The sequence below is a fragment of the Lampetra fluviatilis genome, chromosome 13 (genome assembly GCF_964198595.1).
Source record: "Lampetra fluviatilis chromosome 13, kcLamFluv1.1, whole genome shotgun sequence".
NCBI classification, from domain to species: Eukaryota; Metazoa; Chordata; class Hyperoartia; order Petromyzontiformes; family Petromyzontidae; genus Lampetra; species Lampetra fluviatilis.
The window spans coordinates 4,770,085-4,842,173 of record NC_136287.1 but is presented as its reverse complement, the minus strand read 5'-3'; the positions used below and the strand labels follow the sequence as shown (position 1 = coordinate 4,842,173).

Sequence of the window (72,089 nt, the reverse complement as noted above, 5' to 3'; positions counted from 1 at the left end):
TGATCTGCTAAAGTGCACCAAGCAATTACCGTGGGTTCTTTATTACTCCGAGTGAAAAAACATTTGTTCTACCTAATCCCTATGACTACATCTGCCGCCCAGTGGAATAGGGATAGAAGATTGACGAGGGAACTCAGGCACCATCTGGCTACGAAATTACAGTTTGCAAAAAAACCCAGGAGAGCTCTGCCTTTGCCTACACTGCAACAAACCGGAGGATTGAGGCTCGGTAGCACAATGAAACTTGTTTTCATTAAATTATAACCCGTGCCACAATATGCACGATGAAATAGCATTCAAAGATTGCCAATCTCCTCTCATTCTATAAAATAGGCCATTATCCGTATACATCGTGAGGTGTTCAGTCGCACCTCACCAAATGCGACAAAATATTATTTATCCTTTACAAATGTATTGCCATCATTACTTTTAGCAGTAATTTTCTGGTACTTAAAATAAATCTACGTGGAAAACTCTGTCTGTTGATTGTCCATGAAATATAACATATGGAATATTTCACGTGCATAATTTTTTTTATATACTTATTAAAGCGATAATTTTTGTAAAGGTTACAGTGTTTACTCTGATCACAGTAAATGCAAAGATTAAAAGGGCCTTATCAAAAAAGGGATAAAGCAAAACATTAAGATCACGAGATAATTTATTCACTTTTAAATGGTCACCAAGGTGTTATTGACATGGTGAAAATCCAATAATGATCCATCTGCCACCTACTCACAAAAGGTAATGACAAAAACATTACATCAACCAAGCATCCACATTTACAAAATCAACGCCACAATTTCAAACAGTATTCCAAACAGATGGGTACAAATGTGTAAATATTTATTCTTATTTTTGAATACTGAAAAACATAAAAAAAAGAAACGCTGTTGTCAAGCTAAAACAATTTAATTATTGGTTAACCTTTATTGCTGAGCAGAAGGGTCAAAGGTCAAAGCCCGGGAGACAGTGGCTGGTGGAAGGAAGAGCATGGAGGGGGCTGGGAGTGGAAAGAATGCGCGGCTAAAACGCAGTGACCTCGTTTGTGTCCATGGGGCTTTTGTACAAAATAAAATACTTTTATACAATGTGACGTGTTTTTTCATCACATCTTCATTATTTAATTAAGTATGGTGTTTGTTGTCATTATGAGGCTGTGTTATCAGGGGTGGCCAAACATCCCGATTATACGAGCCGCATACCAACATCTTTACGTGGCCAAGAGCCACAAGACACGACTTTACACGTGCATTCCATTGGGCCCTCAGAGCCCATCCACGAAAACAAAAAAATTACAATTCAAATAATTTCACGAGAAATTAAGTGTTCTTGCAGAGTATGCTGATACAGTTTACATATCTGCATCCTGAGTAATGGAGAACTGATAGATTCTGATTCTGGGTGCCCCTGGCTGCTCCTGCTTCTGCACACATACAATGTTTCCTGTTTCAAACGGATTTTTGTTGAAAAGTTAGAAATTATCTGCGTCTCTATTGAACTATATTTGAACTGCCTGGGAGAAATGTTTGCTTAAGTGTGTTGGTTTAACCATGTGACAACTCAAGACACCAGGATAGTCTCATTTGCCAGAGTGACGCAGGTGTGTCCAAGGTAAAGCGGTGCAGCTTCGTTTACCTTGATGATAATTTAAAATATTAATAAACATGTAGCTTATTACATGATAACTGAATCATCTATTCCCAAATTCCATCCAATATTAATACCGATTTGCTAGCCAAACGCACGATATAAGATCTCAGCATTGTCTGTGGCAGTGCCAAGTGCTTAGCCAAGAGACATTTGGTGCCCAATTAATGTTTTAAAAATTGAACTGCTGATCAAATACAAGGCACATGCCAGAAGATGAATGCACTTGAGCGCAAGATTCCCCTCCTGTCCTGCATTGCTTTAACCACAGTGCAATATGGCAGAGCCGTGCAGACACACTACAAAGAAGATTACACGTATGTCATGGAGTTAGTGTATTAAATATCAAATTCCGTGTGATCTTTAATTGGTCCTTAAGCCCCGTCATCTGCTGTTTAAGGTGCTCGCTCGTCCTCTCATACGTTCTCCTTTACGTGCATTCGATTTCTTTTTTAAACGAAGCCTCTGCTGCTCTTGATCGTTGCCGCTACTGTGGTGGGGCAGTGAGTCCAAGTGCCGGGTTCGACACATGTTCGTCATTTGTATTTCCCTCTGTGATGTCGGTGTTGTGGGTTCTTGAATAATACTTTTTTTCAAATGGAGCTTTTTCTTTCGACTCCCACATAAAGAGGGGCACCAGAGCCCTCGTGCTGCTGGAAAACGCGCTGTGTGCAGCCTTCGACATCGGAGTTTCCATCGCAGCAGGCGACCACCAACGGCTGGCAAGCTGACAAGGCCTTCCCCAGGCAACTCTGTGTCAGCTGGAAGATTTCACCCCGCTTCTACAATGATTTTTGCTGCGGTTTGTACGCTCGAGAGAGTTTAATGGGCACCGCTGCAGAGTGCGCCTTAAAGCCGCCTTTGTTTAAAGGCTAGTGCACCGCTTATTTATTGGCAAATCCTGGAACTGAGAATATTTATCCTCAGCCACTGCCAAGTATTGGCTCACGGGTGTTAAAAGTAACGCAGGGCTTTGTAAATCTTGAAACACTAATAAATGGATTTCACAAGGCGCAAACCATGGGTTAATTGTGCAGCTGTTGTTTTAGATTGGCCATGACAAGAAATCTATGGCACAGGACAGCTTGTTATGTAGCATGGGCTTTCTGACCTTCACTGTACAGTATGGCATGAATCAATGTCACACACACTCTGCGCCGAAACTACCACCAACCATTTTACTACTATATAAAGCTATCAGAAAGAATAATATTGATTTTAGAATAAAGCGAGTACTATATATTCGTTATATTAATTCGATCATAAAAAATAATAACTGGAGTATATTTATTTCATTTAAAAACAGCTGTAAATGTCCATTTGGCATAAATCTGCGTATATTTGTAGAATCGTGCATATAACTGAATGTGCCTATGAAAAGTATCGTGTACGTCGAGTACAAATAAATCACAATCTCATTATCTATAATGACTTAGATCAGTGAATGAGATGTCCAGCTGTGGTTCTGGTTGTTGAAAACATATAAATAACGGCACGTGTACTTTATAGAGTACAGCACTGCAATTACAAAACGCGAGTGGATTTTATGTATGTACAGAGCACGTCTAGTAAACGTAGTGACGGCCCATGCAAAACTACGCTCAACATTTATTATGCTCAATAGGAAAAACTGTAGCGCAGGGCACAAGCACTTTCTTCCCCCGGGTTCATGAAACCCTTTGTTTCATTCTGAGCACTATCGCAACGTTTAATTAATTTTGTCACTTGGCTAGCTCCGTATTTTATTTTTATAAACCTGGAAAGGTTTTAATCAAGACATTTTCAAACTCGTTCACACATCGCAAGTTGCACTTTGGTTCCCACCGATGCACAATTGCACCACAGCAATGCTAATTAACTACCTGTACTGAACGTGCTACATCCAAGGGAAAACAAATATGACTTTAGGTCCATACAATTAAAAGGCTGTGGCATAAAAAAAACGTGTAGAATGTAATGGCATCTAAAAATAAAATAACGTCAAAGGTGCTTAGGTCTCCGATGTGTTCTATGGGTTACAGTACATTGTGTTTTTCAGAAGGATGTTTGCTGCATGTGCTTGGAGCTTATTCGGGAACTGAACTGAGTTCCTGAAAAAGCTGCCAGTGTGTGGAGCAGAACGTCGGACATTGTAGCAAAAAACACGTGGTACAACCAGAAAACGCATCACAGCTACACAGCACAATCACAAGAACCTACGAGTTAGTTAAAATTTTTATTCGTATATTTTATGTTTTTTTTACCAGATAAGGCCCATTGGGCTATATCGCTCTTTTTCAGAAACGACCTGGCCACAAACGATAGCTCAACTAAGTGGCTTACCATCGTGTGGAAATTGATAGCAGCCAAATACTCTGAACGCACGTTGATTCTATATGTGGAGGGAAAACCCGGAGGACCCGGAGAAAAAGCCACGCGACCACGGGAGAACCTGCAAACTCCAAATATATAGCAGGCGTCAGGGTCGGAATCGAACCCACGACTTCCTGTATACCAGGCAAGGCAATTAACATCTCGCCACATTAGCCGCTGCTATTGTAGATATATTTTTCAAAGCGAGTGCTGCTATTGCATCGATGGTTTTCATTAGTGGGTCTTTCCTCAACAGATTTTATTTTCATATACAATATATACAAATATATAAGAACTGTCCAGCAAAATATGACATTCACCTTAAAAAAAATTCTATAATCGCAAAGCGCGTGATATTAAATGTGAACCCGAGGTATTTGCGGGTGTCATACATTCGTTTTCACAACAATAAAAAAAACTCAACACATACTTCAAGGGACAATTGCATGAAACGTTGGCTATTATATATTTACTATTTATAAGGTAGTGTTATTTGTGAACGTGTTGGTTGTGTTTTGTTATTTGTGCTTTTGCACCAATACCAACACGGCAGCATCACCACGTAATTTGCTACGTTGCTTTAGGACGTGCCCAATGCATATACCCTTTTCAATCATTCATCGAATAAACAAAAGATGGGAAAACTAATTTGGAGCAATGTTTAGTCATGAAATTTAAAACATACATTTTACTCCACTTCTTTGTCAGAGATGGCTGAATGGTGGCCCCAATTATTTTGCCAACTGTTTTCCCCCTAGAATCCAGCACCATACAACGAAGTCAACACATGATCAAGCATCACACCATATGCACACTCGCAGTAAACCCAATAGGCCAGGTTACAGTGCATCTCCCCTAAAGTTTGATTAACGTGGAAATAATTGGTTGGAATATTTGCATTCGTATTAAAAATATATCTGAACATCGATTGACAATAATCCAGAATTGCAGTCCCCCTGACGTGTTATATCGGGGAAAATGCAAGATTTTAAAATGTGTGTTACGTGGTTTTGCAAAACACCGTCACATTGCCTATTATGTGGTGTAAATGTTGCCAAAACATTTGCTTTTATTACAAAAATCTTCAGTAATCTTTCATAGCACATAACAGAAGAATTTGGAAGCAAAATCACATGTGAGATGTTGGAAACACATCTGGGACTCACTCACATCTTGATGCAATGCGCGTCGCTAACGCCACGGAGAACACTTGACCTGACCATAAGATACAATCTTCACACTAACCAGTATGTGTAAAGTTTTATCGACTTAGCTGAAACTGCTTTCTAATTATCATTATTTAATCATGGACGATAGCTTTATGGACTGCCTGTATTGTACAAGAAGATTTTTAAATGTCTATGAACATGATATTTTAGGGAAAGAGGAGCTCATTGAGATTAATTACAGCCCAAGGTTTCTAGCTAATTTCCCCAAAGTCTAAATCGAGGGTCTTACACTGGGCAAATAAATTAAAACTAAATTTGCTTCTTCGATCTGGAAAGAGCTACCAACCACAGCATGTGTTTAATAGTTGTATTCACTTAATCAATGAACAAGCACACACAAACACAAAACTGCCCCCAATTGGCATCCACACATAAATGGCTAATGGTCTTCATGGTAAAATATAGTGTATTTCCAAGCAGGAACTTGTCAGCTTTGTAATGAACACTGCCTTAATTTGCAACTGGTTTCAGTACGAATGGGCCAATAGTGTGAGATCTGCCAGCACTTTGCGCTGCTTGTGGCCGACACCTAAGGCTGAAGTCAGAATTACAAAAGAACACAAAGGTCATTCTGCGATACAGGTCGTCCTCGAAGTAGGGTGGATTTGAAATAATTATTTTTTAAAATTATGAACTAATACTTGTACTGTAGTTTCGTATGAGTAATTGAAATTAGCCAAACCAGATATTTCCCCAATAGCGTTCGCATAACGTGAATGAAAAAAGTCTGTCACAATTTCCTTTGCACCTCGGGGCATACTTTGCCGTAGCTCTTCAAACACAAGACCTATCGCACAGCAGCGTACACACTACACATCTGACCTGCAGTCAAGTGTGGATGGCAGATCTGGAAAATGTGATGTTCTGGCCCTGTGTAGGACTGGATATTGAGAATATGGCAACACTTGAATCATGAACAGCATTTTGTTTAATATGTCACATGTTTTTATCATTTCTTTGTTGTTTTGCTTATTATCTTTGCAGTTGCATCACATACACAATGCATCATATATATTGAATTAAACACGGCTGCATTTCGTCACGGAATATCTTCTCGGGCCCTACAGCACCCCCCAAGCCCCCAATCCCTCAGACCCCCTGGGTAGAGGAGGTCAGTATTCTTCAGAAGCTCAGCTCCGGCTGATTGTAAGCCCTGTCCTGGCATCATTCAGACATGGTCGAATCTTCTTTGTGTGGCACATTAGGAATGGATCACTCTTTTAAGTATGTCCTTGTGCAGCAAGGGAGTAAAGTGTGGTTCTGTGAAGGTCCTGATGTGCTGTGCAGTGCATCAATGCATGTGTGTACAGCAGCATGTGATGACAGAGTCGGGCCTGTAGGTGGCTGGCAGGGTTAATGAATAACCGCACGTGGAAACCAGCCACGTGGTTAATGGCGTCTCGGAAGAAGTGCTGCGTGTAACACGTGTTGTTGCATTTTACAGGTAAAAGACCCAACGTTAAATGTGCTTGCCCTCGATTTGGAGCACCTGCCCACGTCTTTTATTTCGAGTGTGCAACATTTGGCACCGCATGCAGCCAGCCGTGCTAATCGGAGGTACGCGGAAGGGACTACAAACTAAAGACATAAGGCATTTTTAAATTAATTATTTTCAATCTTTATTTAAAAGTGTATCGCTCCAGTGGTTTCTTAATATTGGAAGGAAAAGGGTTCCAGACAGTCGCAGAAGCACACCTGAAAGCACGCAATGCAGTAACCGTCTTTGTTTAATGGTTAGCCAAAAGCCGGTGCGAGGATGACCAGGAGTGTCCGTGACGGTGAATGCCCCTTGACGAGAAGAAGATCAGTCCACTTGGTGAAGACCCCAATGCCCTCACACTCTTTCCATCCCCTCCAAATGGTGAAATGCAAAATTCTGCTCAATTAGTAAGTGTTGCAGAGTCAATCCCTCCAACGTGTGTGCACCTCACGCTCACTCCAGGGGGGATGGGGGTGGAAAGAGACGCCGGTGCATTTCACAACCTATGCTGCACATCAGTGCCCGCTGTGTATGCCCCCCTGCCGTGGTGGCATGTGTCATGAATCTGCTTAACCGCCCCTCTCACGAGGCCACAACAATTCCAGCGGTAAACTGCATTGTCACTGCTTCAGTGACTGTACGCAGGTAGAAAAAAAAGTAAATGTTTGAAAAAAAATAAAACGCATTTAAACCGAACAGTCGGAGGAGGGGAATTGATATAACATGCGAATGCTATTGCCGCACATTTTCCAGCTGTTAATTTACGTGGGCTTTATTTCCCATAAACATATGATGAAAAGAGTAAATGTCATGGGGAAAATATTAAATGAATAACATTGTATGCTCAATAGCATTGTAAATTAAGGACATTTATTTATTTTATAGACTGTTAAGCTATTCATCTTCTTGGTTCTTTCGGTAAAGTCACGTAGAAGGGAAGTAATAAAATAATAAAAATAAAACATAATAAGATGAAATAATTCTGAGAATTATTTCATTTCATAATTCTGAGAATTATTTCATTTTATTATGTTTTATTTTTATTATTTTATTACTTCCCTTCTACGTGACTTTACCGAAAGAACCAAGAAGATGAATCCCTGCAGTCACGAAAGCTTTAAATCGAAATGTTAAGCTATTGTTTAAAATATGCACGTTTTTATTCATGGCATACATATAGTAACATGACCATAAGAGATGGCGATGGTTTGGGGAAGCCTTCATCCAGCAGTGGATAAAGCATGGCTGATGACAGTACATACTTTAGAAACATAAATAAAAGATGCTCAAAAAAATAAACAAAAGTGCAGTTTATTGTCTGGAGAATTATCCAGACCAATATATTCCACATAAAAACTAAATCGCGAAACTATTTACATTTGTTTTATAGATAAATACATAAATAACTAAAGAAATACACAATGTATAGGATTAAATATAAATACAGACTAAAATCTATCTTAACATTCAATAATGTGAGACTTCCACATGCAAAATAGCATTTGAGTGTATATCTTGTATGGTAATTGATTTATCAATATTATTTGGATATACGTACTATATTTGTAAGTGTATCATCACCGCCATCATATTACATCTCTAAGCCCATAATTACAAAGCTATTCACTCTGACCTAAGTCTCCCTCCAGGGTTATTGCCCAAAGACTGATTCCTCAAATATCCGTGGACTAAACCTCACAGGAAGCAGTTCGTGGGGATGCCCCCACCAACAGAATAGCAAATAGTGACCTATGGTCAACCTGAATCAGTGAGTCATGTCATAAGTCAGCAGTGAGAGGTGGATGTTACGTGACAAATGAGGCCTTGTTATATTGCAAACAGCGATATTTTAGGCCATTGCCTCGGAAAGTATTTTACAGTTTAAAAGATCGGAGCATTTAAATGCCGGTTTAATTTCATTCCACATATCTGTGTATGTTTACAGAACAGCCACAATAAGAGGAGTGACATATGGCATGCCGACTCCTGACGGCAAGTGGGAAAGAACATAAATACCGTTTTAAATGTCATCGTAATTATACCATGCCACGAGCGGTCAGGGACAGGGATTATGAATTGAGTGGCATGTTTGTGTCTGCGGATACGTAATTGTGTGTGTGTGCATTTATATGTGTTTGAACATATGTAAATTATTTGTGGCACACACACGTATGTGTGATAGCCATACACGAGGCAATGTCCCAAACAGGGTTGGCCTCGGTTGAATTCAGTGTGGAGCTCGCAAGTTCTAGGCAGACTTGGCCAGTGCCCGTGAGTGTGTAAAGCATTCTTTAACTGCCAGGCAAGGCTGCTCTCGTTACGCATTGAAGCCCACACAGAGAAACCACGTGTCCAGGCAATATTTACTCGGCCATATAAAGGAAGCCAAGCACATGATCTCACCCTAAAGAGCTACTTGATCGACGAGGCACTGAATGACCAAAAGAAAGCCGGAATCGCTGCTGGCTATGGTTGGCAATAACGAAACAGGTGAAAATGAAGCTACATATTTGCCAAGCATCTATGGAAAATATATATGTCAGCAGTAAATCAAAGAGATAGGTTAGGAAACGAAGATGAAGGAAAATAACAGGGGTCGCTGATGCCGCAGTTAAAGCAAAATAAATCAAGTTAAAATGGGCAGGTCACATCATACGATCATACGAGAGATGAGAGACAAAATTTATTATTGAAATACCAAATAAAAAAAGGCAAGAGAAGCGAAGGAAGACGGCAGAAGAGATGGCAGTGAGTGTACTTCACAGAGTTTGAAGGCCATGGCTCGATAGGAATCACTAAGGAAAGGGGGGCCACGATGGCGAGATGTTAACTACCTTGCCTGGTATACAGGAAGTCGTGGGTTCGATCCCGACCCTGCCTCCTGCATATTTGGAGGTTGCATGTTCTCCCGGTAGATTTTGCTCCGGGTATTCCCGCTTCTGATAAAGGCGATATAACTCAGTGGGGCCTCGCCTGATCAAATGAAGTTAGGTAGGTAGTTTAGTCTTGGCAGACGTCGTCTTGGCGACCACCCTCCAAGAGCAATGAGTAGGAAGAGAAGTAAAATGTGTTGCGTGCAGAGCTTGAGCGTGACAAGCGATAGCAGCTGGGAGCAGTGGTTGTGATTAGGCAACATTGTTCCACTCAGGCAGCTCCAATTTTACTTCACATCCTCCATGTGGGAACGATAAGTTCATACATTGCCTATTAATCAGTTCAGCATTTTCCGGCTTATAAGAACAATAGCAGGACAATTGCAAGGCATATATCAATTATTTTTTTGGTGCTTATATGGACATCACCGCAAACCAAAACAATGATTTGCAGCGAACAATGAGCGTCTTGCGTGCCTCTGTTAAACTTGGGTTGAGATGAACGCTGGCCTGCACATGTGTTGTAAACGCAAACGTGTGTCAGTAAAGTTAGAACTTTCAAGAGAAATTCAAACAATTGGGGAAAATGTGACTGGCACAAATATAGATTGCTTGTTTCCGAACTGTGCTGGTGTGGAACATAAACCTCAACAAATGTCGATAACATTGCCATACAATATATTATGCATATACTAGGTGACGTTTCAGGCAACGGCTCATCTTCATCTCTCTGCTGTGAAGAGGGCGTTAAGTGTTTTGTTATTTGCACTTATTCGCCACCGTCAGTGCAGTATCACAACATTTTGTTAATGTGCAGCTGAAGCAAGTATTGCTGCAAGTTTGCTTTCTCCACACAAATGATCAGAATTAATTATAAGTTGGCAGACTATAATCGAAAAAGTTTAATTAAAAAAGCATATACTTTCAACATTTTTTGAGCTCCACTATTACTGACTATGTGCTCTAGTCTTTTCAGTGTAGTAATTACAGCACCTGGTATTCTCATAATGACATTCATTTAATGTTAGACGAGTAATGCAGTCTAGACAGAATGAGGACATTCAAACTTTATAACAAAAAAATCCCCCCACTACACAATGTGTTAAACTCCATACGAGGTCCTGCGAATTAGAGAATTCAATCACTGGGGGAAAAAAAAAATCACATTTCATGTTATAATTTAATGTTTTAAGTCCAGCATAAATTTACATATCATTTCCATATAAATGTCTCGAAGAAAATAAGCTAGAACTGCATAGTCCATACCATTTTATTATTTTTATTTGAACATTGCATTAAATATTGCTTCACAAATCCGACTAAAACTAGTTGTTTATGTTGAACCTCTTTCTCAGCGTACGGAGCCAGCCGTGCTAATTGGAAGTGTGGAGGCGGTTGATAGACACCATGTACACATTTATTTTATTACCATTGAGAAGCAATTGAGACATACACCTCCTTTGGAGAGACCTGGCATTTAGCCCTGCAGTTTCTTACTCACGCCACTGCTAATAGGGAAGGGCGGACACTGTTGGGTATTTGGCCTACTCTTCCGTCCTGACCAAAACGTCTTGGGAAAAGGTGGGAGCATTCACACGTTACCTCATCACATGTGACCGGCCAGTCGGCGAACTGTAGCGCACACCCATTTATATTGCTGGGATAAAAAAGCCACGTCGGGAAATCAAACCAGCGACTACTCGATTACCACTGTAAGTCGAGCGGTGCTAACACACATTACACACCAAGTGCTTGCCACAAATGAACCACAATACATTGCTGAGAGTCGTCAAGGAGCAGAAACCATCACGCTCGCAGCGGCATTTGGCTAGCCGTCGCGCGCCTTCAGGTGCGCTTCTGCAGCCGGCTGGAACGCTCTCGTTGTCCTTCCCCCGCACCTCCGATTACCATGGTTGTCTACGTACGGTGCGAAAGAAGTTGAATATACATACATATACACATCAAGGCAGCATGCCATTACAATATACAATGCACAGTAGAGATATATCATCTGGATAAATCATAATAAAATCATCAATGGGCCTCTAATATATTATGCAACAATGTATTACTTGAATAATAGGGATTAAATTATTCATTTTTAAAATCAATTTTATGCTTGAGGTGGATGCATTGATTTGTTTTATTAATAATTAATTCATAGTTCCCAATTGGTATGTGTTGTTTGTAACTGGTTCGTGTACGTGCTTGTCCATTGTACACACAACACAATGGCAACAATCGATTTGTGAATTGAATTGCGACCCCAAATCATTACAGGGCATTGAATCGCGTGTGCATGTCTCGCGTCTTTGGGTGTCAGCTCATTGCGCAACGAGCTCAGCGACCCAAGTTCGATTCCCGCTCACGACCAACATCGGTGTCGAATATCTAAACCAGTCCTGAGCCTCCACTAGGTCGACTCGGCCTTAAATAAGTACCTGGTGCATTGCTTAAACATCAGCCATGGGGAGGCAAAGGTGGCTGTGCGTGGTTGTTGGCCACCCACCCCCTCGTGCGCTTTACCAGCCTACAAATGTGTTCGCTAGTAGCAGTTGCCCAAATAGCCAATCAGATACCATTCAATCAATAAATCAATTGCTATGTGAACCTGGTCTTGGTTGGAGTTAGATATCCATCTTGCAAGAGAGGATTTGTCACGCAAAAAAGCCTCACACGACAAATATACTCTGTACAGAAATAAAACGAGCACATTCCAACCCTTGCATATTACTTTTGGAAGAGTTGCCATAGCTCTCTGTATCATGAATCCCCAAAACATTCACATTAATTGCCAATAAATAATTCAACGCATGCAGTAACTTGACAGCGGAGCAAAAGTAATTTGACAAGTTTTCCATTTTGTGTTGAAATGAGCCCCATTGCTTAAGTGGATGAATGATCAATAACATCTGGCAATATAGTAGCATTTGTTTAACAGGTCTGACTGCTGATGAAACCCAGAAGGTAAAAGCCAATCCAGATTTTTCCCGCTTAAGCAAATGTTATTGTAAAAAAAAATATACCTTGTCAGAAATTCCCATCGGCTCATGGTCTGAACATTTGTATTTGTATGCACTGATAGCTTCTTGGATATTTATTTATAAGGCAGGCCTGATTAATCAAGGGGAGACACAATGCCATTCAAACCAAATGCTTTTCTCAAAGACAGAGGAAGAAAATCATAACTGTGATAAACAGAATGTTGCTGATGGATTCAATGTAAGCCAGAATGGGAAACTGAATCTAACTTTGCAGGATGATTGAGAATGAGCATCTGAAGATGTGGAGCGATTCAATCAGTTTCATCCAGCAGTGGATTGACCAAAGCTGATGATGACAGCAAAATATATTAATTATATCCGTAGAGGAAACCCACTTTTATTTTAATGTCATTGAGGAGGTTTTTCAATATGGATAATAGGTTTTTCGATTAGGAAGATTGTCGTTGGCAGCGATCCCTCAATTCGAGGATAATCCCTACCAGGGTTTACAGATGGGTTCTGAGAAGACTCAAGAGTCCGACCCTGGAACCACAAACCCGCCCGCAGAAGTTGCAAATGTTGACTCGTGATGATCAGTTACTTGCGGGCAAGGGGAGTTCATTCCTTCTCCTTCCTTCTCTCTCTCATTTCAGCTTGAAGGGCAGATAACTTCTCCTCGAAGCGGCCCACTGCCTGATGGAAGATGTGGGGCCTTTGAGGTTGGTTGATGGCTCGCTCCTCCCATCCTGCGATCTCCACGTCAGTGTTCTTGAGATACACTCTCAGTATGTCTTTTCAGTATTCCCTCTGACCACCACGGGATCTCTGACCGTCTGAAGATGATGTTCGTGATGACCAGGCCATGTTGCTCAGAAGGAGGATGCTGTTGTGGTTGGCATTCCCTCTTTATTACCTGATAGCGACGTTTCAGAGATGTAACTAGCGCCCGACTCCAGAATTCAAATCTCCAAGGAGAATGATATTGACTTAAAGCTTTCGTGACTGCAGGAATTCATATTCTTGGGTCTTTTGGTAAAGTCACGTAGATAGGTTCAAAGAAAATAACAAAAAATAACAAAAAACTACGACGTTTCGATCGCAACACAAGCGGTCGTCATCAGGAAAAGGGGGGTTAGGTTCCAAGGCAAACTGTTTATATGGGGTTTGAAATGGGCATAGCCCAAATGTCAGTAGCCAATGATAATGTAAGTGGTGTTCAGCCTAACCCAACAGTGGTTGGTTTTCCACCAATCAAAGGGCTGCCAGGTAAAAATGAGCATGTTAATGAGAGATTAGCATGTTAATGGGAGATCGCAGAGCCGTAACGCATGGGTCAGCGCACAAAGTGGCTGTGCTTGTGTGAACCTTGTGAAAGCGCATCCATACTCTTAGTTCATTCGGTAAAGTCACGTAGGTAAAAAATTAAATTAAAATTAATAAAAATAAAACAATAAAATCACGACGTTTCGGAGGCAACACAAGTCTCCGTCATCAGGTGGGACCGTCACAGCCAGATTTGCTGCATCAAGTGAGGCAAGGATTCAAGATGCAAGCCCTTAAATACAAGTTGGAAGAGGTACGTAGATGACACATTTGTCATCTGGCCACTTGGCCGACCAGCTCTGAACCAATTCCTTAACTAGATCAATTCCATACACCCAGCCATCAAATTCACCATCGAGGTGGAAAAGGGTGGCAAGTTACCATTCTTGGATGTTTTAATCGAAAAGAGACGAGATGGCTCAATGGGACACTGTCTACAGGAAAGCCACCCATACGGATGCCTACCTAAAACCTGACTCCCACCACCATCCATCCCAGAAGAATTCCCTCATTAATACTCTACACCATAGAGCTCGATGTATTTCTGACCCTCATCACATAGCCAGTGAACTGGAACATGTACACCAAGCACTCAAGATGAATGGATATTCAGACTATACAATCCGTAAGGCTATCACCCCAACCGTTGGGAAAGAACCATCTGAGGACCCAATCAAAACCATCACCTTGTCATACATAGCAGGGGTCACGAAAAATATTTCCAAAATAATGAGCAAACAGAAGATCCAGGTTCGATTTAACACAGTACATAAAATTCGTGATCTGATCCCATCTGTGAAGGATGTGATCCCTGACATGCAATACCCCGGCGTCTACAAACTAAGCTGTGTCTGCGGCAGTAGTTACATTGGGGAAACTAAGCGACATATCTCGGACCGTGTTTGTGAAAATAAGGCAGATCTGAAACACGGTAGGACCAATACTTCGGCCGTGGCTGATCATTGTTTTAATGCGGTGGGCTAACACGAAGTAGATTTCTCCAAGACGAGGTATTTTGCAAGCCCACTGGCTAACAACAAAGATTCGTCATGAAGCCATCCATATATATAGACACAGACACAATTTCAACCGAGAAGATGGGTACAAACTGAGCAATCATTGGAAGGACGTTATCAATCAACCAGTTTAAGTCACAATTGGCTATGATTTTCCCATCGTACCACCTTCCGATGTTAGTTGTGCTTTACGCCCATTTCAAACTTGTGCTTTCGCAGGGTTCACACCAGCACAGCCACTTTGCGTGCCGACCCGTGCGTTGCGGCTCTGCAATCTGCCATTAACATGCTAATCTCTCATTAACATGCTAATCTCTCATTAACATGCTAATCTGCACCTGGCAGCCCTTTGATTGGTGGAAAACCAACCACCGTCGGGTTGGGCTGCACACCACTTACATTATCATTGGCTGCTGACATTTGGGCTCCGCCCATTTCAAACCCCTTATAAACAGTTTGCCTTGGAAGCTCACCTCCCTTTTCCTGAAGACGTCGTAGTTTTTTGTTATTTTTTGTTATTTTCTTTGAACCTATCTACGTGACTTTACCGAAAGACCCAAGAACATGAGAATGATATTGTCCCCCTTGGGAACGCTGGTCCTGACTCGGTCAAGATCTGAGGAGAATTCCTCCTTGATAATTCTTCCTCGGTGCATGCGGTGGCGACAGCAGCAGGCTGATTGTAGCTGAGCTTGAGACCAAGGGTCATGAATGTTCATTGATTCCTACAAGACGCTCTGTAAGCTGACTGATGAGAGCTTGTTCAACTTTGCAAAGCCGACACCATGGATTCGTCTAAGGCAGCTAGAGAGACATTACATTATTTAAATGGTTTTACTGCAAAAGAAAATCAGTTTCAGGTTAAGTAACTATCTTTCTCATTAGGTTAATTAAATGAGCAATATTCATGAAACATTTAAGCACACTTTTCATCTTTCTCAGTATGTAAATTATCTTTACAATATTTACGACAAATCTAAGCACACTTTTCAAGAATGCACATAATAATTGAATTCGCATAATAAACAACAAATACAATGCATATGTTATTCATTAGAACCAACATTAGTGTGCTGGTAGTAGTGGTGGTGATGCGGTCTTTCGCACACTGCTTAATGAACCCGGCAACCTGCGTTCAATTCCCGGCCACAGCTAGCATCAGTGGCAACTGATATCTGAACTGATCCGGGGTCCATCTTCACAAACGTGCATTCACCAGCAAGGAGGAGTATGATCAAACATCCCCCATGACTGGCCATAGCGTGGTGAGGCCTTCAACTAGCAGTAGAATGATATGCGTCTGTGGTCACACAAAGTAAAAACATGTTATAATAGAGGTTTTTGGGTTAGATCGCGTAAATATATAAATGTGTCGTTAAAACCCGCCACCACCCGACACAGCCAACTAGTAAGGGTTGTCACGTAAACAGAACGTGGCCAATTCGTCACTAGTACAGCACACCGGTGTGTTGGAGAGCCAAGCCACAACATTTACAAACTGAGTACGACGTTTAGCCAGTAATTACAACTAGCTTCATCAGGCGACAGCCAGATTTGTGGAGAAGTCTTACTGTTTCGTTCCTTAACGACACATTTATATATTTACGCGATCTAACCCAAAAACCTCTATTATGGGTGATATTGGTCGCGAAAGCCTACGTGTTAAACTAAAATAATGTTCTTCAATATACGTGCTTATTCAGACGATTTGTTGAATTATCAATCTTTATTCATGCACAGTATTATATCATTTTAACTTGCTGTATATCTCTTCTCCACGTTTGTTTAGGCGTTTATGATTGCGCAGATATATTATGCTCGCTCCATACGTATGAATATTGAACGTCTTTTGCACCGTGCATAGGCAACCGCGCTTAATCGGAGGTATAGTATATATACTATGCATTAAGTGCACTATATATACAATACTTTTTTCATTCCATTCTGTTCGTGCTGCACTGACAGTCTGGGAATGTGGAAGATGATGGAAATAGTGCATACCCCCGCTAATAGAACGACATGCTTAGACTCAGTCTCTCACTGGCGGTAATGCAATTTGTCAAGTGTAATTTTTTTTGTTGCAGATTTTCTTCTTGCTAATCTGCAGTCCGTGTTCTGCATTATATCATTCTGCCTTCCTCATTTCCTCGGCTGTGACAGGTTGTGTAATCCCCCAGGAATTGCACTGAAAATGCAGGGAGCAAGGCCAGAAAGCAATCAAAGGGCACAGCTCTCTCTCTCTGTATCCACGCAGCATTTGCCCCGAGCATAAAACCTGCCACTTGAAAATAATAAAAATGGGACATTCAGAGGTGGCCTAGATAGAAAAGCTCATTGGACACCCTGTCCACATGTGTGTTAACTGGTGCTCTACTCCTGCAGTAGCTTCAAACCCCCACAAAGGTGTTTTGTTTACAACAGCTTGCGTATTTAAATATATATACACAATATACGGTCTATGATTACGAGCCTAGCACGATGAACACATTATAAAATATCGAAATCATCATCGGCCGAGGTAAATCCACTGCTGGACATGGTGGCTTCCCCGAGCTCGCCGTTATCTGCAGCAACAACAACAATAATACAACAATAATAATGATGCTGCACCTACACACGAGACGATTGCATCGCTCCATCTCCCGCGTTGGGCGAGGCCCTTCGCGGACCCAATCATTGGCCGCAGCGTCACGCTGAGAAATCCCCTCTCGGTACGCGATCGCCGAAACTAAAAGCGAATGTTGTTGTTGTTTTTGTGTTGTCGCGTGTCAATGTTAATGTGCTGCGGGGCGGATGATATTTTGTTTCATTTCAAAGACCGTTTGTCGGCCAGGCTTCATCCAGCGCAAAGCCTCCCCGGCACTCCGCTCCACTCGCCTTGTTGTCACGAAGAACGCGAAGTTCACGCGGACACATCACACGCTCCACCCGCCCTTCGACGGTTCTATTTTATGTCAAGAGGCCGTTTTTTTCTCTCTCTCTCACTCGCTAGCTGTGTTGTACTACTGCAGCCCGTGCAACACTCAAATGGGACTGTTATTGGTATAGGAATGTATCGTCGGGGGCGGGGAAGGGGGTAAAGGTCAGGGTGCAGCCCTGCAATTGCTTGCTCATGCCACGGCTGGTGGAAGCACCTTAACTAGAGGGGGCTTTGGAGAGCCCTCCTAGAGGGTGTTCTGGCCGACTCTGTGGATAACAGATGTTTGTTGTCCTCCTGCCGCACCTCCGATTAGCACGGCTGGCTACGTACGGTGCGAAAGAAGTTCATGCAGGAAGCCGAACTACAAATCAGGTTGTGGGGAAACCGAAAATAATCACAATATAATAGGACGAATAGGCAGCATGGATAATAGGGTTTTTTTGCATCCCCAATGGCTTTCATGGATGACAGGAGTTGGGAGTAATCGGGCCACGGACACAAGGAGTTCAGTATTAAAAAGCAGGTACAGCAGAAATAAAATAGTACACTTAACAAATATCAAATATCACAAATGTGATATCAGTTAAATCACTTTACACAGAAGGCAGCACGAACACAAATCAATGCATGAGAAAATTAGAGACTAAAACGAAGGTAGAAAAAAACAATCAAAAGCATTTACATTCAGACTCTGCAAAGGAGCGGTGATTCCGGTTTAACGCGACGAACCGATTGTTGTCAAATGTACAAGAGACGCAACAATGTTTCTGGTGACCATCATCGGGTTTATCGACAACTGTCGGTCATTCACAGTCGACTGCATGATCGCTGTGATGTTTATGCCTGAACAGAGGGGACGAGGCGATGACAAACCATCAAACAAAGACGGCCACTGCATCGTGCGCTTTTAGATGCGCTTCTGCTGCCGTCTGGAGCGTTCTTCCTTCCAATATTAGGAAGCCACTGGAGCTGTGGACTTTGAAATCTAGATTGAAACTCATTTCTTTAGAACTGATTTTTGTGTTTACTTTGCTATCCTTTCCCCGCGGCTCCGATTAGCACAGTTGGTTACATACGGTGCGAAAGAAGTTCAACGTACAGACAGACACATACATACGTGGTGACATTGGCCGCGTCACGCACGGTGAACCTCGCCCTTGACCACAACCCGTTCCACACAACTGCCGCTTGCCATGCGCGACTGAGTTCAGTTGCCCCACGTCCCCATTAATTATATGTCTGTTCTCTATTCCCATTCCAGCACTAGTTCTGTGCATTGGTTATCATTCATTCAAATGGTGCATCTTGCCCAAGTACCCCCAGGCCCCCGCCCCCATCGCCTCCTCTCCGTAGCTGTAATTTGTGCTCGCTGTTTGATTCATGTCATCTCTCCGTATTGCTCGGAGCAATTCCAAAGCAGGCGTCGTCGAATGATCCTTCATGTGGCTTTGAGCTTTTGCTCCATTTTCTTTGTCAGTGACAATATTTCCAGTCCGGAACATTAAGGCGGTTGAGATATACGCGGACCTTTTTCCGCGCACGTATTTCACGCGAGCGAGACCGTAACTGTCAGGCAATGCGATGCCGCAGCAGAGATTGCCGCATTGGACTAAAAAAAGGGAATTGGCAACAACGCGTTGCCAATTAATGTCAATGCGGTGCATTCCACGTCCAATTTCTGAAATGGCTTTACATCTCCGTGGTTTCATTAATTATTTTGTCGCCTCGCAGCCCTGCGATGGGTTGCCACGAGCACACCGCACCGCTAATTTAAAGTCTTTATTCATTAAAAAAATGTGAATCCGCCGCTAAAATTGTCCAGGTGAACAGTCACGCTCGCAAAAAAAACCCATCGCTGTCAGTCAGCCTGATTAGTCGTGTCAACTCCTTCTTCGGGAATAACTGCACATTGGACAAACCGTAGTCAGTCAAGTTGCCTTTTACCACTAGACAGGTCCCCATGCACACTTGCCACTTCATACACGGCCGGGTGATGCTGGTCTGGCATACCCTATCATTACCAACTTTATACAACTGCCCTCTGGCATCTACAGACAACACATGAATACTTTTAAGGAAAATCTTCCTATTCCCCAAGCATTTAATGAGGTCTACAGCAATATTCACACAGCTTGTGGTGTGTTATCATTCCTATACACATTCAGATGCTGCTGGTTACAAACAAAAGTCTAAATGTGTCGCCTCAGACATGAAAGGCTTTTCCTAACAGTTTCCTGTAAACGTTCCTGTGGTTTTTTTTTACTTATAATTTTCAGACGATGTTAGTTTTTTTGTTTTGTCACGATGGGTTTTCTCCTCTCTTACAGATTTGATAACACTTCCACACTCGGGTTGCAGATCACACAGCCTGGTGTGCTACAATCTTCATCACGGCGTTTTCGGTTCCTGTCCAGTGCACCGACCGCCTTTGGAAAGAATTCAAAGAGTTAAATAACACTGCCTTAAAAGGAAATGTATGTATGTATGTTGAACTTATTTCTCACCGTACATAGCCAACTGAGCTAATCGGACATGTCTGGCAATGGAACTTCTTCATAGTATGTAATTTATAAGCGACGAAGAAGGGCCGTGGCCTAAAATGTTGCCTACTATATATATGTTTTTCTTTTATGGTGGTGTTATTGAATTCATTGAGTTTGTTGTTGTTAACGGTGATTGTTCTCCACCGCCAACGCAGCACCATCACCAAGTAAATTTGCCCTTTCAAAAAGTTAATGGTGACCCCAATGGAGTGATGTGTTTATCTCTCTTGCACTTTGCACTCCTATAGTGTTTGTTGTGGTAACGTTTTTACCTGCCCCTGCTGGACATCTGAACCTTATGGCGGTACCCCGGGGGATCACAGTACCCCGGCTCTTGCATAATGTCCGTGATGCAGTCATTTTTAGTCTGCTGATGGTCGGCGATGCGGCAATCGACTCATCTCGACGAGCTGTACACGATGCACCACTACGGTGCGTACGAGCGTTCAGGGTTTCAGCGCAATCGTCCTCGCTGAGTTTTGACATCGCGGAGTGGCACTGATTTCGGATTGATTGGGTACCCCAGTCGCAGAGTTAAGTCCACCCCTGGGAAAAATAGTGTCCCAGAAATAAAATATCTAATTGCCTCGGCCAGTTTTGATTATTTGGTACCCCAGAATCATCTGTAAAAAAGAGCATTATAGCTCATCGTATTCCTCCAGTATAAATATATATTCTGATTCTGACACGCATCAAATGACCAAACTCACCCCCCAGTCACCTGACTCAGGGAGGTCAATCAGAGAACCAATGACATCCCTTGGATTATTTAACACGAATTTAAAACGACGGCAGACACTTCTTCTGCATATGGGCACCAATCCTAGGCGGCAGGTAAAAAAAATATTCTGAAATCCATTACGCGACTACGACTATGTCGGTTGTCAGCCTTCCCATGTCTCTTTGAGTTCACTGCCCGTTGTTCCGCGTGATGTCCCACATTTCAACTCTATGTGCTGGGGAGCTTCAGAATCTGAATTCCGTTCAGTTCGAAACTACATTCGGAGATGCTCTATATAACATTCATGACATATGCATTCACATCGTGTCTATAATAATGCATAATGTTTAATTCATACACAATGAATGCAATAGTTTTATTTAGGCAAATTATTTGAATGCACGTACTATGTTGCACCGTGCATAGGCAACCGTGCTAATCAGAGGTGCGGGGAAAGGACGACAAACTCAACACAAAAGGCAATTCTAAAGAACGAGTTTCTATTTTAGATTTGAAAGTGCATCGCTCCATTGGCTTCCTAGTAAGTGAAGAAAATGAAAACAAGGAGGTCAGATAAAACAGGAGAAATGAGGTTGGTACAGAAAGTACTTCGCCTATTATTGAATGAAATGTCAGAGACCACTAATGTTTCAGCTACTTACGGGAGATGTTTGAATACTCAACCAGGTCACAATGTTCCAGATTGTCCTGTTCCTTATATATTCGTCTTCTATTGCCAATAGAGCATGATGAATGCTGAAAATCAGGAAACATCGTCGCTGCTTTTTTTTATTATCAGATTTTGAATGCTCAAAAAACATCAAATTGATGTGAACTCAAGAACGCATTTTGAAAGTTTACGGGGGACAATCCGCCATCATATGTAACAGCAAATGAGGTGGGCTGCAGAATTTAGTCCTGGCATGAAGACGTTTGACAATGACCCCCGGGTCAGGACGACCTGCAAACACGGAGAACGAGGAAAAGATCAAGGACGCGGAAGACCGCCGTCTTACTCGTGCACATGTTGGCTGCCACGTTGGAGCATTGGTGTTGGATCCGTGGAAACGATCTTTCACGAGCATTTGGGAATAAAAGTGGTGCTTGCACGCTGATAACCAGAAAACTGACACGTGTGTGTGTACGTATGTTGAACTTCTTTCGCACCATACGTAGCCAACCGTGCTAATTGGAGGTGCGGGGGGAAGGACACCAAACTGACCACAACAACTAAGCACATCTTGACATTCTTAATGAATAGACTTCAAAAGGCCTCCACCAATTGCTCTGTGGTTTCATGGCAGGATATTCTTCTCGTTCCCAATGGCGACCTCTTGAGAGGGTCTCCTCCAGCCTCGGGCCACCCGTGTTCCGAGTAGTTCGTTGGGCTCTGGGCGCAGGGCGAATGCAACATCAAGAGGGAGTGTCTGATAAATTATTGTGCCAATTTTGACCCGATGAAGGCAGACTGAGACAGCTTCAGGAGGTGTTTTTTGTTTGTTAGTTTGTTAAGCGGTGACAAGTCCCTTGATTGAGAATTCTGATGCCGAGTCGATAACGGCAGTCGCGGAAACATTCAACGACTCCAGCATCCCAGGAAATTCAAGCGAGAGCGACCACTGCACGCAAGGTGATGCTCACCATTTCCTGCGATGCCCAAGCTGTGTGTGTGGTGCATATCGACTCCGCGTCAAGGGAGGGGGTAATCGCGAGATCGATATCTCACGCAGGACTTTGCTCTGTCTGTCGCTCGAAGAGCCACTCGAAGAAATGCGCAGGAGGAATGATGAGAACTACGCCCTTTCTTCCTCCCGCACGTCCCAGCGAAACGCCCGCAAGCGTTGCAAAGGTTGATGCTGATAAGGGATGCCGCCTGGAGGAGGATGAACTTCTACACCCGGCCAGTTCTCCACACCTAGCAACCAGTGACCTGTTTCCAACACTGAAGGCAGTGGCGGATGCAAGGGTGGGGGCAATATTCCCCAACACCCCCCCCCCTCCGTCTTCCTCCCACCCTATGATGGTGATGAGCTGAAGAAATCCGTGCAAGGGAATTCGAATGATCTGGAAGAAAATGTCTTTCTCGAGATAATCTAAAAGCTTCAGGAACAATGTGAACGGTGCGTTGTTAAAGAGGGGGGGGGGGGTATGACTACGTTGACAAGTAATGTGGTTCTTATTGGTGTGGGTACTTTTATACATATGGAGTTCAGAACATTTTGAACCAACCTTGTCGCAGGGATGAGACACACGGTTGCAAACGCGACGGTGCAAGATGGTAATAAAAATAGACGGGGAAAAAACTAGATGTCAAATAGAAATGAGACTGCAAACTCGGCAAATGAGGGACAGACGGGACAGATGAGACAGCACCAATGAAAATGCACGTGGGACAGTAACAAAAACAACTTACATTTACAATGCGCCCATAAATATAACAAAGATATCTGAGCACAGAAAGATAGGACGAAACGGGGGGGGGGGGCGGGGAGGGGGTTTGCTATCAGTACAAATGATAGTAAAGTACAGGACATATAGTACGCATGAGATAGGCAATGCATATGACAGTGCAGACAAGGAAGTGCATAGCGCAGGACAGACGATGCATATACGACAAGCAGTACAGATCAAACGGAGAGTGCAGGCGAGATGTGCGCCGCGGAAGCAACAGACAGAATGAGGTAATGCGCATGAGCAAGACTAAAGGAATTGAATTACAGGTCATCAACATGTGGGGGTGGGAAGTGAGTCGGAAGGTATACACGTACACTGGGGTATACAGGGAGGGGGGGGATGGGGCCACACGTTTTGACAGCAGGACGTGACAATAATGTCACACCGACCTGTGTTATGCCTATTGTGAAAGAGCGTATTTATGCACTTATTTAGTAGAGCAAATGTATTGCCGTTATGGGTTCCTATATCGAAAAGCGAAATTATAATGTACAATCTGCGTGGACTTTCAATTGCCCATTCCTTTCACACATGCGAGTGATAATGGTTGGCGCACTGGACTTGCGATGCAGAGGTGGCCAGTTCAATCTCCCGGCAATGAATTTGATTCCATGTTGGCGGACACACCTTAAGTGAGACATTTATATGTTTTTCGCAGGGCATTTTATGGCGTTCGATACTGCCGTGGTTTAATGATTAGCGCGCTGGAATTGCAATCCAGAGGTCGCCGGTTCGTTCTCCTGGTGCAGCAATTGAAACAATGGGCACATTCAGTTTTTTTAATTTTCCTACCTCTTGTCTACTCATCTGTATACATGGGTACAACTACGGATGCTCGGCAGACTGCGTGTGCTGGGGTAAAGTGTGCGTGGGTATTCCCACCCTCTTCCCAGATATCTGTTCGGAGTGGAAGAGCTGAACAAGATTCATTCTGAGAAGCCCTCTCGAGCTTCGTCAACAGTGATGTGAGCAAGTCATTTCAGGGCTGAACCTGAACCTCTAATACATGAAGTGCCAAAAATGTGATTTGTGCATACGGAAATGCAGAATGTATACGTCTAAGCATCATAGGTTGTACTATATGAAGAAGCCATTAGCAATGGTTTAGCGTGAGCAGAAAGTCGTATAAAGTAATGGTGTGAACCCCATTTTTTTAAACTACCTTTCAAGGTACAAGGGTCTTCAGCCATAGCTAAAGCACTATAAATGCAGTGAAAATGTCAGTCAAAGAAAAAAAATGCCACTCTATAATGACGTGTGGAATTAATATTAGACTATATGGAAGGAAAAAAAGCCGAGAAAATTATAATTCTGCAAAACGTTTGACGGGCAATCACAAAACTGTAACTTTTTTTGCCAAACAAAACAGGTATTGTACAATTTTGGTGGAGTGTTGTAAAGCTCTTAGCATTCAGGTCAGTATTGTAGGCCTAAATGGCTTTCCTTTGTGCCTGTGACAAGTTGAGAAACAGTATGAAATGCTTAATCCCGCCGAAGATTGTATTTCGTGACAAAAGTAGCATTCACGCGTGGACAAAATTCGTAATTTCTGCAAACACAAAGTTTATTTTGTGTTCCGTGAAGGTCTGCCAGAAAAGAACGCTTTCGTTTCTGGCCCGGCTGATGCTAATAATGTACAGTTGAGTTTTAATGTTTGTCACATGGGACTAATTTACGCGAATAAATTCAGAACATTGAAAATCACACGTACCCCACAAAAAACGGGCACGCCATTGTTTACCGAGTAGACAAAGCCACTCCCCTACAGATGTCGCGATAGAGGTTTAAAGGCGGCTTAAACACAAAAAATTCGCTCCGCGATTTACATAATTTGCACGCAAGCGATATATTTTTCTTTGAATGCTAAGTTGACAGCCAATTCATTAATATATTTGTTTTAAGAGGCATATAATGGTTCAATCGATCCAAGGATTTATATTATTGCATGTGATCCTGATACGTTTGCGACCCGCGTTTCTCTCACAATGCATGGATCATCGATTGCGCATGTGAGAACAAATTGTTGGTTAAGTTTGAACACCATGTGCAAATTGTATGCAAATTATACAATTAGACCAATTGGGCGATGGAAAAAACTCCCCAAATGAGCCAGAACAAATTAAGAAACAGCAATACAAAAGGGACAGTAAAAATTAAACAAGAAAAAAACATTTTATTCTCGAATTCTCTTGAATCATGAGAATTCATCGAACAGCTGGCAAGGCTTGTGGCAGGGGCTTCATGATCGTTCCAGGCACAATTTGCCCGACTTTATTTTAAAACCCCAACTTGAATAAGACGGTGATGGCCTACTCACCGATAACATATCTTGGATTAGGGTGGAGTAGGGAATCTTTCAGCAACTGTGTAAATATTTTTTATTCTGTTGTACGGGGTCACCGGAAAATGTAGGTGTGGCCACCAAATATGTTAGCGGACACACCTTAAGTGAGACATTTATATGTTTTTGGCAGGGCGTTATATGAAGTTGGATGTTGTGGTGTAATGATTAGCGCATTGGACTTGCAATCCAGAGGCCACCGGTTCGTTCTCCTGGTGCAGCAATTGAAACAATGGGCACATTTTTTAAATGCTCCCTGCCTCTGTCTACCCAGAAATGTAAATGGTTACACCAGTTAGTCCATCGACAGGTCGGATGTCGTGGGTTAAAGTTTGTGTTGCTTCCACATTTTTCAAGACAAAATATCATCTAGAAGGGCTCTCTAGAGCTTCCTCGAGAGGAGCCCCTTCCGCCATCAGTGGCATGAGCAAGCAATTGCAGAGCTGCACCTTTACCTTTCCATTTTATCTTCCAAAAACTACATTGAATGGATTGGTAAGCATATAACAAGTAAACCCGTAAAAACAAAGTTTTTCACTATAAATCCTTTATATGCGTGGCGGCTAGAGTCTTCTCGTTCTCTGGCTTGAGATGGCTGCCACCTATGGGTCAGATGATTGTCTGCCAGTATTAACTAATTGGTAATTAAATATTTAATTTGTTTTCCCTAAACAGTGTAAAATTTTGCACGGTCCTAAGCAAGCAAGCGAACTTAATATAAAGGATTTAAAAATATATTCGCCTGTGGAGGACGCGGGGATCGATCCCGCGACCTTTGGCATGGGAAGCGAGGGCGCTACCCACTGCGCTACTCCGCCACGGCCTGTGGAGGGGTTACGCTCTGGGCTCTTACACTGTGACGTTCAGCCAAAGCCATGAATGAGTTCTATTTGAATATATGTAAAATAAAAAAAATTTGCCTAAAAAGTGTAAAATTTTGGGAATTTTTTGTTTCACGAACATTAATTGTCTCGCACAACGAGTCTGTGTGGAAAATGTCAGCTCGATTGGATCACGGGAAGTGGGTTAAAAAACGACCGAAAGATTTGCACGGTCGTAAGCAAGCAAGCAAGCACGCAAGCAAGCAAGCACGCAAGCAAGCGAACTTAATATAACGGATTTAAAAATGCAAGACACCAAGCACATTATTAGCCAACGTGCAACCCATGACATAATCAATCCTCCTTATCCAACTCTCACATGCAGCCAACAAACTTCACGAAAAACAAAAACACAACACGCCTAACACTGAAATCAAACATGGGATTTAGTGAAAGGGGAATTCTCAGAACTTAGACAACTAAAAATCCTTGCAAATAGTCTTGTTTAGATTACTAGCCCCTGATGCAATATGTAGAAAAGAAATGTGCAAGTAATAACAGTGCCTTGTCTGTTTGGTTTAGGAATGTATTATTTAAATATATATATGTTGCCGAACCTAATTATGCGTAGATCTTTAAATTAGCGGATGTTAAAAAATACAAAAAATAAAAGTTTGACTCTGTCAATTTTTTTACAACTTGTTTTCGCTTAAGACATTACATGCAAATTTGGGTGAGTTTTGTTGTCTTGGAAAACGTTACACAGCAAACTTCCAAGGAGCTTGAATCTTTCTGGATAAACACGAATGGAGCTGCTGGCAAACGACCAGTCTGGGACTGCGGGGGAAAATAAGCAATTTAACGAGGCTGTACTTTCCTTCCCAGAATGTGTATTTAATTAAAGACTGGAAAGTATAAAATGCAAATCAAGGTTGGACACGTTTGATTAAAAACATGTGCAACAAATTAAAGGCTCTGTTTTAAATCAATGTTTTTCTTCCACCAACATGTTTGTTTTTTTGCGGTAAAAAAAACATTTTGAAGGGGGCTGTGCAAATTTGGACATGAAAAAAAACCAGTGCGTTATGTTTAATTTTTTATATCTCTACATATATGCATCAGTGGCATTGAAATATTTTTTGTCTTTTTCTATTGTAACCAAAGATTGACCGAGGACAGTTACCAAGATGAGCAGATGATTTCTTTAATTTGATTTATGTCTGTAAATATCAGACATCGTCAAAGTAATACCTCATTATTATTTTCATGAATAGCATCTACTTGAACTGATACATAATTCTGAACATTAATTCGTTCAAAAATGTATTCACAATTGCCTATTTCTCAACATAGCATAATGTTCTATGCTCTAACGTGCACTAACGTGGAACCAGGACCGCGGTAACAGGACTCATCACCATCACATGACTGTTTACGAACGGCGTCCTGCACAAACAGCACCATGGTGGCGAGATGTTAGCCACCTCGCCTGGTATGGAGGAAGTCGTGGGTTCGATCCAGACCCTGGCGCCTGCTGTATATTCGGATTTTGCATGTTCTCTCTGAGGTTGCATGGATTTGTCTCCGGGTCCTCCGGTTTTCCTCTCACATTGGGAATCAGCATGCGTTTAGAGTATTTGGCTGCAAACAATTTCCACATAAGCCACTTCGTTGAGCTATTGTTTGTGGCCAAGTCGCTTCTGGAAAAGAGCTATTTAGCTCAGTGGGCTTCATCTGGTCAAATAAAAATCGTCTACAGTTTAGTATCATGGTCCAACGATGTCCGTATAGGATACCCTTCACAGGGCCAAACATATGAACATGTTATGGTGCCAGATCTGAGTTGTACAAGCATGGGGCAGCACAGTCAGCCCAAACTGTGCAATGCCCTCTAATGTTCTTAGGCTCGTGTGTGCTCCGGAATTGACATGTTGGAGCAGCCGTGTAGCATGGGGGGGAGGGGGAGGGTTTAGAGTAGAGCGACTGTGTGTGTATGTTGAACTTCTTTCGCACCGTACGTATCCAACCGTGCTATTCGGAGGTGCGGGGGAAGGACAACAAACTAAATACAAAAATCAGTTCTGAAGAAATTAGTTTCAATCGATATGATTTAAAAGTGCATAGGTCCAGTGGCTTCCTAATACCGAAAAGAGAGCGCGCTCCAGACGGCCGCAGAAGTGCATCTGAAAGCGCGCGATGCGGTGACCGTCGAGGATGACCGGAGTAGCGCGTGATGGTTTATGCACCTTGACGAGATAAGCAAGGTACTGTGATCCATCTGTGGCCAGCACTTTGTGTGCAATGAGTGCGCCCTTATAATGTATTCGTTCGGCAAACCCGAAGCCAATGCAGTGAAGCGAGCACTACAGCCTCCCTTGGCTGAAGGCACAAACCCTACACCCTCCCCACTTACAAATTCTTATATCAAGTCAAAACATGTTGGTTCAGCCTTTCCTCAGACAGACGGGGCGCGAGAGCCATAGAAGAATGCATAATAGTAAAAAAAACAGATTGTGTCGTTACTCATTCTGTTTAGCTTTTAACATTTGTTTAAAGTTTGTTTTAATATAGACTTCGTCATGCCGGCCACCTCCATGCCCCTCATTTGTGTGTGCGCCCCCCCCCCGGCCCCCTTGAAAGGTTGGTTGGAGGAGGTCTTCCTGCCATCTGATAAATGTCAATGACATTCTTACACGTCTATGATTGAACGTGTAACATGTTGTACCAGCTGAAGAAAAAAAAGTTACCCGCGAAAAAAAGCGATAGTCGCCACTGCTTGCTTTGGGTAACCCTCCTTTCGCAAGGTCTACCCAAAGTGACCGGAGAAGCCCCGCACGTACGAGAGGAGAATATTCAAACTATTGTAACGTAATTGTTGCATTAATCGACTTGCTGTACTGCCGCACGTAACAACTACCGTGTTGTCCCTGCGTGGTTGGTGTTCCATACGCCTGATCTTTGCACAATCCACCAACTCCACCACACCACACTCTGCACCCTTGCCACACCACGCCCTTGACCCTCATATATCATCAGGGCTCGTTCAGGCCACGTGACCCCGGCGTTGATATGAGTGCAGTGAAATGGATCTGCTCTGCCCCCATCTGCAAACGTAATCTCTTGAAACCCTCCGTTATCGCACGCCACCGTGCTCCTTACGTGGCAAATGCTACTTTTTTTTGCGTTGACGCAACCCTCCTGGAATTATTTGAGAACAAATGTTCTCCTGGCGAGACGGGCATCTGCACGTGACATCGTAACATGGGCACAGTTTGCGTTCACCGCTAATTTAAATGTCACTTGTGACGTCAGTGTAATTGGTCGCATCTGCTTAAGATGGGTTTGTGTTGGTAGCACTAAGTAAAAGTGGGCGGAAAGGCGTAAATTGCGCCCATGAGCAATTTTATATTCAATTTGGTTGTGCTAATGAGCCCGGTATGTTGACGTTAGTAACGGCACATTAACCGTGACGTTAACAAGGCTAGGGAGGCAGATATACCAAGGCAGGTTATTGAAATGCACTCTTATCTCGGAAAATGCCTCGTGATAAGAATCAAAGATCACGTGTCCTGTGACCGGCAAACGAAAATAATACGCTGTGCAAGACGCGGAGTGAGCGAGTTCACGAGAAACAGGAGTAGCGCGCAGTTGTTCTTTGACTTTACAACGCCGACATTCACCCCACAACTGAAGACACTTACACTATTAGCACTTGTGCATTCACACAAATGGGCCATTATGAAGTTATAGTTTATACACCGTGCATCCTTCTGGGCTTTTAAGCAATTCTAGAGACAATTAGGCTTCAAGATAATGTTCTGCTAATTCATTAGGGTCGAGATAGTTACATTATGAGGTGCTTTATACTCGACGTCGAAACACGATTGCGGATGTGCTGTGCAATAGCCAGCTATTTTTAGGAAACTGGTTCTTTATTTCCCTGTCGTAAATATAAGCAAATTTATTTTTTATTTTTTTCTATTGTATGAATCCTATTATTAAAACAATATATAATAATAATCATTGTGATCTTTGGTTACCAAATTGCCTGAAATGCACCTGGTCCTGCAGATTTTCAGAAGCAAAGCGGTGTTGAGAATGGATCATGCATAGCAGGTTGTTATAGGCTCCAGGGCCACATAGTGGACAACAGAGGGCAGTGTGGCAAAACGGATTGTTGTACTGCACTGACATGCTCCCCGCCTTCACAAAGCCACACTGACCTGCCGCATGTGACGTATGGTCAACAACTCGCAATGCGGGCAGGCCCTCATCCGGCAGCGGACTGACAAAAGGGCTGCACACGTTACACATAAACGTGGTACTAATTATGCAAATGCGGGCAGGCAATTAGCATCCGAAATCTATACCCGCTTTTTGTGCCGTACCAGCCAAAGCAACTGCCTCATCACAACAGCACTTCGCTCAACAAAGCAACAGCAGTCGTGAGCTTTTGCGTGGGAAATGTAATGGCGCAATGTGGGAGAAACTGCATGCAAGGTGGTAGAGCAACTGCACCCGGTTTTGTGATTACATTTGTGCACACATGGTTCTGGATTAATTCCGCACAAAGCTGCCCTTTACTGAATCAACGACCAATTTGCATGTCCAATGAGACGGCCCGATGTAAAATTCGGCGTTCGAACACTGCGATGCTTAGCATGGGGTAAATTAGCAATTGCAATGGAGTGTTCGTCTTCATATATTATGCTGATAGAACTTGAAAACCACGGGCCATCGGCTAAGGCAAAACATTGTTGTGAAACCACGCTTCTAGTAGGAGGGCAATACAACAATTGCATGAAACAGCTATATAATTGCATCGATTATATATATTTAAAAAATGACATTTACGATTTGTAAAAAAAATTATGTTCCAGAATTCCATTTTTTTGTAAAAAGAATACAACATTTATGGATGAAAAGTAACTTACAAGATGAAAACACATAAAGAACACGGTTGTTATTTTTTTATTACGCAGTACAGTATGTTCTTTTTCATCCATGCAACATCAAGATTCAATGTGTAATACTGTATGCATACAAAAATAATAATAATAATAATCTCAGAGTCAAGTATTACAGATTCTGACGGATGCCAAGGCCGAATGTTGGTTTAAAAATGTCAGGCGAGCTTTAGCATGAGGAATGATTGCGCACGGCGCAGCTGACAGGAGTAGAGCCGTTCTGACAAGAAGCTGCCTCAGAGAGGAGAATCAGTGCTGCGTCTGATCTCATGTCAGTGCGCAGAGGCGTGCAGCTTTGCGGCTACAAAGAATTTTAACAAGAATGCACCATTGGCTCTAGTCGTGTGTTTTTTTTTCTCCTTCAAGATATTGCTTCGGGCATGGTGGTCTGAAAGTCAAGCCGTACACGTGAGAAAGAAAAAAAAAACTGGTGCGGTAACATAATTAAAAGCATATCATCCAAAAACATTTAATTTAATGTCACGTGTTCCAAAAGGCTTTTAATGTTCGGCGCCATAAAGTGTGTGCGCTGTATTATTAATACAACTATCAAAGCTTCGTAGGGACCTGTTTACAAGGATTGTGACACCATATGAATATATGTGTACGGTATTTATATACACTTTTTTTTACGTGGATATTTAGAGGGCTCAATTCTGCTTATCATCACTGACAAATGTTATATGGAAAATAATAAATCGTGCCACGAGCAGCAATGATGAATGTCACATACAACAGACTTCTGTTTTTAGCATGAATTTTAGAAAGTGCAAAACATCATGAATGTCAATGTAAGGAGGAAGAAAATAGTAAAAAAAATCTGGATCTGTAATAACAGCTCCATCTAACATAGCTCCGGGCTTAAAGCTGCTGATGCCGAACTTGAATAATAAATGTAGGCGGCAATTTAGCAGAGAGCAAGAGAATAGTGCAATGAGCTTGGGAAGGAATGTGAAGATTGCTTTAATATTGCAATTCTATTTTTTCCACATCTACACAACCGCACACAAAACCACTGTAATAGCTTTATACTGGCATCTACTAAAACCATGCATGATTCATTTCACACGCAAATGTGTGCCTTGTTAAATAGATTAAATATGTAATCAATATCTAAAGCACTATATTGTGATATTTAATAGCCTTTGCAGAGAAATCATTACCGCTTTTGACATTGAGCTTGTGACAAGACCTGCTTTTTCAGGGGGAAAAATAATAATTGGATTGTATAAAATACAGTGTCTCCTACAGGCCAATGCCCTTCCTACATTAGTGCTGAATGCACACAGAAGCGAGCTGCCGTATAATTTCCATATATCAAGGATAAATAATTTGCATATAAAACAAGCCACAATTTAGTTTTCAGGCTACATCTTTACAGGCAGGAGATAAGAGGGTTGAATTAAAACACAAAGGGATATCATGCCTCTGAAAACATGATATGGTAAATTTGAAAAACGCACACTCACAACCATTCCCAGTTGTGTTAATTCTGAACGATATATGTGATATTGTGGCTTGCGAAACGATCACTAGTATTTTCCTCAGAGGAATTGGATTCAAGTTAAAGTTCACGTGGCGTGACTACACAGAGCATTTGTAGAAGAGGGAAATTTATATTTGACAATGTGTTTTACTTGGTGGTATTTTTTTCTGGTTGAAAAAGCACACAACACAAAATATTGCAAATAATGTACTTACATTATAGCACCCACATTGAAAAAGAGAATCACTCACATTCCAGTATAGTCACGTTATTATGTAAACAGCTTTGATAAATATTCGGCTGAATTCTGGATAAAATGTCCAACCTCTCAGCTCCCTGCTATTTTTTTTCTCATGAAATTATAATACACATTTCCCTAAGCGCACTGAATTATCTGAAGGATAATGTTAGAGTAAGATCAACTTTGCAGCAAAAATCCCCAGGGGAGATACAGTGTGGCAATCATCCTTGCCATTCACTTGTCCTTTTCATAAAGGTCAAACACTTGGGAGCTGCATGGTGATGGATCCATTGAAAGATAAAAATGTTACTGATAATCCATCTGGCTTTGTAAAGAGGGCTGTCTGAACAGATTTTTTTCACTAGCTACAGGCATCAAGAATTGCATTATTTGTATCTTTATAAAACCAGTCACATTGTGATTTCACCGTCACTATCAATTCCACTGCGTTGTTTCCGATTGGTTTATATTTTTTTCCTGTTGAAGAAAATAAGTCGCACGCGTTTACGTTTTTCACCAAACTTGTTCTGCACTTTCAACGGCAGAGATGTTTTACATTTGGTTCTCCCTTCGATTGATAAACATGCGCAAACACAGCGACGGCTTCACACATCTGCAGATGTAAGTTTCGGGGAGGCATGCCAGGCCAAAAAAAATTCTCAAGCCCAGACTTACAAAAACAATGGGTTGTCTCATTCCTATTTTCGGCATTGCGTGCCGGTCAACAATTGGACAGGTGTCACAGCCCTCTAGCCTCTTGGGATACTCTTTAAAAAGCCACAAGGCTCTCAGGGTGTGATTTTATCAATAACTGCGGCTTATACCTGCAATCTGAAGAGATCATCAGATTATCATGGATAACGACGTACAATCAAGGAGGCTCCTAAATAATAAAGACATTGAGATCACAATTCCTGAAGTCCTAATGCTGTGAGTACATGGTGCAGGGATTGCATGCCAGTGAGCTCTTCCAGCACCGATGCAATTCTAAAGCAAATCACTCACAGAAAGCAGTGTTTCTTCACGGGTATTGCCACTGCGTTATGTACAATAACAGCCTCCATCAAACACAGGAGTCAGCAAGAAGTTGAACAGCAGTGCATTTTTGTAGCGCATCGCCTTGCTCTATGAACGGCTTTGCAGCTTGGAATAAATTCAGTGAGATACCACAGTTTTGTGTGTTGTGCTTCTTTCACGAGTGTAACTTGTGAGCACCAGCTATCTATGCACATTTTAGAGTTTGCAGATGTGGCATCTTGCAGAAGCTTCCGTTTCAAATGCAACACAAACAGCGAGATACAAATCACGAATAATTTCACAAGCAAAGGAACAAAACCATTTTCAAAATATCATTTGCCAAGCCATTTAAATGCAAAATGTTACGCTTTCTCCTCACCCATCTGCCAAATGAATTTGAATGTAAGTAATATGGTAATGATGGGGTCTGCAACAAGGCTGGAACACATTTCCCAGACAATCTCGTGTTTCGGCCATGTAAATGAGGCATCCCACACAATGGCCGTGTCAGTCAGTTATCGGTATTGTTCTAAACCCCCGCCCCCCTGCCTCAGGCAGGCACTTTGAAAATTCTAGATTTACAGCTTTCGTGACTGCAAGGATTCATACTCTTGGGTTTTTTTAGGTAAAGTCACGTAGGTAAAAATAAATAATAAATAATAAAATAACAATTATAGAAATAATAGAAATAAAAGGATAAATCTATTATTATTTCAATTATTTTTATTTTATTTTTATTTTTTCCTACGTGACTTTACCGAAAAAACCTAAGAGTACTTTGAAAATTCTTTAGCGCAATAAACAGGACAATGTCACCTTTTGGAGATGATGTTACAGGGTTTTTCAGATGTCTTGTGACCCCCAATTAATTGCCCACGAACATATTTGTTTTTCATTTGCACATTAATTTATGTTTTAAATAAACCCTCACTTAATATTCTTTAAAGTTTCAGAGAACTAAATGGAGGGTCACGGGATATCTGGATCACAGTTGCAGGTAAAGGGATTGAATAAAAACACGTGACACCAACTTCATCTTGCCTCTCGAATAGTCGAAAAGTGCCCAGCGAAATAGTTGATAGCAATGGAATTAACAAAAAACAAGTATGAAATGTTTTTAATGAAGGGGTTTTCTTTTGAGGGGGTTGGGTGGTGGTGTCGTTCAGGGGTTTTTTGTTCATTGAAAATTACCGCAACCTGTCCCAGACAATGTTATCCACTTACGCTAATGCCTGCTGGTATGCAATGATTACACCCTTTTCATGTCCTCCCTTTGAAGCCAAGAGAAACAGTCTCAAATTCTCATCCACAGGCAGAGAGGCACAGCGACGCAGGTGTGCTCGCCTCTGAATCGACTTAAGATCAAGTCTGAAGCAGAATAGTGTCACGTTACATCGCCCTGGCAGTCAACAATGGAGATGGTTTCAGAAAGAAAAAAAACAGGGGAACATGGGGCACCGCATGTGCAGGTGCAGGATGGGTGGTTGAGGGAAGCAACTGGGCAGGTTTCTTCGTTTTCCAGTGACAAAAGTTGGCACTGTAATACGTTTACACATTTTTCACTCCTGCCATGAAGGACAACAGTGTCGGAGGGACAAGACACGCATACGCACCCACTTCGCAGTGGTGATGCGCGCACAGATCATTCGTGGCTTACACGCTATACAAGTTGCAACTCTGTGAACGTATTTTGAAACGACACACCTTGTAAGACAAGATAATGTCGAAGTGAATAGTTTTGAAAGGTTGCAGCCCTGCGATTGCTTGTTCGTGCCACTGCTGGTGGAATGGCCTCCACTGAGAAGCAGTTCAAGAGCCTAACTCTAACAGGATATTTGGTCTACTCTTCCACGCTGATCAGACACCCTGGGAGTATGTGAGAGTGTCCGCATTTTACAGCACCACGCGTAACTTGCCGATCGACTAACTGTGGTGTATACATTTTTACTAAAACTTAAAACTAACAATTGTTATTTTATCAGGTAAGGCCTAATTGAGCGAAATTGCTCTTTTTCAGAAGTGACCTGGCCAAAAATGATAGCTCAAGAAAGTGGCTTATCTTGTGGAAATTTATCGCAGCCGAATACTCTAAAACGCACGTTTCTAAATGTCGAGGGATTCACCGGAGGACCGGGAGAAAAATATACGTGACCACGGGGAGAGAGACACGCAAATTCCAAATACAAAGGCATCAGGGTTGGGATCGAACCCGCGGCCTCCTGCATACCAGGAGAGGTCGTTAACATTTCGTCACCGTGGCACCCTGTTGGACGGAAGAGAGGTGCTGGGGGAGAATTTAAGAAACCTGCCCATTGTTACACCTGCCGTTCCTGGTGATCATAATTTGGAAAGAAAAATCATATAGCAGTCAGTAACATGCACGCTGATTCAGAATTAAACAGCTCAATGGAAGCGGGGGTTTCTGAGATTTTAATAAACGTTATTTTTGGTTGATTCAATTCCCTACTTGGGCACTTTTCTGTGCGGAGTTTGTATCTTCTTCCCTTGTTCTGCGTGGGTTTCTTAAACATGTTTAAACATATAATGCAAATGTTATCGGCCAAACATCCCAATGCTGAAAAATAACCTGAAAATTTCTCAACAGAATTACAAATAGCAACATCACCCCCTACTGTGAAAACTTGTCAGGATCCTCTAGAAAAAGCGGCTTGAGACCCAGGCGTTCCAAGGTAAATAAGAATAGTAATACTAATAATGATGAAAGGTAACTCTAACAGAAGCAGGCAGCAAGGATAAAGCTACATTTTTTTCGTTGTTCCCAGAACAAAATGATAAATCGTTCCATAAAAAACATAGTATTAAAAGAGGTCATACATGAAGTAAAACGATCAATATTCCTGGTGGGATGTTGAATTATGGGACAATTCATCACAAAATTAGAAAATTAGGAAATGTTGATGCATCTTTCATGGAAACTTGTCCCAAAATGACCCCCCCCCCACTCGTTGCCTAATCCCAGCGTACAGATGGACAACCACCTTGATTAATGTCGACTTGTTAGACCAGATAAGCAAGCTGCGTTTTTTCTCATATTGTGAGTGGACTGACTGCACCCTGGGGGTATGTGGCCTAGGTGCGCTTAGATCTATTGCACACCACGCCACGCGCTAACCTTTCGTAATAATTTACCAACAGTTATGCCCCGCGGCAGGACTGCCCATAACGTGGCCACGCATGGCATGAAATAATCAACTTAAAATATATCCATTACACCACCACGACAATTAGAATACATTGGGAGGTGGGGGGCGGGGGGGGAATGTGAATTATTACATTTTTTTGACTTTTTTGTTACAACATTTTCAGAAGATACGTGACAGAAATGAATCCCGTTAATGTAGACCCTTTGTCCAAATACTGCACCGATTTGTCTCTCTTTTCGACCGAGTGCCCACATGAGGAATTCAGCAGTCACTTTCACAAGGGTAGCAACGTTAGACTTTGAGTGTTCTTTCGTGAGCATTGCTTCACTGTACACGTAATCATCATAATCAGCCATGATCTGTCCACTGCTGGATGAAGGCTTCCCAATTGTAGGCACGTGACTTTGCTTTGCAAAACGGCCACTTTTTGTCATGGGTGATTTATTTATTGCATGCACTGTTAGTATTACAATAATATTTAATATCAGGTGAATTGTGGGACAAAGATTGGCTCACTGCATTAAGAACCCAAACATCTATGTTTGACTCCCGGCTATGGCCAGAATCAGTGAAGTGTGATATCTGAACCGGTCCTTGTTTGTACCACTCCCCCCCCCCATAACAACCTTCACCAACTTGTGCAGACCAGTGTGGTGAAGTATGGTCAAACCACCCCCCCCCCCCCCATGATCATGATTGCAAGCACGGCGAGACCTTGAACCAACAGTGGATTTACAAACGGCTGCACATAATGACTGTTTTACATCAGTGTACATGATTTAATATTGCCCATCAAATACAGTTAATGAAATATGTGAAAATGTTTTAAACAGGGGGAATTTATTTTTTATTAAGAATTAGGCTAGAAAAATGCATTGCAAAGGAGATTAAGATAAATCCCAAAACAGTTTGTTGGCATTGTGAACAGTAAACAAAGCTAAGTAAGCATGGGAGGTCCCTACGATTAGTGTTAATGATAAACAAGTGATCTTCACTAAGACCTCTTTAGTGGTTTGTTTTCTTCAGTGCTCATGTGGAGGACCATGGTTTTATTTCCTCCGGGAGCTATTCCCATTCTGGATTTGGTCCTGCAGTGCATTAGTGCTTGCCGGTGTGCCTGGTGACAGTCGTATTCATCATTATGTTTTACTACAAATCAAGGGACCCACTAAAGCTACGTATCTACACTCACACACACTTTAAATTTAGGCCAGCCATGCACACGTAAGTATACGAGCTTCCGAGCGACGAAGCTGTGCTGTAATGGTTAGCACACTGGACTCACAATCCAGAGGTCAAAAGTTCGGTTCGGTCTACCGGCAACGGAAGATGATAAATGGGCAAGTTTCTTAAATACCCACACCTCTGTCTACCCAGCAATACAAACGGGTTCACCACAGTCAGTCGACTGGCAGGTCATGTGCGGTGGGGGGAAATGTGAATACTCCCACCTCCTTCAAGATGTTTGACAGAGTCGGCCAAACGTCCCCTCGTCTGCCTGCAGTGGCACAAGCAAGCCATTACAGGACTGAAACTTTAACTTGTCACTCTTTTAACGAATAAAATGGGGCATTAATGCACACATCCAGAATGGAGTTAAGCCAAGTCAAAAGTTAGGATGTCCTCGTAGTTTTGATACCAAACACACTACATTTGCCTTAAGACTGATTCAAAACAAGTTATTTCCCTGATATGTGGTGAATTGAAAAACACATGTTAAGTTCAGACAAACGAGGATAATTTTGTGATACTTTTTTTTAAACAGCGTGCCTGCGGCACAGTTAATCAATGACCAATTACTAAACAAATATGTTTTGAGATGAATAAGATGAAGTATGTCCTTTTGGCACAGTATACATTTCGCACGAGGTAAAAATGAGCTCACAATTATCTTTCTGCGAGAAGGTCTGAAAGTCACTTGGCAATTACGGACCAGCTCCCATTATTGCAGCGGTGTGCGCGGCCGCTGAGTATCTTGAGTGATGTTATTCAGGATCGCTGGAGAAAAGGTCGAAGGTTACACAAAAATGTAGCGCTGTGTCAAACAGGGGAGAGTCAATCTTTGACAATGTGATTGACGTTTTTAAACAAATTATCATGATGGTAAATCACAGATTTATATTAGAAGACTGGCAGGGCTAATATATTCTATCTTTTATAAAGTTTCTAGCGAATAACTGGAAAAAATGCAATAGATTAGACATTGTATGCAAGTACTCTAGGTTTGAAAAAAGAAAAATGAAGAAGTGACAAATTGTCGATGTTAGCTTTGTATTAATTATAACTGCATATGAAATGACATCCCTCACCAGTCAATGCTTGTCGATACAAATGATTCTGTAAGTATGGAAGATATCTTAACAACATGTTCCAGATAACTCATAACTTCAAGGAGAACTTATCAGCAGGACAGGTTAAGCAGATGAAATGGAACGCGTACCTAATGAAGGTGTCTTTAGAAAAAAATGACAAATGGCACTTACTATTGATGGATGTAAAAATTACTTATAATTGCATGGGTGTGTATATATAAGTGAAATATAATTTCCTGTGTAACATCATCTCATGCTTTCCAGTTTTACTTCCAATTTGGCCAAAAACATGTTCCGGAAACTGTCACGTGTCAAGAGACTGTGCGGTGTATAAATGTCAGCACCATAATGCTTTAATATGACCGCTTACACTAATCATACAGGACATAAAGGATGGGCAATTGCCTAAAACATTGCCTTATTTCGTATATATTTTCTTTTAAGGCATTGTTATTGACACATTTGTTGAAGTTTTATGATACATGTATGGGGGTGCATTTAATTAAAATATATAGAAATAGCATTTTAAATAATCCTAAACACCTGACATTACTATTTTGAAGCTTTGCCTTCATATGTTAATGCTACTGGAAATGTTTTAAATTGTTTACCCAGGAAAGTGTCACTGGGTCTCACCTTTCTTTTTCAAAAGGGTCATCCATTTGTGGATGAGGGAGTAAACCAGATTACGCGGAGAAAACCCATTCACACAAGTCGAAAATAAACAAATGCAAACACCAATGCTGCTAGGCTACCACATGTCATAAACTAAACTACTACGCTAAACTTTTTTTTTATTTGACCAGGTACGGCCCACTTAGCTATATAGCTCTTTTTCAGAAACGACCTGGCCACAAATGAATGCTCAACGAAGTGGATCATCACGTGGAAATGTATAGCGGCCAAATACTCTAAGTGCATGTTTCTAAATGGGTGAAAAACCGAAGGACCCGGAGAAAAATCCACGCGACCACGGGGAGAACATGAAAAACTACAAATATAAAACAGGCATCCAGGTTTGGATCAAACCCACCACCTTTTGTCTACCTGGCGAGGTAGTTAACATCTTACCACCACGGTACCCCATAGGCCAAACCCATCCAGCCACACCATGTGGCCCGTGCTACTGATGGAGCTGGGAAAATTAGAAGGAAGCCCCGTGTGGAAGATTGTAAATCAACAAGAACGTTGATTTATACATGTTTTGTGTTGTGTTGAGAGACACACTCTTGTCTGTTTCTTTGCTGATGTGTTGCCTATATAGTATTAGTCCTCTCCTGCGTGGATACCTGGGTGAAATGATAGCTGACTTTTGTACATATATGCACCTACTACAAAAATACCAATTTGGCACTAATACCGATGGCAGGCGATGAGGATGGAATATAGATTGGGTGAACGAGTATCTCGTTTTTCCAAGCAAGCAATGCCTACTTAAGGAGACACTAAAATGTGATTTGATCACAAACAACTCAGAGATGAAGTGGCGACTTTATAATTCTTAATGGATTCGTAATGGATGCAGTGGCAGCGCCACTTTGTGCTCACTTTGCCGAGTCTTCATTTCCAGATTCGGCTAAAATCAGTTGTGAGTGATGTCTGAACCAGTCCTGCACTGGCAAGTGTGTGGTGAAGTATGGTCAAACAGCCCCCATGACCGACACAGTATGACAAATCATCTGTAAATTTGCTTGTTCGTTCGTTTCTCAATCCACTTGGCCTGGTGAGGGTCACGGCGGCTGCGTGTTGAGTAGGCTGGTTCAGACCTCCCTTTTCCTGGCGACGGATTCCAGCTCTTCCTGTGGAATTCCCAGGCGTTGTTCCCAGGCCAGCCGAGGGACATAGTCCCGCTAGCCTGTCCTGGGCCGGCCCCGGGGTCTTCGCCCAGTGGGGCGTGCTGCCCGGTAGAGTTCCAGGGGAAGTCTGTCTATCAGTTTCCCGAACCACCTCAACTTGCTCCTCTCGATGCGGAGGAGCAGCGGTTCGACTGAGAGGCCCTCCCGCATTACCGAGCTCCTCACCCGATCAGGGAGAGTGAGCCCGGCAACCCTGCGGAGAAGCCTCCTTTCTGCCCCTTGTACCCCATTCCCAAGGACCAGTCCGTCTAAGACCATCCCTCTCCTTGTAAATTAATAGATACATATAAATGTAATGGAATCCAGGTGTACTCGATTAAATGTTTATAATGTGGCCAGAGGGTAGCAAATTAACAGCATAAGCTTTCACCAGTCACAAGTGTAGGGTTGTTACGGGAGGGCTGTAGGTGCATGGGATCCAACGGGGAATAAACACAGTGGGCGGAGCTCCGGGAGTACACGGGGGGGGGTGCCCGCAGCGACGTCCGCATCAGGCAGCCTGGGGGGTTGTGATCCTGACGGGGGGTATAAAGGGGGAGGACAGAGAGAGCTCGTGGCTGAGTCTGGGAACGAAGGAGGAAGAAGGAAGATCTGCTAGTTAGAAGCCCTGGACTCCCCTCGACGCCGCCCTTGTAAGGGCTGCGGAGGATCGAGCCAGAGGCGTGGTTCCGTGAACCAGGGTCAGTACCCTGGGACTCCGGAGACCGTAGCCCGACTCACCAGTGTCGGGCCAGTTAGCCTCCCCTAGCCCGTTAGTGGAGGACTTGGGGTTAGGTCAGGATTAGCTAGGGTGTATCCCCAGTTATCCGGGTGAGGGGGCCGCTACCCCCTCTAGTGCTGTCCTGTACCGACAACTTGTAATAAAGATACGTGTGCCTCAACCTGGGTGTCCAGCGTACTTACCGGTACTTCATCTGGTGTCAGAAGTATTACGAACATGGAAACACGTCAGACAGCTCGAGCCAGAGTGCCGGACGAGGACACTGCTGAAATCGTTGAGCCCGAGACGGCTCACCAAGACATGGTACAGCCGGGGCCTGACGCGTTCCTGCCGGGGCATCGGCATGAAGAGGGGCCGCAGCCAGACGCGCTACGGCTGGCTCACGAGAGGCTGGCGGAGCTGCTGTATGCCGCTGCCGCCACGCTGGAAAACATCACGCGGCTGGGGGCTGGTGGTCCACCACGGGGCGAGGGGAGTCGACGACCGGAGCGCCTTCCCGCCATTTCGGAAGACTCCAACTTTGAATTTCCCGCCATCGCCACGGCAGCTGCAGAGGGCGTGGCCGGGCTAAACCTTGGGTCCGACACCGCTCTCGCTGGGACAGCCGCATCATCGCCAGCGGCGGGAACGTCATCACGGCTGCGACAGGCGATTCCATCTGCCATTTGCGCCGATGCACAGCCGAGTCCTGGGGATAGCAGCCTGCAGACTTCCAAGGCGAACGCTGCGCTGCAACAACGGCTACCTCCGCTGAAGGAATTTGTTGGCGCGGAGGGCGACTGGGGCGGCTTCCAGCGTCGCTTCATCGCCCACCAAGAAATGGCTAGGTGGTCGGACGACGAAGCCCTCTGCGCGCTGCCGGCGCTCCTCGACGCCGACGCGCTCGCCGCCCTCACATCGGCGCCAAGAGAGAAGCGTTCTACTCTGCCGAGGGCGCTACAACTGCTGGCTGGGGTCTATGGACCATCTGCAGAATGCAGACAGCAGTTCTACGACCGCAAGCGGGGTGAAAAAGAGTCGCCCCTGGCATACAGGACGAGCCTCCTGGCGCTGGCCAAAACGGCTTTTCCCCGTATGGACGACGACGGCGTGGACGCGATGGTCACGGAGAAAATCCTCCTCCTGGCAGACGACCTGGACATCGCTGTCGTCGCACAGGAGGATGCCGAGATGACCTCTCTTCAGGCGGCGCGCCTCCTTCACGCCAACCTTCTGTCCCTGCGGCGGAAAGCCAGCAGGGCATCGGCCGGGCGTGCGGTGGCTGCAGCCACCCTTCAGACGGAGGAGCTCTACGCCGTCGACCACCGACGGCAACAGGCGCAAGGAGCACGGGCGGGCCGGGACGGCTCAAGCCGGTTCGACCGTCCATCGTCTCCACCGGGGGGTCCGCGGTGTTTCAACTGCGGCGTTCGGGGCCACGTCGCCTTGGGGTGCCGCTCGCCTCGACAGCGCGGGACGACGCCTCGACGGGACGCCGGGCCTCCTCCTCCCAAGCTCCAGCAACATGATCCGGCGAGTCGCGGCACCACACATGTTTGGCCAAAGCACCCACCCGTTGCACACTCTCGCACCACAACGAACGGGGGGCCGATGTTGCGTTGCGACGGCCCAACGCGGATCACTGCGGGGACTCGAATCGAGCCCAAACAGTGGTCCGTGTTGGCCCATCGCGTGGTAGCCGCGTCGTCAGGGTCGTCGGCCGTGGTCGGACACATTGACGGGGTAGAGTTACGCATCCTGGTCGATACGGGGGCATCGGCGACAATCATTTCAGAGTTAATTTACAATATTCTGCCTGTACAAAGCCGGCCCTTACTGCCGGTTAACGTCCCATTCTATGCCGCTAACGGGGGCTCTCTGGGCATCATGGGACAGATTCGCGCGCAAATTTGTATCGGGGACATCAAATTGTCGGGGCCGATTTTCGTTTCCTCCTCGCTGGCGGTTCCGTGCCTGCTGGGGACGGATTTCTTAGGCAAAATGCCAATTCGTATTTTGATCGACCAAGGATGCATTGAGCTTCCGTCAGGGCGACGCATGGCCTTCCTGCCTTCCCCTGCGGCGGCTCGGACGGCGTTCGCGACGGTACCGGCGTTCGTCGTCAGAACAGTTAGTGTGCCGCCGGGAGCTCAAATGCTAGTGCCTCTGAAACTTCGTAAGCCCTTCGCTAAGGGCGTAGGGGATCAGGGTGTTTTGCTGGGACCGTCTAGGGCCGGGGTTAATGCACCTCATTTGATTCCGGCCCAGACCGTCGTAAGAGGGGACGAGGACCCTTTCATCGCGGTCCTCAATGTGGGGTCGCAGACAGTGGTGGTTCCTCAAGGGACGGTGCTCGCTCACGCGACGCCGGTACCCTGCGAGGAACCTGTCGCGAACCATGTTGGCACTGCTTCCCGAATGCTCCCACATTCGGACAGCGATGAAGGGTGGCTCGACGCGCTTTGTGCGGGATCGACGGACCTGACAAATTCAGAGCGCCAACAGCTTAGAACGCTACTGAGGGAATTTTCCGACGTTTTCAGTCGGGATAAATATGATTTGGGTTGCACTCACCTGCTGCGTCACCATATTGACACGGGTGACAGCGCGCCAATTCGCCAAAATCCGTTTCGGTTAAGTCCCGCCGAAAAGGACCATGTCAAATCGGCTGTTGATGACATGTTAGCCGCCGACATCATTTCTCCCTCCACCAGCCCTTGGGGAGCGCCGATCGTCCTGGTTAAAAAGCAGGACGGCTCGTTGCGGTTTTGCGTGGATTTTCGGCGCCTTAATAAAATTTCGGTTGCCGACGCATACCCGCTCCCACGGATGGACGAATCGCTGGACGCCTTGGCGGGAGCGCGATTCTTCTCCACACTAGATTTACTTTCGGGATTCTGGCAGCTTCCTCTGGACGATGATTCTAAGCCTAAAACTGCTTTCCGTACACCGCACGGCCTGTTCCAATTCAACCGGTTGCCGATGGGCTTACACTCAGCGCCGGCAACTTTCCAGCGATTGATGGAATTGGTTTTGGCTGGATTGCAATGGGAATCGTGCCTGATTTATTTAGATGACGTTATTGTCTTTGGTAAAACTTTTGATGAACATCTCCAGAGGTTGCGGGCGGTTTTCCTAAAGATGCGGGCTGCTAATTTGAAATTTAAGCCCCAGAAATGCCATTTGTTACGCGAGTCGGTGCGTTATTTGGGGCACATCGTAGGGCGCTCGGGTATTGCTACCGATCCCGCCAAAACGCAGTGTGTCAGCTCCTGGCCGACTCCCACCTCGGTGGGAGAGGTCAGGAGTTTTATTGGCTTCGCATCATATTACCGACGCTTCGTCGCTAGTTTTGCAACGATTGCCAAACCCCTACACGCGTTAACATCTAAAGGGGTTCGGTTCCACTGGGGTCAGGAGGAGGAAGCTGCTTTCTGCTCCCTTCGGGACGCCCTGGTAAAGGCTCCTCCCCTGATTTACCCAGATTTTTCTAGGCCGTTTTTGCTCGACACCGACGCGAGCAACACGGGTATTGGAGGTGTGCTTTCCCAGGTGGTTGACGGCGTGGAAAGGGTGGTTGCGTACGGCAGTCGGGTGTTGTCTCCAGCGGAGCAAAGATATTGTGTCACCCATAGGGAACTGTTGGCAATTGTCTATTTCATCCAACAGTATCGCCCATATCTGTACGGTCGGCATTTCACCGTCCGCACAGATCATGCGGCACTGCAGTACGCCCTGAAGGTTCAACAGCCATCGGGACAATTGTCCCGATGGTTGGAGGTCCTCCAGGATTTCGATTTCGAAACCACCTACCGTAAGGGCGTTCGCCACACCAACGCTGACGCTCTGTCACGGATGCCAACCGCCTCCGAATGCGCATGCCTCCTGGGGTCTGGGCGTTGCAAGCGGGCAGGGGACATGATGGTTCCGGTCCTGGCGGCCGCCGCCAATGACGAAACATTGGTCACCAATGATATCGCGGAACAGGGGAAAGATTCCCTGCTTGGGTTGCCCGTTAATGAATGGGGGCGCCTCCAAATGGAGGATACCTCCCTCCTCGCGTTGCGTCGTCGCGCCGGGGAGAGGGGGCGGGGGACGGGTGAGGCCGACGCTTGGGGCATGCACGCAGGGTTGCTCATGCATTGGGACAGCAAATCCCACCGTCACCGGCTGGTGGTCCCTTCGGGATTACGGGGTAAGGTGGTGTGGGCTGCGCATGAGCGCCTCCTCCACCTGGGGACCCAGAAAACTCTCGCCTTGCTCCAGCTAAATTTTTTTTGGCCAGGCATGACAAGGGATGTCACTGATCTGTTGGCAGCATGCCCTCGGTGTGCGCAGCGCAAACCACCGGCACGGGAGTCGAACCCGCCCTTGCAGTCCATCCAGGTCTCCCGAGTAAATGAACTGGTCGCACTCGACATTCTGGGGCCATTCCCCGCCACCCCCAGGGGTAACAGATATTTGCTTACTGGGGTCGAATATTTTACGCGCTGGCCTATGGCCTGGCCCCTGCCAAATCAGTCGGCAGCAGCCATCGTCGACGCCTTTGTCCAGGGTTATGTCATGGACAAAGGTGCTCCGGAGCGGTTGCTGACCGACCAGGGTAGAAATTTTTCCGGGAAACTCCTAAAACAAGTCTGTGATCTCCTAGGAACGAAAAAAATTCGAACCTCTCCTTATCACCCGCAAACGGACGGGATGGTCGAGCGTCTGCATCGCACCATCTCGTCTATGTTGTCGCAGCAAGTCTCGGACTCACAGACTGATTGGGACTTACAAATTCAAGGGGTTCTAGCGGCATACAGATTGGCTCCCCATGCTGCGACGGGATTTTCACCATTCTTTCTTATGTATGGCCGCGAACCCGACCCACCTGTTCCGGCACAGCTGCAGATCCCCGCACCGCTGGGTAAAATTAAATTGGATGAACACGTTAAATTTAACCTTGACAAACTGACTGAGGCACGGGATGCTGCGAGGCTAAATTCTGACAGGCGTCAAAAGGCGAACGAGCGCCTCAGGCTGGCTCGCGCGCACGTGCTGCAGTGGAAGCCGGGGGACAGGGCATGGCTGCACTGTCCCCAGGTACCACTCGCGACCTCCTCTAAACTCGTGCGCCCGTGGCGGGGCCCCGTCGAGGTTGTCGAGGTTTTGAGGCCTCAGTGCGTTCGAATCAAATGGGGCAGGCGCCGGTGGTTTGTACACCCCTCTAGGCTAAAACCGTTTGTTGCGGTGCGAGGGCCCACTCCACACGCGCGGGGCCAAGCATGTGGGGGGTCGACCGACTCGGAGGGTCCGTCGCTGCTCTCGCCTGATGTGTTGCCGGCTGTCCCACCCACAGGTGCACCGGGAATGACGGGCTCATGCCCTACAACCCACACGGGTGATGCCGACGGTCGCGCCACTTCAATCGCGACCTCATCTCGAAAGGGACAGCCGCCACCGGATGGTCCGCCGTCCGGGGTTGCCCCGTGTGACAGGCCTGCGGCAAGGACGCGCGCTAAGATGCGCAGACTCTTATAATATACAAAAAGAAGAATTTTTTTATTTATTTCACGTGTCATGGTTACTGTATGCTGCGTCGGTGGTGCGCTCCTGCCACATTGTGTGTGTTGTGTTGTGTGTGTGGGCGGGGTGTGTGTGTTGTGGGTGCGTTGTGTGTCGTGGGTGTGCTGTGTGTGCTGGGGGAGTTCCTGGCTAGTTGTATATACGCGCTTTTACGGATTTCGTATTTATACGGGGGGGGGGGGGGTGCGTCGGACATTCCCTTCGGGGGTGTGCTTGTTCTTCTTGTTGTTCTTGTTGTTGTTGTTCAATTTGCATTTTGTTGAAAAAAAATGAGGCACACACGGGGTTGAGGGGTAAATGTTCCTTTATTGGAATTGTTGCAGCCGGGACGGCTGCGAGCTGTAATGGGGGGAGTGATGTAGGGTTGTTACGGGAGGGCTGTAGGTGCATGGGATCCAACGGGGAATAAACACAGTGGGCGGAGCTCCGGGAGTACACGGGGGGGGGTGCCCGCAGCGACGTCCGCATCAGGCAGCCTGGGGGGTTGTGATCCTGACGGGGGGTATAAAGGGGGAGGACAGAGAGAGCTCGTGGCTGAGTCTGGGAACGAAGGAGGAAGAAGGAAGATCTGCTAGTTAGAAGCCCTGGACTCCCCTCGACGCCGCCCTTGTAAGGGCTGCGGAGGATCGAGCCAGAGGCGTGGTTCCGTGAACCAGGGTCAGTACCCTGGGACTCCGGAGACCGTAGCCCGACTCACCAGTGTCGGGCCAGTTAGCCTCCCCTAGCCCGTTAGTGGAGGACTTGGGGTTAGGTCAGGATTAGCTAGGGTGTATCCCCAGTTATCCGGGTGAGGGGGCCGCTACCCCCTCTAGTGCTGTCCTGTACCGACAACTTGTAATAAAGATACGTGTGCCTCAACCTGGGTGTCCAGCGTACTTACCGGTACTTCACAAGTGATGACACACGCTGGAATTGTACCGTTTAAGTTATCATTCTAATTGCTTGTACCTAGAGGAACTGCCTGTTTTAGCGATGATAAGAAATTCTGAGTTTACGGTTGGCTAGACGTTGTCAAAATACAAGTCTTGGAAATCCGGGGCAATTGATCTGCAAGGCGAGGAACGGCACGGTGGGTGAAATTACCTTTTTCTTGTTCTTGAAACGCTTCATGTTCCCGTGCTCTCAACGACCACTGTGCAGTTGTAATGTGAGCCAACTGTACACAGCTGTGCCCCATAATTCACACATAATTGCCCTGCCCCATAGCTCGCAAAAAAAACACAGTTGAGGATTTTTTCAAGTGGCGTTATATACCCCCCCCCCCCCGCCGACTCAACTCTTTCAAATGAGAATGTGACGGGCATGAAAAAACAGAGGTTGACTAAGAGGTTAATGAAGCAAATTGGGTTATTTCGATCCAATTATCCCATTTCCTTTTTCGCAGCCATGGGGCGGGGACAGGCGGCTTGGAAAACAAGACGTCGGTTTGTCTGCTTGTGCCCATGCCTGCTTGCTACTGGACATCTGTGACGAACGGAGCCGTATAGCTCATCGGATCCCTCCAGCATAAATAAATCGGCTGATTCTGATTTATGTTCCATACGCTGTTAATGGAAAATCAATTGTGTTGTGGAAATGCGTGAAATCTGTAATGCTTTGCAAAATCCCGTGTGTGTCCTCGGGAAATGCCGCATTTAATTAGTGATAATGAAGTTTTTTGAAATATAACAGTTATAAAAAATTGAAAAACGCACACACATTTAGTGAAATAGAAAAATAATCTTTGTTCAATCGCAAACTCGCAACAAGATAACGTGACACCACAGTGCACAACAACGTCGCATGCAATGTCATCGTCGAGGAGAGGCTGTCACGTGACACGTGATTTCATTGCCTTGGCTGATAAGGCTCATCAATTTAACGCTGTTTTTTTACCACCAAAATGTTACCCACTCTTTGATCGATTTAGTTGGGTTTATTTTATTATTGAGTACGTCCTGAACAGCTACACAATTTGTTTTTACTTACATTTGATTCTATTCATGAGAGTTAGTGTGACCACTCCTGCCCCCCTGCCGTGACAGACAGATGTGCAGAACTAATCCGTGAACGCTTAGTGAGATAGCATGAACAACGAACAAAAAAGAACATCACAAAAAAAGAATATCACTTTACAAACACTCCACCAACCCACACTGAGCAGTGGTGTGAAGTGGGAACCAACAAACCCCACGACTGAGAGAGTGCGGTGAGGCAGTGATCTCTTCATCCAGACAAAGGGATGTAAAAATGTTGTTGTATATGTATGCAAAACTTCTTTCACACCATATGTAGCCAACCGTGCTAATTGGAGGTGCGGGGGAAGGACAACAAGCTAAGCACAAAAAGCAGTTCTCAAGAAATGAGTTTTCGATCTATATTTCAAAGTGCATAGCTCCAGTGGCTTCCTAATATTGGAAGGAAGAGCGTTCCAGACGGCCGCAGAACCGCATCCGAAAGCGTGCAATGTAGTGACAGTCTTTGTTCGATGGCTATCCAAAAGCTGCTGTTTAGGAGGACCGGAGTTCGCATGATGGTTTATATTCATTGACGAGATCAGCAAGGTATTGTGGCTCATTTGTGGCAAGCACTTTGTGTGTGTAATGGGTGCGACCTTATCATGTATCCGTTCGGCAACCACAAGCCAAAGCAGCTTGGCGAACACTGGACAGACATGGTTGGATCATGCAGTGCCCGTCACGAAAGGTGTCAAAGAATGTTGTACACGCAGCAACTTCGTAATGTTATTGCCAGATGTCCCGTAGAGTAGTGAGTTGCAATAATCGAGCCTTGTCGATTCTATGCTACACGCCATCATGTTGGCAAACACGTGTGGAGAGAATGTTCTCATATGCCAATCGGTACTGAAATGAAACTGGATTCGTGAATAGATTCTCTCAACAATTACTGCATAATAATCCAAAAAAATGACCTTGTTAAAATAGATAATCTTATTAGTTACCAGAATTTCCAACAAATTAGCCTGGGTGAGCATCCAGTCTTTGCACATCATACAAAACCAAATTGTACTGCATATAAACAAACAAAGAAACAATATGTCTACTGCTGCAAGAATTTCTGTCGCTGCATTGCGGCTAATTGCCATTTGTGGCATTCAAAATCAGCATCGATTCCATGCAGTCAACATCCATTTTTGCAACAACAAAAAAAACGGATGAAAGGCGTGTCCTGTACAGCTCCTTCACACGAGCGTGTGCCGCGGGTCACGGCGTGCGTGTCTCTCCACCTATGGATCCATCTGCACGCGTGTCATGAATAGCATAATGCCTATTGAATCGGATTGGCTGCGTAATGCTGCGTGGAAGCTGCCTGACTTATCTCTTCACACAAAGCTTTGGATCTTCTCTGCAGCAGTCGTGACTGTGGTTTTTTTGTCCCCCCCCCCCCCCCTAGGCTTATGAAATGTGAGCCTCCCTTATGAGAACCACCTCTGCTTTGCTTGAAGCAATCAGCCCGACCTGTCCATGAACAATCCATGTGCCATTCTTAGGTGGTGGGACTTTGTGAGGTGCCGCTCACATTTTTGAAAGATATTTGTTTTGTTATCCATAATTGGGCTCGTAAGCGTCCATCTGTGCATGTGTCATAGCATTGTTTAGATTTTTCAAATAATAAGTGATCGACGTGAGAATAGCTCACTATATTGTACAATTCTCTCACACAAATGATGGTAAAAAAAATGTGAGTGTCATGATTATAAGAATTAAATGTACTATAACTTAAGTGATGTAACATTTTTGCTGGTGGTCAGTTGGCTGAATATTATGTAAGTGGTTTTTATTTCCATGGCTTAAAACAATTACAGCATTAGTAAATTTTTACATGACACATTTTAAAGCAATAACACTGTGTAACAATGTTTTTGTTCCTGGGTAGTAAGTGTTATTTCCGAATTGCTTATGCCTCAAAAGTACAGAAAATGCTATTATTCCCCACAAACTTTGCTTTTGTGACCAGGACAGTGATATTTAAAAATTTACCTATTTTTCAGAACATTCCAGATATATTCAGTGCTGCGTAAACTTGGAGTAACTTCTAGAACATTCTAGAACTTTCCAGTAATATAAATAATAGTATAAATACAGGGGCCTTAAGCCCACCAGTTCAGTTTAGCTCCAGCTGCCTAAGTGGATACATATCTGCATTTTTCTGAGATGACATCAAGAGGCTGCAATCATCCAGCAGACACATTTTGCTATGTTTGTGGCCAATTTATCACAACAAGGGCAAAAAAGTACTCCATGGAAGCATCTGCTAAGATGTGTGAGGCCTACAAGGCATATTTCGGCAAGCCTGTCGGGGATCAAGACAAACACTGGGCACCTCATTTCACCTGCGAGCAATGCAAAACAACTCTGGAAGGTAAGATGTACAATTGTTGCTCGGAATTTTATGTTATAAAATTTGTTAACATTTTTTAAATTGTAAAAGTTTTGAATGTGAATATGTTTTACAACTTTCAATGTTATTGAAAAAATATATCATATATGAAAAATGTTGCGGGAATCTCTTACACATTAGTCATGGGTGAAATAAATGTATTTTTGTAGGATGGTACAGAGGGGAAAAGAAAGCTATGAAGTTCGCTATCCAAATAATTTGGTGGGAACCCACTGACCACTAAAGTAACTGCTACTTCTGCACGGATTGGCAAGAATGCACCTGCTATCACGTATCCGGACCTTCCTTCATCCATTGCCCCGGTGCCACACTGCCATGAGCTCCCCGTACCCACTCCTCCGGAGAGAGAGCAGCCATCTTTAGAAGAGAGCAGCAAGTCACAGAGCGAGGAAGACGTTGTAGATCCAGATGACAATTCAGCGGTGGAGCTGAGGAGAGAAACCCATGCTACCTCAACCAAAAATACCTCAACGACTTGATCAGAGATGTTGGTCTCACCAAGTCCAATGCCGAGCTTTTGACGTCTAGGCTCCAGCAGTGGAACTTGTTGGATAAAAGTGTGCAAATCGCAGATCAGAGGAAGCGTCACCAACCTTTTTGCAGCTTCTTCACCCGTCAAGATGGGCTCTGCTTCTGCCACAATGTGACCAGTCTGTTTGAGGCAATCGGAATCACCTGTAACCAGAATGAGTGGCGCCTCTTCATTGACAGCTCATCCAGGAGCCTCAAAGCCGTGCTGCACCATAATGGTAACAAGTACCCGTATCTTCCCCTGGCTCACTCGGTGCACCTCAAAGAGGATTACAACAGCATCAAGACCTAGCTGGATGCCTTGAAGTATGATGAGTACGGCTGGGAGGTCATCGGAGACTTCAAAATGGTGGCATTCGTGATGGGTCTCCAAGGCGGTTTTACCAAGTTACCCTGCTATCCTTGCCTTTGGGACAGCAGGGACACTAAGGCGCACTACCACAGGCGGAACTGGCCACAGCGGACCAAGTTCTCTGTGGGGAAGAACAACGTCAAGTGGGAGCCACTGGTGGACCCCCGGAAGCTGCTGATGCCACCACAGCACATCAAATTGGGCCTTATGAAACAATTTGTCAGAGCTGTAGATAAGAAAGTCGGCAGCCTTCAAGTACCTTCAAGACTTCTTCCCTAAGCTGTCTGAGGCAAAAGTCAAAGCCAGTGTCTTCGCCGGACCACAGATGAAAAATATCATGGAGTGCAATTAATTCCACAAGAAGCTCACTAGTAAGGAGAAAGCGGCTTGGAACAGCTTTGTTGCAGTGGTTCGTGGCTTCCTGGGCAATCACAAGGTCGAAAACTACGTGGAGCTGGTTGAGACTCTCGTGAAGAACTACGGCACAATGGGCTGTAGGATGTCCCTCAAAGTCCATATCCTTGATAAATTCAAGGAGAACATGGGAGCATACTCGGAGGAGCAAGGCGAGCGCTTCCACCAGGATATACTGGACTTTGAACGCCGCTACCAAGGACAGTATAACGAGAACATGATGGGAGACTACATTTGGGGGCTGATTCGTAAAAGTGATTTACAGTATAATCGTAAATCTCGAAAAACTACTCACTTCTAAATCTTTTGTAGTCATTTTTGTATTACGTTAGTATAAATACATGTTCATTTTGATTCATATGTTGTTTTTTGCTTTATTTGAACGAAAAGACACAAATTAGCCCGTTTTCTCATTGAAAATAGGTACATTTTAAAATATTACTGTCCTGGTCACAAAAGCAAAGTTTGTGGGGAATAATAGCCATTTTCTATACGTTTTAGGTATAAGCAATTACGATATAACACTTACTACCCAGGAACAAAAATTGTGCTACATCGTGTAATCTTTGCATCTATCCATCATCAGGCAAAATGACTTTTTTTACAGTAAACTATGATCATTTTTTCCCATCAGACACTCAGATTTTCATTACCAGCTGCACATTTTACAAGATCATTCAGCAAGATGTGACAAGTAGAACGAAATGATTGCCAGCTGTTTACAGGTGTTACGCACAACAACGGAGGCTTTATTGATTGCTTCATTGCTGCTTGCCTGCCTCCGACTACACAGTCTGCAGATAAACAGCTCTGAAGCAGGTATTAGACTCTCATTCTGGAAACCCTGCAAGATTAAAAGGTCATCAGTTCCCACGACACCATATTACAGTGGATTAGGTGACGAGGGAGATGGAAAAGTGCTCCAGTGTACTTGAAAATAAGGACCTGTTCGGTTAGGAAAACAAGAATGATGTTAAACGGATTTATTTTTGACGTGCTAAGATGAATTTCTCCGTGTCTTAACATTTGAGACGATAGGGGTTTTCCTATCAACGGAATTTAATGTTGCCGCAGCTTTTGCGGCGTGGCTGTGTTAGCACAGTTAACAAGACGAACATCATACAAAGTTACGGCCGTGTGTCATCACCCTGATGAGAAAAATATGTCAACACTACTGAGTTACAATCTGAGTCAAAACTTAATTACAGGTAGCCTGCATACCATAATACAACAAAGATATCATCATCAGCATCAATGATCTATCTGCAGCTGGATTAAAGTGTCCCCGTGCGGTCGCCATCTCACTGCCTTGCAATTCGACATTGCACGTGGCACCTGCACACGGGCCGTCATCACCGCTGCTGCGTTTCCACGGTGGACACATTCTCCTCCTGGACGTGTCCTCTCCGTCGCTGCCATTTTGTTTCCACCAGTGGCCATCAAACTCCTCCGAGAAACGCGTCCTGCAAAAGTCCGCCTACTTGCTGAACAGTCAATATGTTGTCCCTAAGGGGCCGTCCATAAATGACGTCACGCGATTTTGAACGATTTTTTACCCCGCCGCCCCCCTTCGTCACACGACGTCACAAAAAGTCAGACCCCCCCTCAAATATGACGTCACAAAGCTCTGCCCCCCATCCCCCCAAAAAAATAAAACATGCTTCAAATATCTTTAAACTATTGTCATTGTAGTGCGTATTTAATGTGGCGTTGCACTCTGATGTTGTAGGAGAAAACATTTATTAAAACGTCTATGTAATTAAGTAGAACGTGTTGTCTATATTTATTTAAAGTTGCGCATTTTAATGTGACGTCACATTTCTCAAACACCCCACCCCCCCCCGTCGTCACACATCGTCACAAATGTCTGACCCCCCCCCCAGGTGCGTGACGTCATTTATGGACGGCCCCTAACTTGTGTATGCTCTCTGATCTACGTGTACCTCTGTCTGTCCATCAGTGTAATTCCGACATGTACCACCTCTCCATGATTCTCTTCAGCTTTTGTTAAATATTCTAAGTCCGTGTCTATGTTTGTTTTATAACAAGCAGCCCAATCTGTTCTCATTTACATTTTATTTCATCGTTTTCATCCCGGTTCACTGTCAATAACTGCCTCGGTACGCATACTCTGACAGTGTTTTCACAACAGCTACAGCCGTCCGTGTATTGAGACGGTGCTAATTTGACAGCTGTTTGTTGTTCAGATCCATGGGTTACGCGTGTCTATATTCAACGCAACCTGTACCAGCTGCCATGCTATGATCATATGTGTGGCATCTCTTAATGAGTTTGGGACCCACATGGAAATGCTTGAAGTTTTTTTTGGGAACTCAGCAGGTCTGGAGTGTTCGCATAAAGTTGCAGACGCAAAAAACACGACTTTTTAGGAGATAGAAGACGTTGTCCTAAGACCTTTCTACACTGCGCAAAGCATGCTCCCCACCACCCAATAAATTAGTATCCGAGGTGACACCAATCCACTTCACTCTTGACATTACAGCTTTGTCATCAACCGTGGGAATATGACACCGCCACGATGACGCTAAACCTATGAACATTTATCGGACAGCTTTCCGACTGCGCGACACGCGCGGGCTTTTTCCATCGCGTCCTTTGGTGTCGCCTCGCGTCCTTCACCGCGCCACCCGCTGGAGATAAGTCGGGTTCAGATTGCCGGAGTGACGCTCAACTAAGCAGTGTCGTGTGTAACTATGGTCAGAAAGGAAGTGCATCACAATGGGGAGATTACACGAAAAAAAATAATGATGCAATTTATAACGCGCGCAAATTTGCGGACGTAACGGCCGACTGATAATTTACTCACCATATGTCCGTGGGGGGGGGGGTGTGCCATTGCATAATCGTTAGTAAAGCAGAGGTCACTGGGTCAATCTCCTGGAATAGCAGTTGACAAAATGGGCAACGTTATTAAATCCCTCACCTCTGTCCATCCAACAGTATAAATGGTAGACCACAGTTAGTCGACCAACAGGGCGTGTGTGGTGGGGTAGAGTGTGGGTATTCTGACCTCTTCCAAGGGTAGGTCAAGTGCCCTCTAAAGGGCCTCTCCAGAGCTTCATCTCGTGGAAGTCCTTCTGCCAGCACGGGCGTGAGCATTTAAATGCAGGGCTGCACCTTAACCTTTTATTTTTAGACTGACGGGAGCGGTGGTGCGGTAGTCAGCACACTGCGCTATTTCCCTGCTGATATTATTTATATTTTGAGTCACAAATAACATTGAACAGGTCTTGGTTCACCCTTTAACCAACCTACACTGACCAGCATGGTGAAGTAGGGTCAAACAACCCCCATGACCGACAGTCCACAGTAAAGACCTTCATCCAGCAGTTGATTGGCAAAGGCTGGAAATAAATAAATAAATAACGGCCAAAATGCAACCATGCATTCAATAACATCTGAACACTCTGTTATATGTCCTTGATAAGACCACACTCGGGCACATATCATTTGGCTTTTAACAAGGCATCCACTTCTCTTAGGAGCGGGGCACACAAAATACCAATTTCACTGAGCTACGCAGAGTCTCACTGCACATAAAATGAGAGACAAAGAATCAAACGAATGTGCCATTTGTGCTGGCTCTCCACCAGGCTTGGCATATTCAAAAGTAAACACTGTCTGCACCTGCTAGACATTGAATCAGATGTAATATTTGAGGCACATCATTAATCATTTCCGGCTCATTCGAATGCAAAGCTGCAGGGTTTTATAAATGCACGTAGCAATCATTTCCACGGGCACTAATGAGTCAATTTTATTTTCTCATACAAATTTAAATAAACTGCAGTATTACAGTCTGACTTTAAGTGAATTTGAAGTTTTTTTTTTATATATAAGATCGGCTCTTAATTTTTCAGGAAAAAAAAACAATTACGCAGCCAGCTATCAAACACGATCCCCAAAGGCCACGGAGGCTGGATTTACGTACTGCACACACAAAAACCTACAGTGTAGTCTTGGAAATTTCCATAAATTACACAAAGCATTTTGAACATTGGCCAATACTAACTTCTGCAATTATTAAATCTTAGCAAATAGAGTTGAGCTTGTTTTTCCGTGCAAGCAAGCATGCGCACTCCCGCATACATAAGTTTCATTTCTTGCACATGTGAAATAATCAAACGATAGCATCTATACGGTGCGAAAGAAGTTCACCCCACATCTATATGGTTCCGAAATGTGGTGGAGAGGATCGATGGAGTGGCAGCCGAAAGAAGAAACACGGCCGAAAGGACACCCACCATTGAGATGGCACCATTATATATATTTTTTGCCACGGTGGCGAGATGTTAATTACCTCGCCTGGTATATAGGAGGCCGTGGGTTCGATCTTGACCTGGATACCTGCTGTATATTTGGAGTTTGCTTGTTCTCCCCATGGTCATGTGGATTTTTTCTCCGGGTCCTGTGGTTTTTCCCTCCACATATATAATCTACGTGCGTTCAGAGTATTTGGCTGCTATAATTTCCACATGATAGGCCACTTCGTTGAGCTCACATATGCGGCCAGGTCGCTTCTGAAAAAGAGCTATATAGCTCAGTATGTACGTTGAACTTCTTTCACACCATATGTAGCCAACCGTGCTAATTGAAAGTGCGGGGGAAGGACAACAATCTAAACACAAAAAGCAGTTTTCAATAAATTAGTTATTAATCTATATTTAAACGTACATCGCTGCAGTGGCTTCCAAATATCGGAAGGAAGAGCATTCCAGATGGTCGCAGAAGCGCATCTGATAGCAATGGATGCGGTGACCGTCTTTGTTCAATGGCTAGCCAAAAGTCACTGCGAGGATGACTGGAGTTCGCGTGATGGTTTATGCTCCTTGACGAGATCATAAAGGTATTGTGGTTCATTTGTAACAAGCACTGTGTGTGTAATGAGCGCGACGTTACAATGTATTCGTTCGGCAACTGGAAGCCAATGCAGCTCAGCGAGCACTGGACGGACATGGTCGGATCTTGCAGTACCCATCCCGACGTGTGCCAAAAAATGTTGTACACGGTGCAGCTTGGTAATGTTTTTGCCAGACGTCCCGTAGAATCTACTCATGTACAGGAGATGGATGAATTGTTGCATTGCAAGACCATGAGAGATGGTGACGCCTTGAGGAGACCTTCATCCAGCAGTGGACAGATCATGGCTGATGATGATGTTCAGAAACATACAATTTTAAGGCAATCTTGATGTGATAAAGTACGACTTGTTTGTCATTATCTCACACAACCATAGTCTGAATTAGTGATAAGAAAAAAATGTTGGCAGCATTTCTTTTTCAGATAGGAATACTAAGCAATGAAAAGTACATTGCAAATACGATGTTCTTTCATTGCTGAAATGTTGTTCCAAGGCAAAATAAATTACGATGGAACAACGTAAGTTTAATTATACAATTGGAATAAACAACGTGATGCCGTGTGATGCAATACTCGACGACACTATAACAATTTGGTAAATATGAGAATAAAAATAACAATCATTTATACTGAACACACAAACAATTATGACTTTCAGTGTGTGTTTTATATATACTGTAGGGTCTCAACAAAAGGTCACAGTGATGCCCTGCTGGTGTGAATAGATTATTGTGCAAGCGAGTAGTGACCACACTATTGCTAAATAATATCAAAATAAGTCAGCACACATTTACTGCACTAGGCATCACTGTGTGATTACATTGTCACAAATAAATACGTTTATTTTTCCCGTGCATAATGTTTACATCTCATTAGTATCGTTTATCATTTACTCTGTCTCGTTAGTAGTGCCATTCGCCATATTATCTTAAATGCAACATCCGTGTGTACAGTTTAATAAATTGTAAAAAAAAACATATACTGTAGATTTATGTACACGATTCAGTGTATACATTGTGAAGATAACAATTAATTTAAATACATAAATTGGTAGATGCCAAATATAAAATGCATGAATGTATAAATTGCATAAACCCAGTAATTCCTCCCTGGTTTTCCTTTTTCACTTTCCAGAAATAACAATAATAATTCGTTTTAACAATATCAAACAAGCCCCTGAAAATCTGTCATGAAATATATCCGTATTGTGTGGAAGGTGTACAGAACACACTGCAACTGCTTTGCAGGGGTAATGTCACAACAGAGAGCCGCCAATGAGAACTCGGTTTTCTCATGTCCACACAGCACAGATAAGACTCCTGAACGAGGCGGCGTCCGGATGGATGTGGCAGTACAAGGGTCCCCAGCCACACGGTGTCAGGAAACAGATGTGACGGGTCAGCCGTGCAGTAATGGCCCCAATAATACCGGGAAACGGCAACCCATCTGCTTGCCTAGAAGTGCGAAGAGGACAAACTGCTTCCGAGCTGTACCAGAAAAGCCCCACAATGCATTTCAAACTCAGAAATATTACCATCAATTGTGCAGGAATGGTACATTTCATAATTTTTTTAAATATAGAATGCCCTTTATTTACCCTCACTGAGTCTCAGGACTCTTTCTCAAAATGGTTCTGCAGCATTGGGGCGTTTGGTCAATACCATCAATGCATAATTTGGCTCAGCGTGTTCAGGTTATTTTACAAGGGAGATCTGTGGAGCATGATCACAGCAACAACAAAGCAAAGACAAAAACATCAATATTGCAAAGAATGAGTACATGGTCCTTAAGGAATATGGCACAACTAACAAACGAGAAGTTTAATGGTTGTCAAAGAAATACATGTGACTCAAAAACAGTGCAATATGAAAAAAGTTACGTAGATGTGCACGTTTGCTCTATATTTAAGTGTAACAGTGACATCACCACAGGCAATTCTAAAAAGTCTGCAAACATGTGGAAGCAAGAGGTGCCAGAAAAGTTAAGCACACGTGCAAGTAACCTCTGAGATTTTGGTTTAAAAGGGAAGTAAAGAGGGTGAGTGAAGGGTGGGAACCAAGCCGCAGTTTAGCGGAAAGGGTATTCCAGAAACATGGAGCAGCAACGCGGACATGCTCTTTACCAAACAACGTTTTAGCAAATGGGACTTTAGGTACGAATAAGGAGGCATTTCTGAGGCTACGGGAGGGAGTTAGAGGAACTAAGTGGGCCTTTAAGTAATTCGTGGATTTGTATAAGAGGAACCTTCGGATGAAGACAGCCCAGTGATGGCCTCTGTGAGAGGAAACCGGAGAACCCAGAGAAACCCCACACATATGAGGAGGTGCCAATCAACACTCCCATCTCCTGGCCAACTGGCAGTTTTTAACACGTGGCTGGCGAGCAGAAGTATTCTTGAAAACATTGCATGTGTGAGCCAGAATGCTTTGCCAAATAAATGTGACACATCGCTACTAGATGCACTTCAAAAGCAACGTTTTTCCATCACCAAAGCGATTTTAATATGTGGTGTTTAATTAGTTTGCATTGTATAGCAAATGTGGGCCAGTTGCTGCTTGTCTTCTGGCACAATTTTACAACCACATTCACACGGAGTACTGAGATTTCAAAGTATGCAATTAAATCAGCGCTCCTTGATTGGATTTAGATTTATGCAACGCTACAACTTTCAAATGCTAATACAAATATTCGCTCCATGAAGGCATCCAACTTTCATAACAGCAATGCAAATAAAATTTAAATAACATCTTAAAATGCAGCGAGTCAAAACATCTTGCTTTAGCGTTCTTGTTATGCGCGAGTTCTGGATTTGCGAGTGTCGCATATTTGCGAGTTACTAAATGTGTGCGAATTGTCCGATGATGCTGGATGTAATTACCAGCGAAACGTCGTACTCAAAAATTGTAAATGTTGTGGATTCACTTTTCAACACACCGGTGGGCTAAAGTAGTGAACTATTTATCTTTTGTCAACGTGACACTTTTTACTGATTGGCCGTGTCGGGTGGTGGAGGGTTACGACACATTTATAAATAACGCGATCTAACCCAAAAACGTTTATTATGACAAATTACATATTCGCGACACACCGAACTCCACTATTCGCGAGTGTACACGCCAGACCACCGACACCGCGGAGATGTGCGCAGAATTTTACATTTGAAACTGTCTGCGAAGTGCAAGCACGCCTCCTCGGCTGCCCACTTAGTCCTTAGTTTCGCAGTAATCTCACTCTGAACTCGCTATTGTGCAGTTTTTTTCTCTCCCCTTTTATACGCACTTACAGTCGGCTCGTTTGCACATCTCGGTATAAACGAATCGCCTGCGAGGTCCATTAAAAAGAACGCGAATGCAATCAGGGAAAGTGGCTGGGTGCTCCCCCAGAGTGCTAAAATGATAACTGTGCGGCGTTGTTGTCAAGCACCGGCATCTCCCGAGGAGTCGCCCTCCCGAAATCCTCACCACCACCACCTCAATCGTCGTCAAATCATCATAACCAAAGGTGTTACAAAAACCCATTTATCTTTATGATTGATTATTTATTATTTATGTATTGCACGCATAGTCCTGTTAACAGTACTTCTCACCAGTACCAGGAACGTAACATAATTTTCCCCATTGGAACAAGGTTTCATCATTCGCGATTTATGCATTTGAGAGTGCTTTTCAAGAACGTAACCCTCGCGGATAGAGAGGGTTTACTGTATGTATCTATTTAAAAAAATGCACGACTAAAATTGTTGTTACCATCATCAGTAATCTATTTAAGGTTGTGTGAAAGCATTGCACTAAAGCTGTAACAATGCATTAATGCATTGGTTAAGATTGAGTCGATGCTGTGAAAGTAATAAGATGTGTTTCGATGCAGAAATGCATGCAATTAGTAAAATGTAACCCTTGAAGGCAATAGCGGCTGGTACCTTCAAGGCTCTCTTTAAAAAATAAAATCACATGATTCTTCAATATGAATCACGACCTTGAATTGATACAATTCATCATCTCACTGGTGGAGTAGTAGGGATTTTATTAATAATTCTACCTCGATATTCTACAAGCTAAACCCTATGAGATCCAGCCATTTGTAAAAAAAAATCATTTTGTAGCATTTAATACTGAAAAATTGTAACATTGACCGATATTATTTTTCTTTCTAATACAGTACTGTATTTATAGGTGTGTGTATAGACATAGATCCCCCATTAAACCTGTCAGAAGCGAACACCTGTCAAGGCCGGAAAGGCACACGTGGGGTGGGTGGCCAACACCACGCCAGGACGCCTTTTTATGCCCAGTGCCGTGGTGTGTGTATCGATATATATCTTGATTTGAAGCTTTCGTGACTGCAGGAATCCATACTCTTTGGTTCTTTCGGTAAAGTCACGTAGGTAGACAAAATAGTGGATCACGACGTTTCGATCGCAACACAAGCAACCGTCTTCAGGTGAAGACGGTTGCTTGATCTATTATTATTTTCTACCTAAGTGACTTTACCGAAAGAACCAAAGAGTATCGATATACACACACACACATCTACGACTGTGGGTCTAATGTTACGTGAAAGCAGTTCCGTGTGGATTTTTAAAAATAGGTGACTTCTGCAAGACTGTGTGAGCCTTTCATAACAGCTGCAGTCACCAACCCCTAAGCCTGCAGTACTTAGCACGAATACATTAACATCACCGGCTCCAGCAGTAAAAATGAATTTGTCGACTGCAGGTGACCTTTTATTGCTAACCTGATGAGAAAACCAGGCTCACCAACGTCACTTAAAAGAACACTGTCGCCATTACGACCTCTTTGATGTAATTGCATCAGCTTGAGATTTTGTAATGGAAATATCACAGTTGTCAAGTACTACTACAATCTTTGTTGTTTAATGGCTCCTGTTGACTAATGACTGGCATACACTGGATACAATGTGGATTTGTGTTTGCTTAAAATTCATTATCATCATGAGCTATGATGAATCCATTGCCATCTCTCATGGTCCTGCTATGCAAACAATCCATGTAGCAGTTGCACAGAGGTTGATTTTACCACTCCATCTTCGTGGTTTACACCCTCTTGGACATGATCCCTCTAGCTGTTACTCTGTCGTTAGCCTCAACCACCGGCCATCATCCCTGATTTAGCCGCATTCTTATCAATCACAATTTACCCATTAATGTACTCAGATATTATGGTTATCGTTTCACAAACAGCGAAAAATAATGTAGCAATCAATGTGAAATGTACGTATCTTGAACTTCTGTCACCTCCATACGTAGCTGAACGTGCTAATATGGAGGTATGGGGAAGCTCAACTAAACACAACAAGTGTCAAAAAATACAGTGTATTAGTACACACTGTGACAAATTAAATTTTATGATGTCTAGAGAGTCGCTATACTCACAAATAAGTAGTATACCCCACGAACAGATTTAAGACACAGCAGTGTTTACAGTGCTTTTCGCTAATGAATGCCTACCATCTGGATAACCAACATAATAAAGGATCCACTATCATTAAAGGCACAAAGTCATTTATTCCTAGATTGCCCGTTCTGAGAAACACACATACCCTACATCTTTCAATACTTTAACAATTGTTATACAATGTAATGATCTTGGCATTTTTTTGCAAAGGAACACACACCGCTATTATACATACCTCTGTTTATCAAGAGTCTCTCTCTGTTTGTGTGTCTGTCTGTGTGTATCCGTGTCTATGTTTTGTCTCTCTCTCAAATTTAGCAATCTTTGGAAGAACGCAATCAACTAGGTGGGGTGTTGACTGTTGTGTTGGCCGACTCTCTGTGTTGTATTGCATTATATTTACAAGTTTACTATGTTTGTTTTCTCATTCATTTGTACCTGATGATGGTTGTTTGTGTTGCAATCAAAACGTCGCATTCTATTATTATTTTATTGTATTTATTTCTACGTGACTTTACCGAAAGAACCAAAGAGTAAACATACAATTATTTTACACAATTATATTTCGCTTCTCATTCACATAGAATAAAAATAATAATCACAACCAATGTTCAAATCCACTGCTGCCTTAAGGCGTTCCTCACGCCATATTAGTCATGAGGCGTGTTTTACTATACTTCGCTACACTGGTCAGTACAGGTTCAGGTTCAGATATCACTCGCCACCGATTGTTCTCTGTGGCCGAGAGTCAAACTCGGGTGACTGGGTTCATGGCATGGTGTGTGAAACCAATGAGCTCCCACTCCACCCTTCACATGGAACTCACGCACATGCCGGCTCAATCTATCCACAACAATCGTCGATGAAAATCTCATCAAGTTGGCTGTCATACAAAATAGTGTAAGAGTACAGATAGGCATAATTACGCCCATTGTCTACTATAATATCAGCTATAACACTGGTCAACACACTTTTTCTGGCATAAGGTATTCCAATGGTTTTAAGGTAATTTTGGGGTGCTGATTCCAAATCTGGCATCAGTTTTTGTCTATCACATCAGGGTTTTTGAGATATCAAATATTGCATTTTCAATAAAAACTGCACAAGAAAAATATTAAATAAATGTGGATATCTACATAACATGATATTATAAACACACTATCTTAAAAATACAGCACCATATTTTAACACTAAAGCAGTCACTGACTCGCAACAACTTGCAATCATAAGTGACAGAGTTAATTTCGGGTAAAATCAATGAAAATGGGGTATGCCGATAGCATACAAAATTAACCCGTAAAAACAAAGTTTTTCACTATAAATCCTTTATATGCGTGGCGGCTAGAGTCCTCTCGTCCTCTGGCTTGAGATGGCTGCCACCTATGGGTCAGATGATTGCCTGCCACCATTAAGCAATTGGTAATTAAATATAATTTATTTTTTCCTAAAAAGTGTAAAATTTTGGAAAAAAATATTTTCACGAAAATAAATTGTCACACACAACGAGTCTGTGTGCAAAATGTCAGCTCGATTGGATCACGGGAAGTGGGTTAAACAACGACCGAAAAATTTGCACGGTCGTAAGCGCGCAAGCAAGCAAGCAAGTGAACTTAATATAAAGGATTTTAAAATGATATGTGATAGAGCAAAATCAGATTTGGAATCAGCACCCTGAAATTAGTCTAAAACAGCTGCAAAAGTCCAGGCCAGAAAAAAATGTTTTTTTTTTTGTTGACCAGTGTAATCTGTGACTCCCAAACCTCCTGGATGCCACGTGCATTAAACAAACGCAACATACATTTGCATGGGCGGCTTCACTCGGCACATTTGTAAAGGTAACTTGATACAAGGGGCAGAGTTATGAAATTGGACGCAGCTTAATGTTTGCCAAGGTTTACAGTTCATGTCAGATTTCATTTTCATGCCTGAAAAATTGAGGTGACTTTGAACGTGGATTGTCTAAGGAGACGAGTGGTTATAAAGCTTTCAAAGTCAGAAGCCATCGCCATCTCTTCGTTTCACAAGTTTATACTGCATGAGGGAAGGCAGTATTTTGACGAATGCCTACTATTCCGCATAACCATCAGCACAAGTTTTAGGAGTGATATACTTGAAAGGATGTGTGTGTGTGTCCATGTATATAAAGTTCGGCAAAAACAACCCCCTACATCCTCGTTGGTGCCGGACGGCAACGCTGTGGTGGGCAGTGCCGTCGGGGGAGGGCCAATTTAAATTGGCCATTCCCCTCAAAGCATTTGTAACCACCACAGCAGCCAAATGGGGGCTCTAGACAGGTGCGAGCGGCTTGCAACCCCTCCATCTTCAATTAATTACCACCAAAACATGACTGCATTTTTAAATTAATAAGCTTATGCAAGAGGCCCCGGGAGGACCGGAGTTATGATGTTTCCTGGCCAAATCCCATTTGGCGGAGCCAGGAGACTGAATCCTTACTCTCGGGGCTCCTCCAGAAACAACAAAAAACCACTATGTGTGGCCACGTGCAATGTTTGAACACTCACTGAGGAGGAGAGGCTTCCAGTCCTCTGTCGGGAGCTGGATCGGTACCGCCTGGATCTCTGTGGTATTCAGGAGGTCCGGTGGATCGGCTGTGGCTCCTGCTACCATGAGGGGTGAACAGATCTCTACTCGGGGCAGGAGACTGCTAAACAACAGGGAGTGGCTCTTCTTCTTAGCAAAAGAATGAATGGGGCGTGGGAGCATGGCGGTGAGGTGTGGGAAGCTGTAAGCCTCATGCTACTTTGGGCTGGCCTTCCCATCAACCAGAGGTGAAGAATAGTGGTCATGGTTACTTACGCGCCCACCAAAGACAAACATCCGTGGAGGTATGCAGGCAAGGCTGATGAGTCAGATGCCTTCTATGACCTCCTGTCACAGGTGCTAGCTAAAGTGGCCCCTCAGGATAGAGTCATCTTGTTGGGTAACTTCAATGCCCGAGTTGGTCATGATGTTGGCACCTGGTCTGGAGTGCCTGGAAGGCATGGGCCAGATCAGCTCAATAACAACGACAGGAGGCTGCTAGATTTTTGTGCAGCCCATGGGCTTGTAATTACCAACACACTATTCCGGCATCGGCACATCCACACAACATCATGGATGCATGCCGGATCCAAGCAAGAACATCTGCTGGACTACATAGTGACGAAACAGCGGATGCGGGCCCATGTCCTTGACACCAGAACCTACCGTGAAGCTGATCTACTCACTGACCATCGACTTGTCATCTGCAAGATGTGCCTGCCATTCTTGCACTCCGGTGGTGGGTGTACACACAGGACCCCATTCAAACCCATAGTAGCATGGTCTCAGCTAGCTGATGAAAGTTGCATTGCCTGCGGCTGGGGTTGGCATTGTCCCCCACTCCTCCTGATGTCGAGAGGAAATGGACGAGGTTTAGGACTGTGGCTCATGCAGATGCAATGGCTGCTTTAGGTACACGGTCCAGACCTCCCCAGAGATCCTGGCTGACAGAGGAGGCGTTCAGCATCCCACGTTGGAGAATGAGGTGGCTTACCGCAGCCTTCGCTCAGAGGTTTAGAGAGCCACGAGTCGCTGCAAGGATGGGTGGTGGTTGTAGGTTGCTAAGGAGATGGAGTCTGCCTCAATGGCCCAAGATCAAACATCGCTGTTTAATTTTATTTAAACAGCAGCCTGCAGCACCACAACTATTACCATCATTAGTGAAAAGAGCGGTGATCCAATCTCCGACCCCCAGTAACAGGCTTGCAGATTTACTGAGCATTTCTGTGAGGTCCTGGGGAAGGGAAATCCCTCAGCCTGGAAAACAACATGGGACAAAGTGGGGATGACGCTGCCGAGGCTGCGGTGCCTCAAATATTGGAAGAAGAAGTCATCCCCTGTGAGTGGCTGGCTGAGGTGCCATCTGTTGAGGACTGAAGGCGGTCCGGAGTCTGAGACCAGGAAAGGCACCGGGCAGAGATGATCTCCCAAGCGAAATGCTGAGGGAGGGTGGCGTTTGTGCACAGACTGCCCTAGATGACATCATAATAACAGTTTGGACCACTGGACGGGTTCCACAGGATTGGAAGGATGTCCTGGTGGTCCCCCTCTTTAAGAATGAGGGCCGCATAGACTGTAACAACTACAGGGGCATCTCACTCCTCAGTGTGCCGGGAAAGGTCCTGGCAAGGATTACTCAACATCGCCATGCTAGGCACGCTGAGGAGAGGCTTGCACAGATGCCATATTTTCTGTCCGTCTGATACAGCAGAGGTGTAGGGAATTCCAACAAGACCTACATATCTGCTTTATTGACCTGGTCAAGGCCTATGATACCATCAGTAGGCCTGGGCTTTGGGTTGTTCTTCGTGCTTTCGGAGTCCCTGACCCTCTGCTCACGATCATTAAAGACCTTCATGATGGTGAGTGGGCTCGGGTAAAACTATGTGGCCGGGAGTCAGAGCCATTCCCTGTACACCTTGGGGTGCGACAGGGATGTCCTCTGGCTCCCACATTATTTAACATCTATTTCGACCACGTAGTTTGTGAAGCCTTCAATAGCTGTACCGGAATAATTTCCTTCTGGTACAGATACAATGGGAGGCTGATCGATGCCCAGGTGCGGTCAAGGGATGGCTCCCTATTGCTGAACCATGTTATGTATGCCAATGATCTGGACATTGCTGATCACTTGGAGGAGGAGTTGGAGGTGCTGCTGCTGAATCTGGAGCTTTCCACTAAGAGGTGGGGCATTACCATCAGCCCCACCAAAACTAAGCACCTGCCTGGGTATTTTGTACCATCGGACACTCCTCCCCCACAACTCCCAATTGGTGATAGGGCAGTTGTGGAGAGAGTGGATAGTGTCCCATACTTGGGCAGTATGCTCTCGACCAGCTCCGGTTTAACAGCAAGAGGTCTCACTCCGAATCAGTCAAGCGGCATTATCTTTTCATGGGTTGCATAACGCTGCGTGAAGCTATCTGGTCTTTCGCTTTGCACGAAGCTTCAGGTCTTCTCGGCCACAGTCATTCCCTCCCTTCTCTATGCTTGTGAAACGTGGATCCCCCTAATGGAACATCTTCACCGTTTAGAAATATTTAGGCTGGCCTGCCTACGATCCATCCTGGGTTTAACCAGGCTGGATTGTGTGAGGAGCTCACACATCCTTGAAAGATCTGGACAAAGTCCCATCGGTGAGCTCCTCCAGCAGGCAAGGCTGCGTTGGTTGGGTCATGTAGATCGCATGCCCAGCCACCGCATGCCTAAACAGCTTTTGTTTGGCTGGATCGAGGGGGCTAAATGGGCATGGCACGGGCTAGAGAAAAGATGGAGTGATGTGGTACAGGAGGATGTGGAGCTGAGTGGATTTGCCGATGACTGGTACCAGTGGTGTCAAGATCGGCTTCTGTGGAGGAGGCTTGTGAAGGATGCTACTGGGCAGTTGGAGGCAGTCACCCTCCAACAACAACGGAGGGCGGAGGAGCAATGCGCACAACAACGAGCAGAGCGCCAGGTGGCTAAAGCACAGCAAGTTGGCACAATAGGGGGCACAGGTGGTGCATCAGCCAGTCATCTCAGTCAGTCGACCCGTGGCACCTGGGTCTGCCCCGTGACCTCCTGCCAGCGGGCGTTTAACACTTCACGTGGCCTCAACGTGCACATAGCCTGGTACAAGCATCGTGGTGACATCACCGCCACTTAATGGCAAATGCCGGTTGTTGTTTTTGTTATATACAGTATAAATATGTTACTTGTTCTGTCCTAGGCGAAGATCCTGGGGCAGGCCAATGACATGCTGGCAGGACGATGTCGCTCAGCTGGCCTGGGAATGCCTGGGAATTCCTCAGGAAGAGCAGGAGTCTGTCGCCAGGCAAGGCAGGTGTGGACCGCCACTACTCAACACGCAGCCGCCGCGACGCTCACCAGAACAAGCGGACTGAGAAACGAATGAACGAACGGATGATCGAATGTTCTGTCCTGTATTCCAATGAATTATAGGACCTTGTACAATATTTACTACTATAATGAGTCAAGAATGTCTGTGAATCCTGCACGTGATGTCACTCCACGTCGGCCAGCCCCCCTCATTAATAATCATGAAGAGGTGACGTCTTCCAAAATGACCCCCCCCCCCCCCCCATTTAATAATAATTAGCGGGGGACATCACTCTACATGGGGGGGCGGGGTGTCTCCTCCCCCTCCTCAGCGTCAACTTACAACCCTCACTACAAAGGCAGAACCCTCACGTCACGCGATCTCCGTAACGCTATTGAGACATAGAAGTAAAAAGGACGTCATTGTGAACAAGGGATTATAACCTTTTATAAATGAAGTAAGTCTGTGTCACCGCAGCCTTACAAATTTCACACGAATTGATGCAATTAATATCACGTCGCGGTCTGCTTTTCGCTTGCAAGTTTCAGATTTACTGAAATACACCCGTCCTTGGATGTAATAAATAAGTATTATATGGTGTTTCAAATCTAATGACCCGATTGGAAATCGCTATATCTCTGCAACCACGAACTGCCCATGAATGAAACTCTTACCACTCGAAAGGGCGGGGCATAATCTTTCAAATTATTACTGTTCGATGCCTCTCCCCGCGCACAAACAGCCCCGAGCCTCAGTCATTCGCAAGATGGTGACCCCGCAACACACAATGGGCGTTTTGCGTTCTGCAGTTCAGCAAGACTGAATCCGTAATGGTAGGTTTTTACCCTTTTAACTGGTACAAAACTGACACCTTTATTCAAGGCATCATGTTTGCATAAAGGTGTCAGTTTTGTACCAGTTAAAAGGGTAAAAACCTACCATTATATTTTGCCACTGGTAAAAGAGATCTCATAGACTGAATCCGTAATTGCGGTGCAGCGTGCGTTTTGGCATTGATCCGCCAATGTCAAAGAGCATTCGTCGTTGGTACCGAACATTTGAGGAAACAGGCTGTTGATGTAAGGGGAAAAGCACAGGGCGACCACGCACCTCAAAGGAAAACGGGAGAAGAGAGGCGTTTGGGATGAATTCAACTATCGTCTCGATGTTGTCCGTACAGCAGGTGGAGGGCACATACAGCATTTATAAAATGGTTAGTATAACTTGATAACGCATTAAACCGTTTGTAACTTTCTGTGTAATTGTAACATGTTGCCATCGTGAAATATACTGCTTTGAAATTGGGTCCATCATTTTAAAACACCCTGTATTTTAATTCCTTTGTCAACCAGTGACTGTAATGAAGACCTATTCACACTGAATTAATGATGAAAGTTGTTTGATAATAATTGGAAGAGTGGAGAAGGGACCTTGGACCACTTCAGATATTACTCGTGACTGACGTTAGCTATTGATGAGAGTTTAACTCAGATCACAAGGCTCATAGCGTATTACTATAACCACTCCCGCCAATACATGTGTTTAAAATCGATAACGGTAATACTCATAACAATATACAGCCCTTTGACAATCAACTCTTAAAAGAAGGCGTTTTTATGCCATGTTCATAATGGCGTTTATTTGACCATACTTCACCACGCTGATCCGTGCGAGTTGCTGGCGACCCAAGACCGGTGTTCATCTTTTACTCGCCAATGGTGTTCGCTGTGGCCGTGATATCAGTCTCAAATTGCCAGGTTCATCTTGTAGTGCACTTACCACTGTGCCACGACTCCTCCCTCTAGCAAATCTATGCATATGCCGACGGTAATAATCGTATTTATTTTCTGGGCAGATTGGAGTCATCAAACACAAGACGTATGTTGCTGAGAGGAGGTGACAAAGCTACTCTTCAGTTTGCAAATACTGCTCCAGGTGTATCCACGGAATGACAGGAGGAATAATGAAAGAGCAAAGGTCCGCAACGAGGATTGAAGCAAGAGGAAAGCTGCAAGTCAACGAAGACAATGCACTGCACCAGTGATATAATAAAATACAACTCTAAGCGTCCCAGTTGGTATCAGTTTCACATTCACGCTCTCTGCAAAATAGATTAGCAATATAATCAAATATTGGGATAAGCTGGATAGACAGTAGCAATATACTCTGTTTACTGTTACACTGTCTCCTCAATCGATGCTGTTATGCCTAGGAAACA

At 44.3% G+C, this 72,089-nt stretch overlaps 1 long non-coding RNA gene across 1 annotated transcript; it reads left to right on the top strand.

The window, feature by feature from the left end:
* The first annotated feature begins 23,745 nt into the window (after positions 1–23,745).
* Positions 23,746–71,760, top strand: LOC144935304 (uncharacterized). The gene is made up of 3 exons (XR_013637289.1): positions 23,746–23,772; positions 24,439–24,510; positions 71,727–71,760. It is a non-coding gene; the product is annotated as an uncharacterized LOC144935304 (long non-coding RNA).
* The last annotated feature ends 329 nt before the right edge of the window (positions 71,761–72,089 follow it).